This window comes from Sminthopsis crassicaudata, chromosome 2 (assembly GCF_048593235.1).
Source record: "Sminthopsis crassicaudata isolate SCR6 chromosome 2, ASM4859323v1, whole genome shotgun sequence".
NCBI lineage: Eukaryota > Metazoa > Chordata > Mammalia > Dasyuromorphia > Dasyuridae > Sminthopsis > Sminthopsis crassicaudata.
In genome coordinates, this window is record NC_133618.1 from 198098443 (window position 1) to 198160923 (window position 62481).

Consider the following 62481-nt stretch of genomic DNA (forward strand, 5'->3'; position numbering starts at 1 on the left):
CAAGTACACTCCAGCCTCAATCCTTATTGTACTATATCATATTGCCTACAACATAATATTTAGCATTGGTGTTATATTTTCTTGAGGATATTCATAGAAATAAAGCTTGGTCCTTTATAGGTTTTATTTTTAATACAAAGGTCCATATTTTTCAGAAACTTGTTGATAGTTTTATGTAGCAAGATTTCCCCTTTTAGTTTTATTTTTTTTTTTGTTCCTCATACAAATTTTTATTTTTCCATCTACTTCAGATTGCATTTTTTGAGTATAAAATTTGGTTTTAAAATATAAAGAATAAAAAAGATATCATCAAAGATCTAGATAGTTATTATTTCATTCAAAATAGCTAAATTTGATGACAGGTGGTTTTGCTAGAATTCATATCAAAGACAAAATTTACTAACTTTGAACTCTCTCTGTGCTAGGTATGCTTTGAAACAAATACGTTTGCTAAGAATGCAGAGAAATTGAAGGTCAACTATATTCCACCAGAGGTGCCTACTTGTTCAAAATTGATCTAAAATGATGTCTTTGCTGCACAACTTACATTCCTTTACTGAAATTCATGACATTCTTAAGCTTGACAAGTTCACGTTCCAGTTGCACAAGACTAGATTACTTATCTTGTCTCATGGTTTTTGTCTTTGGAATATATCACATTGGAAATGACTCAGTAAACTCACTTCATCAGATTAAAAGGATTTAAAGAAATATTTGAATCCATAAATTTCAAATCTAAACCAGATGCTTAAATGATCCCCCAGATACTATTTCTTTTAGCATTTGTAGAAGATAAAGTACTAAAATTTCCTATATTATCTAATGTATTCCATATTTTTACCTGTGAATTTGTGAAGTAAATCAAATTTTAAAACCTTGCTGATGTCAAATTTGCCTCAATTGCACATATTATGAATGAAGCTGGGTATGGAGAAAGCGAAGTTGAAGTTGAAATATATCCAAATACTTATGTGCTTAATACCCCACACTTCCCAATCTCCATTTTTGTATGTCTACTTATTTTTTGCAAAATGTTTTTATCTTGTACCTTAAATGCACTATTGAGTCACCTGATAAAGTAGGAGAATTAGCAAAATAAAAATAAAATTCTCAATGACTGAGGCAATGGAATTCCATAAGGAAATCAAGATATTACTTAGCAAAATAAATTACATCTTCTTCTGGATTGATCCTATTCATTCACTTTAAGCTAGGGTTGTTGTTGTTGTTTTAAATAGAGATGATTAAATATGAGCTTTACATTTATGTTCTTCCAAATTCTTGGAATGTATTCTTCTAGACCTTTATTGATTTTTCATTTTCACTGTTCTCAGAGGAAAGTTTCATGAAATTTCAGCATGTAATAACATGTGTTCGAATGCTTATGAGAAGACACAAGTGAAATAAATAAAATGAATATTTACTTGAATAGCTGTTCCTTGAACAAAATGCTAAAAACAACAAGTTTCCAACATAGATGAAAAAAAATCTTTCTTGTTCCAAATATTGATGAATGGAAATATAACAAACTTCTGGTTTTAATGTATTCTTTTTTTTTTTTTTTTTGGTTTTAATGTATTCAAAAGTGCACTCTACCAAACTTTCAAAAGAAAGCAATTAGTACATGATAACCTATTCTTTGAAACTTAGAAAATACTTTTATGAAGCTGTAATACCAGAGAAACTGAGGCAGGATAGAGATTAGAGAGGTTTTAATATTTTATTTGAAAGAGAGAGATTTACTGGGACCAAATGGATTGATGGTTTGGTTCCAGGGCTGAATGAGACTCTCATCATATATATATATACACACATCATATATATACATACTCATCATACACACACACACACACACACACACACACACACACACACACAAACACAAGTGGCTCCACTACAGGGATAGATGTAGGCAGGGGTGGAGTCAGAGTGCTGAGAGTGGGAACAGAACTATCAATCCAGTTCTGACAGGGTGGGGACAGGCACCAGACATTCTGATGATGTCTATGGTAGAAGGTTTTTTTCCTTATCTGGATGATGTGATTAGGAGGGAGTGGTGGTGTTGCAGGATTAAACAGAACAATTAGGAACTGAAGCAGAACAATTTAGGGAAACTGAGTCAGGACAATTAGGGAAACTGAATCAAGACAATAAAAGGGAACTATGGCACAACAAAGCAAATATTGCCCAATACTAAGAAAGAAAGAAAAAGGAAAACTCTGTCAGTAGTGTTAATGAGTACTGATTCAATATTTTAAACAAAATTCTATCAACTATACCACAGTAATGTATTCAAGAAGTTGTTCATTTTTACTAAGTAGAATTTATACCATTGATGAAATGATAGTTCAATTTAAATATGATGAAATAATTATCACAGCTTGCAATATTAAAAAGTAAAACCACATTATCATCTCAATAGATGCATAAGTCTTTGACAAAATACAATATGCTTTCATGATAAAAACCCAACAAAGTATAGATATAGAGGTAGCTTTCTAAATATCATAAAATTTAACTAAAAAGAAAAGCAAGTATCATATATAATGTCTATATGCTAGAATCTTTTTTTTTTTTTTTATAAATAGGTAATTAAGCAAGGATGGTTTTCTTTCCACTGTTATTTGCTTTGGTTTTGGAAATGCTAATAACAATAAGGCCAAAAATTAATTGTAAAATAAATAATCTATTCCTAAAGAATGAATCAGTGAAACAACAATTCATAGACACAATCAACAACTTCACTCAAGAGAATGACAATGATGAGACAACATACTAAAATTTGTTGAATGCAGCCAAAATGGTTATTATGGGAAACTTTCTATTTATAGATGCTTAATTGCATAAAATAGAGAAAGAGAAGATCAATGAATTAGTCATACAACTAAAAAAGCTAAAAAAATAACAAAATAAATATGAAATTTGAAAATAAAAGGAGAGATGAATAAAATGGAGAATAAATAAAACTAATAAATAAAAACAAAATAAGTAAACTTTTAATTTGATTAGAAAAAGGAAAGAATGAAAAGGGAGAACTTTCCACAAATGAAGAGAAAAATAGAGAAATAATTAGGAATTATTTTGTCAAACTATGTACCAATAATTTTGATAATCTAAATGAAATGGAGAAATGTCAAAATATAGATTGCTCAGGTTGACAGAAAAAGGAAATGAATTATTTAAACATTCACATTTTAGAAAAAAATAGAATAAACTATTAATTAACTCCCTAAGGAAAAAAAAATCTCCAGCAACAGATGGATTTACATGAGAATTCTAGCAAACATTTTAAGACCAATTAATTCCAATACTATAAACTACTTGAAAAAACAGGGAAAGAAGGAGTCCTCCATATTATTTTTATGACACAGATATGGTGCTGATACCTAAATCAGGTAGGGAGAATATTGATGCAAAAATCTTAGGTAAAATATTAACAATGAGATTATAGAAAGTCATCCCCAGGATAATATACTATGACCAAGTGGAATTTATACTAGGGATACAGGGCTAGTTCAATATTAGGAAAACTATTAGCATAATTGACTATATTAATAAACAAACTAACAAAAATCATATGATTATCTCAATAAATGCAGAAAAAAATTTGATAAAATCCAATACCAATTACTATTAAAAGTACTAGAGAGTATAGGAATAAATGAACTTTTCCTTAAAATAATCAGTAGAGTCTATTAAAAACCATCAGCAAGCATCATATGTAATGGGGACAAACTAGACTAATGGTTTACTTAGAGAACTTTAGAGAATCAACTAAAAAACTACTAGAAACAATTCACAACTTTAGCAAAGTTGCAGGATACAAAATAAATTCACATAAATCATCAGTATTTTTATATATTACCAATAAAGTACAGCAGCAAAAGATGCAAAGAGAAATTCCATTTAAAATAACTGTTGATATATAAAAAATTTGGGAATCTCTCTGCCAAGGGTCAGGAAGTATATGAATTCAACTACAAAACACTTTCTGCACACACACACACACACACACACACACACACATACACACACACACACACACACACACACACACACACACACACACACACACATATATATATATATTTATATATATGTTCCACACAAATATTCTGCTGGAAAAAACATCAAGTGCTCATCAGTAGGTCAAAAGAATATGATAAAAATGATAATACTACCTAAATTAATCTATTTATTTAGTGCCATACCAATCAAACTCCCAAGAAATTGTTTTATAGACATAGAAAAAAATAATAATAAAGTTGATCTGGAAGATCAAAATGTCAAAAATTTCAAGGGAATTAGTGAAAACAATACCAATGAAGATGGCTTAGCTGTTCCAGATTTAAACTATATTATAAAGCAGTGATCATCAAAATCATTTCCTACTGGTTAAGAAATAGAGTAGCTCATCAGTGGAATAGGTTAGGATCACAGGACAAAATAGTCAATAACTATAACTCTCTATTTTTTGACAAACCCAAAGAACCCAATATTTGGGATAATAACTCACTGTTTGACAAGTGGGAAAATTGGAAACTGGTATGGCAGAAACTAGGCATTAACCTACACCTAATACCACATATCAAAATAAAGTCAAAATGAGCTTATGATTTAGACATAAAGAGCGACATCATGAGCAAATTAGAAGAACAAAGGATAGTTTACCTCTCAGATCTGTGGAGAAGGGAGAAATTTGTGTTTACAGAAGAAATGGAATTCAGAATTGAACACCAAGTAGAAAAATTTGATTATATTAAAAAGTTTTCATACCAACAAAACTAATGCAAACAAGATCAGAAGGGAAGCAATAAATTGGGAAAAACATTTTTACATTTAAGAATTCTGATAAAGGCCTCATTTCTAAAATATATAGAGAATTGACTCAAATTTATAAGAATTCAAGCCATTCTCTAATTGATAAAGGGTCAAAGACTATGGACAGTGAATTTTCAGATGAAAAAATTAAAACCATTTCTAATCATGTGGAAAGGTGTTCTAAATCACTATTGATCAGAGAAATGCAAATTAAGACAATTCTGAGATACCACCACATATCTCTCAGATTGGCTTAGATGAAATGAAAAGATAATTACTAATGTTGGAGAGAATGTGGGAAAACTGGGACACTAATACACTGTTGGTGGTAATGTGAATGGATCCAGCCATTCTGGAGAACAATTGGGAAATATGCTCAAAAAGTTATCAAACTGTACATACCCTTTGATCCAGCAGTGTTTCTATTGGTCCTATATCCCAAAGAGATCTTAAATGAAGCAAAGGGACCCACATGTGCAAAAATATTTTTAGCAGTCCTTTTTGTAGTTGTAAGAAACTAGAAACTGAGTGCATGCCCATCAGTTGGAGAATGGCTGAATAAATTATGGTATATGAATGTTATGGAATATTATTGTTCTATAAGAAATAATCAGGAGGATGATTTTAGAGTCCTGGAAAGACTTCCATTAACTGATGCTAAGTGAAATGAGCAGAACCAGGAAATCATTGTACATGACAATATCAGTATTATACAACTATACAACGACCAATTCTGATGGATGCAACTCTTTCCAACAATGAGATGACTGATGCCACTTCCAATAATCTTGTGACGAAAAGAGATTTCTACACCCAGTGAGAGGACTATGGGAACTGAATGTGGATCACAACATAACATTCTCATTCTTTTCATTGTTCACTTGCATTTTGTTTCCTTACTCATTTATTTTCTTTTTTGATCTGATTTTTCCTCTGCAGCAATAGAATTGTATAAATGTTTATACCTATTGGATTTAACCTATATATTTAAGATTTATAACATATATTAGACTGCTTGCCATCTAGGGGAAGGGGGGAAGGAAGGGAAAATCTGAAACACAAAGTTCTCCAAGGGTTAATGTTAAAAAATTATCCATGCATATATTTTGAAAATAAAAAAAAAACTTTAAAAATTAAAAATATATATTTAAGAATTAGTTACATATTGGTGGGAAATATAATATTGGAAGCAAAGTAAATGTTTATCAATAGGGGAATAATCAAATAAATCATAGAACATTAATGTATCAGAATTTTAATTTGCTATATGAAATGATGTGTGATAGATACAGAGAAGGATGCATTAAGCAGAGGTAAGAAACAGTATACACATTAACTGCAACATAAACCACACACAAAAAAGATCCACAAAAAAACAAACAACAAACAAATAAAAGAAAGGTAAATTTAATAAAATTACAAATCAAGTAGGACTTAATTGAAGAGATATGATAGGTTATCCCCACATATATTCCACTACTTCATGAAATTGGGAGAATCAAAAGTGATATTTATTGCATGTAAATTTGGATTTTCTCAGTATACCGATCATGTGTGCTGTTTCTTTGTGTTTTTTTTTCCTCTCTAAAAATTATTAGTTTGTAATATGAAATAGTTTTCTGGTATAAGTACTTAATAAATGAAAACAATGATGATATAAGAAGCAGAAGATATCAACACTTTTATTTTTAAATAGGCAAAAGACTTAAAAATGGAACAAAATATAAGGTATTTCATAATAAAAATAGTTTACCTGAAAAAACAAATTAAGAAGGAAAAAATAAGAATAATTGGAATACCTAAATGTCATGACAAAAGGAAACCTAGACATCATATTTCAAAAAATTCATTAAAAAACTATTTCCCCAGTCTTTTGGAATAAGAGGATAGAGTAAAATAGAAAGAATTCAATTATTATCTTCTAAGAGAAACCCCAAAATGTGAAAAAAAATACAGAACTATTATAATTTAAAATCTGTAGTTTCCCAAGTTAAAAAAAAAAGATACTAAAAACAATCAGAAATGAAGAATTCTAATTCAAGGAACATATATTTTAGTTCATTTGCTCTATGCCATTTCTTATTTTTTTCCTTTCCAAGGTTCATAGATTTTGAGTTAGAAGGGATGTTAAAGGTGATGTTTACAAATGAAGAAATTAATGACTTGTTTGGGGACAAAATCTGAGGAAGGATTTGAACTCGTCTTGCTGACTCCTTGTCCAGCTCTCTCACCACTCTACCATACAGCTGTCTTTTCCCATTATCTTTTACTCTTGCCACATAACCTGTAATATAGTATATGTAAAGGACTGAAACTGAGTTGATGCACTGAGGTTTGAGCACTTAAGGCTAATTACCAATTGGACAATACTCTATTAGCATATTTCTGGAGAATGGCCCTGCCCAACTATTCTGTCCTGGCTCCATCTGTGGATGTAGACAGAGAATTGTTAGAGGGATCAGAGGGTGCAATAAGACAAGCGGGAGTCAGTTTTTGTCAGTGGAGAGAGAGAAAGAAGGTGTGGTGATTCCTATGTCCATTCCCCTGACTGCTACCCCAAAAGACCAAGAATAAAGATCAAGGACTTTTGCTTATCCTGACTCAGGCTGATTCTAAGGTATCCAGGGTGCTAATTCAGTCTTCACAAGTATGCATGTCCTAAATGATTTTCTTTTTGTTACTTCATGTTTCCCTATTCAACTCATGTATACTTAATTTAATAATCTTATTAATATAATTTGTTACTTCTGATGGTAAGATTGTGTGCCATTATGGACAGTCAATAGTTGAGTGGATAAATGATGCTTTTCAAATACATTTATGACTCTACTACTTCATATGCAATTTTTAGCTATACAAATTTAAGCTTTTCCTTTAAAAACACACAAAACCATGTGCAAAAGCATAAAGATGGGCAACAGAAACTACTATAATGATGACCATTGCCTTAATATATATTATTCAATTTTATACCAAAGAAAATTCCAGTGGGTATAAAAATAATTCTACTATATCTTCATTTAAAGACAATGATTTATAATTATCACATTATTTAACAATATTATATTAAAAGTATTCCTTTAATTATAGAATTGAAATATACAAGCCATTTCAATTTTTCTTTGTTTAATCAGTGGTCATGGTCAAAATCAAATTCATCAACAATTGGCCAGTTCCAGTAGTAATTATTCTCTCTGTACTTAACTAAGTTGGTCCTCAGAAAACAGACTTAATATGTTATCACAGTTATGCTTAAAGCCCTTCCATTGTAATGGAATTTGACAGGGATTATTCTCCATTGACAGAGCTTTTGGCAAGCTAGAATCAACTCAGCAACATGATGAGATGTTCAAATTTTAATTTGTTTTCAATTGTTATATCATCATGGTATTTCTATTACAGCAAAAGCTGATTGTTAGTACATTTGGTGAACAAAATTTGTATTGTGATATATATATATATATATATATATATATATATATATATATATATATATATATACACATATATACACACATATAAGCAGATTCATTGGGGACTTATAAATTCACTAATAATAATGATAACAAGAATAAAAAATTTCAGTTCTATTTCCTTTCTCTGAAACTGAGTGGATGTTCTAAGACTAAATAATCTACTTTGTTGGATTAAATTATTAGACCTCTACTTTAGAGTAAGAAAGTGATAGGTAGACTGTTTATCTGAATATTATTTAGGGTTACAGCTACATAGGATAAAAACTAGGTTTCTGATTATTATAACCACTAGTATAGATACTGAATTCTGAGGGAACTTATGATGATCTAAGCATGTAAAATGAATTATTCAGCCTTGTAAAAACAAATAAGAAACAAAACAAAACGAAAACCCTTTTTTTTTTTTTTTTTTTTTTTGGATGGAGGAGGAAGACACAGCACTGTGTCAATGAAACTTCTCAGACTAAATGAAATATATATTCTATCTCATCTTCCAGTGATTTTATCTAAGATTCTTTGGATAGATGAAAGTGTTGTAAGATGTCTGTCCTCTCCCTTAGAACTGAGGTATCATGTTCTTCAAAAGTTTTGGTGTACTTGATGCATTTGAATGAGTTTTGAGATGATGTTGAAATAATAGCAATACCATTTCCAAATCATTATGTGTAACACTGATCTGAGCCTCTTTGTGCATTTAGAAAGGGGAGAATCTAGTACAGTTCTGCCATATTCCATGTAGATATATACTGAAAAAATGACTTGTTTCTACTTTCTGTTCCATAGTAGCAATGGTTTTGATATGCTGAATATTTATGAATTTTAAATGTCAACTTATCTGCCCCTGCCCTTTTTTTGCATTCCTTTTTGAGGCTCATTTTCTTTTTTTTTTTTTTTTTTTTTTTCTTTTTTAACCTGTATTAGCCACAGTCTCCAGAGCTGTGAAACATTTTTTCCTCTTTTACCTCCATCTGCAAGCACTCTTTGATATTGTGTATGAGAGATGTTCTAGAAAACTAAATAGCATTACATTGTATGACTAGGGTGAAAGGGTTTCTGCATCATAGCTCATTAATCTGAGACTGCCAGTTGTGAAAATGATGGATAGCTATTCTTAATGATTATTATTCATTAGGAACTGAAATTGAAGCTTTGATAGGTTTTATTTTTTGCTGAAACTTAAAATCTTACAAAAGGCCCTATAGAGATAATGATTTTTAGTCAATCAGAATAAAAAAAAAAAAAAAAAAAAGATTTCATTTAACTTCCCTTTCCAATTACGTTCCTGGTAATGAGTGCAACTAAATTTTCTTCCTTGGAAGAAGAAAGTAATGGGGAACAGGAGGCTATCAATGAAAAATTCATGTACAAGATAGGAAAGAATGAGAAGAAACAATACACCAAGAGAATAAATAAAATAAAAATATGCCTGCACTCAAGTATATTTCAAAGCACTAGGCTTTGAAAGGATTCTTTTGACATAGAATCTTAAAATTCAAAGAAAATTAGAGGTCATATACAATGATGATGGAAATTTTACTTCAGACACATTGTATTCCTGTCTGAGCAGTTCAGAATTTTAGAAAATTAAACCCAAATTTGACTTTATATAATTTCATTACTTTGTTTTGATAAGACTAATTTTTCCCCAAATACTTTCATCCTATAGTTCAAAAGCAATGTTATTCAAAAAATAAAAGTCAGAAAAAAAGGAAAGAAAGAGAAACTAAATTTTATACTTGTGTTGATAAATACCCATAAATAAATTTAGACATTTTATACATATCTACATATGTATACAAATTTATGTTTATGAATTGTATGTAGTATATTTTTTGTTGTTTTTATTAGGTCATTTCACTCATGTTTAAGTCTTCCTGATCCCATTTGGAGTTTTCTTGGCAATGATACTGGAATACATTGCCATCTCTTTCTCTTTCTACTGTCACTCTCTTTCTCTCTCTTTTTCTTCCTCTTCTTCCTCTTCTCCTCCTCTTCCTCCTGTTACTTCTCCTCCTCTCTTTCTTCTTTTGTGATCTCTCTACATATATGTATTTGTACACACTATATGCACATACATAATATATATATATACATATATTATATATACATTTGTGCAAATATATGTATGTATTTATATATGCCTGAAACTAGGTGGCATAGTGTAAATTACAACCTGATTGTTTCAGTTACTTTTTTTTTTTTTTAGTGTTTTTAATATTTTTATTCCAAACTTAACAAAGTGAACATTTTCACATGCATAGTTCAATGGTAAAAAAAAAAAAAAAAAAAGGATTGTACATAAAGCTATAGCTTTTCTCTATGAACAACTTGGTTTGTTTTTACTCTTAAACCTCTCCTCGACCCAGGATCTCTCCCTCCACCATAAGTCTTGTCCCATTAATTGACCTTATCACATTATAATTAATCTTTATGCCCTTCCACAATTTTGCATCCAATTCCTCATCCTCCTATTTCTTACTGAATTTAAAAGTTTTTATCCTTTCCAAATGCATATCTTGTTTCTCTTTTTTATTTTTTATTAAAAGTTTTTATTTTCAAAACATGCACATGGATAATTTTTCAACAGTAACTCTTACAAAACCTTGTGTTCCAGTTTTCCCTCCTCTGCCACCACCCCCTCCCCTAGATAGCAAGTAATCCAAGATATGGTAGAAGTATATGCTAAATCAAATATATGCATACATATTTATACAATTATTTTGCTGCACAAGAAAAATCAGATCAAACAGGATCAATGAGAAATAAAATAAAATGCAGGCAAATAACAAAAAGAGTAAAAAGGCTATGTTGTAAACCACACATGTTGCTGATCCTATACTCACTCCTCTCTCTGGGTGTAGATGGCTCTCTTCATCACAGGATAATTGGAATTGGTCTGAATCATCTCATTATTGAAGAGAGTTTCATCCTTCAGCATTGATCATAATATAATTTGGTTTTTGCCATGTACAATGATCTCTTGGTTCTGCTCATTTCACTTAGCATCAGTTAATGTAAGTCTCTCCTGGCACCCCTGAAATCATACAGCTGATTATTTCTTACAGAACAATAATGTTCCATAGAATATACCACAGCTTCTCCATTCTCCATTCTCCAACGGATGGGCATCCCAGTTTCCAGTTTCTTAAACACTATGAAAAGGACTGCCAAAAACATCTTTGCACTTGTGGTTCCCTTTCCTTCCTTTAAGATCCCTTTAGGATATAAGCACAATAGAAACACTGCTGGATCAAAGGGTATGCATAGTTTGATAACTCTTTGGGGACAGTTCCGAATTGCTCTCCAGAATTGCATTAGTGTTGCAGTTTTCCTCCAACATTAATCATTATCTTTTCCTGTCATCTTAGACTATATGAAAGGTGTGTAGTGGTATCTCAGATTTGTCTTAATTTGCATTTCTCTGATTAATAGTGATTTAGAACATATTTTCATATGATTAGAAATGACTTCAATTTCTTCATCTGTCTATAGTTTTTGACCATTCATCAATTGGAGAATGGCTTGAATTCTTAGAAATTTGATTAAATTCTTATATATTTTACTATTGAGGCCTTTATCAGAACCTTTAAATGTAAAAATGTTTTTTTTTTCTTCAATTTATAGCTTTCCTTCTAATCTTGTCTGCATTAGTTTTGTTTGTGCACAAAACATTTTAACATAAACAAAATTATCTATTTGGTGTTCAAAAATGAGTTCTAAGTTTTCTTTGGTCACAAGTTAGTTCCTTTTCCACTGATCTGAGAAGTAAATTATCCTATGCTCTTCTAATTTATGTATAATATCACTCTTTTTGTCTAAATTGTAAACACATTTCAACTTTATCTTGGTATATGATGTTAGGTGTGGATCAATGTCTACTTTCTGCCACACTAGTTTCCAATTTCCCCAGCAATTTTTGTGAAATAATGATGTATTATCCTGTAAAAGGCTGAAACTCTGAACAGGTACACTAGAATCAGACAACCCAGCACTTAAGGCTAATTACCTATTGGACAATAACTCTATTAGCATATGTTTGGGAAAATGTCCCTTCCTGCTATTCTATGCTGACTTGATCTTTTGGTGTATACAGATAATCTTAGGAGGGATTGGGGGTGGAGTGAGACTAGCCAGACTCACTTTACAGAAGGATAAGAGAAGGAAGATTGGTGGAGAGCTTGTGGCAATTTCATCCATCTCCTTTACTTCTCCCCCTAAAGACCAGGGACTTTTGCTTATCCTGACTCTGGCTGATCCTGAAGTCTCCAGGGAGCTAGCCTAGACTTTACATTTTGGTGCCCCATATGGGACAGACACCAACCATCCTCAAAGCTTTTCCCGTCTCCCAGAAGTGGAGGCTCAATAGGCCTGGGCAAGGGAAGCAAGAAGGACTGCTTCCCAATTTCTTCTCCAAACCATCAAATTATGATCAGAGCAAAGGTAAAAATTCCATCTGAAAGTGATACAAAAATAAGAAAAACAGCTTGCTTGCTATAAAAAATAGAATCTGCTTTTTCAAAAAACAATTCTCACAAACCTCCAGGGGAAGAAGGATGAGCTGGAAGGGCTGGGATCTGGCTGGAGCTGGGCAGACATTAAGCTCATGATACTTCTTGGTCTACCATGGTGGTTTCCAGAGACTCTCTACACCCTTGGTCTACCATGGTGGTTCTGTACACCCTTGGTCTACCATAGTGATTCTCTACACTCTTGGTCTAAGTTGATTGTTTCCCAAGACTCACTACAATCTGTAGGTGACTTCCAAAGAACATCTCTTGCATGGTCCTCACTTGGAGCAGAAGACTGGGTTGTGCCACTGGGTTCTGAAGCCTTCAGACCCTCTCTGAGTTCTGGTTAAGGAACAAATAAGCCAAGACCTCTCGTTCTGAAGGCCAGACCCAGATTCATATCCCTGGCTCAGGTTCTCACCTGCTCAAAGCAGGGTTCTGGCCATCTGGGCTTTATTCTGTCCCCACTTTCTCATCCTGTGTAAGACAAACATATTTTCTCCTGAATGGATTGGGGAGAGGGAACAAGATGGGGGATCCAGTCAACCTTGCTCCAGTTCTCCTGGGCAGCAGTCAGGGGCTCTCATCACACACTACTACAACACTGCAAACATGACCTAGAAATACTGTCTGGATGAAAGGGCACTGCCTGGCTCCCAAGCCCCTTTTCTCATACTACATGGGCCCTCTGGGGCTTGACTGGCAAAGGGTGGGAAGTGGTGCCGGGCTTTGTGGAGAAGAGCTCCAGATTGTCTCAGAGCCAGCCAGCCATGTTAGCTCAGTGAACAAGCTGTTGTCAGACTAATTTTAACTACTCTATAATACCAAGTCCTTTCAGCCTCTCCATAGGAACCAAGAAGCCCAGAAGGTCAGCCAGACTCCTTAGCATCTTCTGATGATGCACTACAGAGTGGTTCAAGGGCACTGGGATGACTCCTGGGGACCTCTGGTCCCCCACTCTGTCTTGGGTAGATTTCATTTGCTCAGGGCGCTGAAGAGAAAGCCGGTGTAAAGGAGAGGAGGCTGTTTTGGTAAAGGGACAGAAAAGGTGACACTTCTCAGGGCATATAGGGCCTTCCATGGTTTGGCCCTTTAAAGCACCCAGGGAAGTCAGGAGGATATGTTCCTGGGGTTTCCTGGACTAGAGGCCATGAAGTTAGAGGCACAGTTTCCCTCATCCCCATTCTCCTCCTCCAATCCCAACTCTTCCAATTCTTCTCTGTCAATCTCAGTGAAGGAGAATAAAAAAATACGAAGATCAGGGCCTAAGAGGATGGGTCAGCATTCCCAAGGGCAGTGGACAGAGCCTGTGGGCCTTCAGATGCTCTGTGCAAGTGGGAACTGACAAAGCCTCACATGATGATCAGCTATCTGATGGGTGCTGGGACCTCCCCACTGGCTCACACCCTGTGAGCTGACTCTAACAGTGTTTAGTGTACAAGGATGGCCCATGTGCTCTCACTGCCTCTCTCACAGATGCTGCAGACCAATGAGGAGGCTGATTGGACAGAGGGTCGGGATGTGTGATAGTGCCCTGGGGCCAGGGGTATTATTGCCAAAAAGATGATGAGATGACTGTCACTTTCACTGCCAGAGTCATTTAAAAGAGGAGGGACCCAGCGTTCCCTGTGTCACCACTAGCTACCTGATGCTGCCACAGCTGTGATCTTCACAGACTGGCTGAAGATAGTCTCAAACATTTCATCCCTATGGACCATGGCTCCCCAGGGCTGGGTCAGATTAGGGTAGGAAGGAGTCACCACTTCAGAACCAGGCTCTTGGCAGGATTTATGGCCCGCCCCATGAAGCCCCCTACAGAACCGTCAATAGTGACCAATGACCTAAACTTACAAAGTCTGTCAGCATTCAGAGGCTGAGTTTCTTAGTTGCCATGTCCAGCGTTCCTTCCTGTGTATAATTCCTCAGAGGCCCCCCTTTTCTTGGAGCTAAAAATCCCACTCTGCTTCTTGCTGGCTGTATGGCCCATAGACAACTCCTTCCCTTCTCCCAATCTAAATCTCAGACCCTGACCCTCATGACAAAAGCACAACTGGAAGCCAAAGACTCTAGGTGAGGTCTTAGACACCAGCCATTCCCCACTAGACCTTTCCCCACTGACAGGATATCGTGCATGCCCCCAAAGGGGTTCCTTTCTCACAACAGTGGGAGATGGACGGGCAGTTGGCCACAGTGTTTGTGGATCCTTACTACTGGGGTAGGCCAAAGAGGTGTTTGTGACAGAATCCGATTGGATTTCTTTAAGAGAAATGGGGTGGTTGAGTTGAAATTGCTTTGAAGGAGCAAGGGAGATGAAAACTGACCACATTGCTGCTTGGAGGTGCCCATGAAACTGCCACAAACTCTCTACCAACCTTCCTTCTCTTTGTCTTCCTGCAAAGTGAGTCTGGCTTCTCTCACTCCACCCCCTAATCCCTCCAAAGATTATCTGTATACACCAAAAGATTGAGCCATCAGGAAATAGTGGGAAGGGCCATTTTTCCAAACATATGCTAATAGAGTTATTGTTTAATAGGTAATTAACATTAAGTACTTAGTTGTCTGATTCTAGTGCACCTGTTCAGAGTTTCAGCCCTTTACATTATCCCAAAAGTTAAGTTCTTTAGATTTAACAAAAACTAGATTGCTATAATTATTAACTATTTTATCCAGTTTTTATCCTGTGTACCTAATTCCACAGAACAACTACTCTGTTTCTTAGCCAATACCAAATGGTTTTGATCACCATTGCTTTATAAAGTAATTTAGGTCTGGCACAGATCACTGGCATTTTTTTTTTCATTAATCCCCTTAAAATTCTTGACCTTTTGATTTTCCAGATAAACTTTGTTATTATTTTTTTGAAATTGTAAAATAGGGGCAGCTAGGTGGCACAGTGAATTCAGGAGGACCTAAGTTCAAATATGGTCTCAGACACTTAACACTTGCTAGCTGTGTGACCCTGGGCAAATCACTTAACCCCACCCAAAAATTGTAAAATAATTTCTTGGGAGTTTGATTATTTAGTATGGCACTAAATAAGTAGATTAATTTAGGAAATATTGTCATTTTTATTATATTCATTTTGCCTACTCATGAGCACTTGAAAATTTTCCAATTGCTTAAATTTCACTTTATGTGGAAAATGTTTTATAGTTTTGCTCATATAGTTTCTGACTTTCCCTTGGCCAACTGATTCCCAAATGCTTTGTACTATTGACAGTTATTTTAAATGGAATTTCTCTTTGTATATCTTATTGCTGGATATGGCAATATCTAGAAATGCTAATGATCTATATGGCCTAATTGTGTATCCTGCAACTATGCTAAAGTTGTGAATTGTTTCTAGGTAATTTTTTAGTTGGTTCTCTAACGTTCTCTCAGTAGACCATCATATCCTCTGCAAAGAATGATAATTTGGCTTTCTCATTACATACTCTAATTCCTTTAATCTTTTTTCTTCTCTTATTGCCAAAGCTAATATTTTTAATACGATAGTGAATAGTAATGGTGATAGTGAACAACCTTGTTTCACCACTGATCTTATTAGAAATTGGTTTAGTTTGTCCCCATTACATATGATGCTTGCTGATGGTTTATAAATAGATGCTACTAGTCATTTTAAGGAAAAGTCCATTTAGTCCTCTACTCCCTAGTGTTTTTAATAGGAATGGGTGTTGGATTTTATCAAGTGCTTTTTCTGCATTTATTGAAATAATCAGATAATTTTTGTTAGTTTTGTTACTGATATAGCCAATTAGGCTAGTAGTTTTCCTAATATTGAACCAGTTCTTCATCCCTGGTATAAATCCCACTTGGCATAGTGAATTGTCCTGGGGATAACTTTCTCTTATATCTTTGCTAATATTTTATTTAAGATTGTTGCATCAATATTCACTAGGGAAATTGGTCTATAATTTTCTTTCTCTGTTTTAACCCTACCTGGTTTAGGTATCAGCTCCATATCTGGGTCATAAAAGGAATTTAGTAGGACTTCTTCTTTCCCTATTTTTTCAAATAGGTCATATAGTAGTGGAATTAATTGTTCTTTAAATGTTTTGTAGAATTCACATGTAAATCCATCTGGCCCTGGATATTTTTTTCTCAGGAAGTTGATTAATAGTTTGTTCTGTTTCTTTTTCTAACATGGGACTATTTAGACAATGTATTTCCTCTTCTGTTAACCTGGCCAATCTATATTTTGGTAAATATTCTGTATTTCCTGACATTTTATTTATCCCAAGTTATGCTTTTCTTTTTCCTTTTCCCCTTTCTTGTTCCCCAGTATTTGCTTCTGACCAGCCCTTCCTCAAACTGCCCTCACCCTTTATAGCTCTTCCCTCTTTCTTATATCTTTCCCCTACTACTTCCATTTCCCCTTCTGTTAACCTCTGTTATTCCTTTCCCCTATCCCCTCCCACTTCCCTTATAAGGTAAGACAAGTTCCTTTGGGAAAATAAATGTGTCTGATATTATTTCTTTGAGTAAAGTCTGATGAGAGTTAAATTCACACAATGTTTATCCCCCTCCCTTCTTTCCCTCAATTATAATAGGTGTTCTTTGTATCTTCATGAGAAGTAATTTCCCTCATTTTCCTCTATTTTTCACTTTTTGTAGTAAAATCCACCTTTCACCTCTAGTTTCTTTTTCATATTATCACAATAATGTTAAGCTATACCTACTCTCTATCTCTGTTATGGTTAAAGTGTGTGTACATATATATATATATATATATATATATATATATAGTTCTTAAGAGTTCATTTCTTTTTACCTTTTTATGATTCTCTTGAATTCTGTGTTTGGATATTACATTTTTGGGTCAACTCTGGTCTTTTTATCAGAAATAAATGAAATTTACCTGTATCATTGAATGTCTATCCTTTTAGCTGAAAGATAATGTTCAGTCTAGCTGGGTAGTTTATTTTTGGCAATAATCCAAGTACCATTGCCTTTCAGAATATCAGATTCCAGGCCCTTCAATCCTTCAAGGTAGAACTGCTAGGTCCTGGGCAATTTTGATTGTGGCTTCTCAATATTTGAATTGCTTCTTTCTGGCTGCCTGCAGTATTTTTTCCTTGATCTAATAGTTCTGAAATTTAGCTACAATATTACTTGAAGTTTTCATTTTGGGGTAACTTTGAGGAGATGATGGATGAATTCTTTCAATGGCTACTTTACCTTCTGGTTCTAGAATATTAGAAGAGTTTTCCTTGATTATTTCTTGAAGGGTGATGTCTAGGCTCTTTTATTCATTATGGCTCTCAGGAAGTCCAATAATCCTTAGATTATCTCTCCTAGATCTATTTTCCAGGTCAGTTGTTTTTCGAATGACTTATTTCACATTTTCTTCAATTTCTTTCATTTTTTGGTTTTGATTGACTAATTCTTGAAGTCTTATTGAGTCACGCTCAATTCTGTATGTTCAATTCTAATTTTTAGTGTATTGTTTTCTTCAGTTATCTTTTTAGCTCCTTTTGTATTTGGCCAATTGAATTATTAAATAAAGTGTTTCATTCATTACATTTTTTCCCATTTCACAAATTCTGGTTTTCAATGATTTGGTTTCTTTTTCATATCTATTTTGTTAGGAGTTATATGTTTTTTCCATTTCATCAGATCTATTTTGTAGGGAGTTGTGTACTTTTCTCATTTCATCATATCTATAAATTTTTTAAAGAGTTCTCTTTAGATAGAGTCTGTTTTTCTTTTTCCATATGCTATTTCCTTTCTCCATTTTTCTTCAAACTTTCTTTTGAGATCTTTTTAAAAAATCTTCCAAGAAAGCCTTGTGAAATGGGGACCAGCTCATATCTCCCATTGGGGCTTCATCTGGAGTTGATTTGCCTTTTGGAACCTCAGTATTTGAGGTCTGTTCTCTCTTTCCATAAAAGCTGTTTTTGATCAGAGGTTTTTTTTTTTTTTTTTTTTTTGTTTGTTGGTTTTTTGTTTTTTGTTTTTTTTTGTTTTGTTTTTTTTTTTGCTTTTTTGGTAATTTTTAAAGGGTTAAGGTCTTCTCTTAACTAGAAAGGAGCAAGAGTGTATTTGCCCTGGGGCAGTTCTGCTGACTGACTTCCAGTGCTGGATAATCATGGTGTTTTTTCAGGTCTCAGTGGTTTACAATTTGCCTTTTGTATTTGCTTTTGGGTATTTTATAGCATATCTGCTAAATTAACCTCTTAAAACCAGGGTAGAGTAGCCTACAAGCCTTACAGAAGATTCCCTGATGTACATATAGCTCTTGTCCTCTGCCCCAGCTCCTTGCCCCAGGCTCCCTGTCCTATGGACTGGGCTCTGCAGATAGTCTCACTGACCAATTGAAACAAACCTGTTCTGAAATTCTTCCAAAGTATCTTCTTCTAGGAATGTGTTGTACTCCAAATATTTGTGGTTCTATCACTTGAAAACCACTTTAGAGGCTTAATCTGCTTTTGGTTTGAGAGAAAGTCAGAGGTTAGATAAAGCCTTCTCTACTCTCGGCCCATCTCTTCTTTTCTCTTTAATCCTCATCTGATGTGAGTAAAGTTCCCTCTAAAAATCCCTCCCTTATCCATTCTCCCCTCCATATTCCTTTTTCTTATTATTTTTTGAAATGAGAAGCTTCTTATAACTTGCTAAATATATATGTATTGTGTCCTCTTAATTTTAATTGTTTCTCATTCTTAATGAGAGTAGGGTTCCAGAATTACCAGCTTTCTTCCCCTATTTTTTTTTGCTTTTACTTTTTAGAATACCATCATACTTAGCTATACCTCAATCTTTCTTTCAAACTATCCAGTTACTATTGACAATATTTAATGTAGAGTTTATTTTTCCATATATAAAATACTAATTCTTTATCCTCATTGAATCACTTGTAATTAGTCTTTAATGATTACCTTAAATTTCTCTTTCTTCTATGTCAATTTCTTTATTAAATATAGGTCTTTTTACAACAAAATTCTGAAAGTCTGGCAATTCATTGCATTTCTACTTTTTTCCATTCATGATTATCTTAACTTTAGTGGGTATGATTTGTTCATAGTGGAGATCTGGAGAGCTTGAAATTTTCCGACCTACTCTCCCATCTTCCCTGAACTCTCCCAAATTTTTAAATGAATTATGTACCAAGGTTTGTTGAGAAGTGGGAGTGTGGTATAGGTTGCTTGAGGACAGAAGTTAAATTTTAGATTAGTCAATTTCAGGCAGTGCAAAAGAATCTGATAGATTCTAATAGATGTAGAGTAATCACAGACTATTTAACAGATTATTTAACAATTTTTTGTTGGATCCATTCAATATGACTGTGCAATTTTTACTTCAGCATTCTGTAACTTGAGAAGTAAAGAAAGTAGATATTGGGGAAAATCCAAAGATGGGATTTGGAAATGAATGATTTTATGATAGGTGGACAAGAGAATGAAGGATAGAGGACAAAAAGGAAATTGAATGGTAATGGTTGTATTGCAGTTATTATTTTGAGAAAAGTGAGTCTGGAAGAGGGATAATAGATTAGGAAAGGAGGGACAGATTGAATGTTCATTGCATTGAGGATAGGAAATAGATAGAAGAAACATGAGACGCAGGAGAAAGGAAAGCTAAAAAGTTATAGTCAGATAAAGGAATTTCAGAGTATGAGATTTTGGAGATAAGATACTTGATTATGATTTTAGCGGCTTGATCATTTTTGTATATGGCTGTAGTGGCGTGCAGGTATAGGTCATAGGTCTTTAGGATTTTGATAAGCTAGGAAATGAGGATGTTTGAGAATGAATCAATATATCAGTTAAAATACCCAGTTATAAAGAGCAGGGGTAGGAATAGGGCAACTACATGGTACATTGATTAGAGTGCTGGGCCAGACACTTATTAGTTTTGTCACACTTGGACAAGTCACTTCAACCTCTTTGCCTCCTTCTTCATCTGTAAAACAAATTAGAAAAAGAAATGACAAACCACTGCAATGTCTTTCCCAAGAAAACCCTAAATGGGGTTTTGAAGATTTGAACATGACAGAAATGACTGAAAAACAACCACAGAAGGAATAGATAGAATAGTGACAAGCTAGGTATTAAATTTCTTAAGGAAGGAAAGTGGGAGAATGACATTAAGGACAGTAGAATACAACCAGCAGAATCTGGATAGGATGAGATGTTTGAATCCAATAAACATTAAAAGGAGAATGGTTCCTGAGTGACAGTAGTAAAAGAAAAGCACAAAATTCACAACGTGAAGCAACACAGGTGCATTTTTCCAGGGAACATGAGAGCAAGATCATTGTGGAAGCAATTAAAATCAGTTCATGAAAGCTAATTATTAATTTTTCAATTTAAGTACTTATAGCTTGGAAACCAGCAAACACTATGAATAAGGGCTTTATTGTTTTGTTGATTTTCTAATAAGGGCTTTATAGAGAAAATATTAATAATAATCATAGTATCATTAGTATCATAGTAACTTTCTTTTCTTTCAGAGCACTAATTTTGAAACATTTACCAACATATGCTGGCCATGAGGGACATTTAATACTAGAAAGGGTAACTAGGGGTACAGTGTCTTTCATACAGAAGAATATTTCTATGATGTGAATGTGAAAAGCAATTTCGGTTCTGCAGAGCACAATCAAAGGAGAGTATAGAATGTGATAGGGACATTGGAGAGGGAAACATTGTATGATTGAGTGAATAAGAACAAAGGAAGATAACTTCTACCCAGATAGCCTGACACTAGGCATGTAGTTATAAGAATATGGTTTATTCTAAACTTCCCAGAAGTAATGTTAATATTTATTTGATTATTATTGCCTGAAAAAGAAATATAAGCACATAGGGATAGACATAATAAAAGTTATCTGTGTCTCTGTCAAGAAAAATGAGAAGATCTTTGTTCTACCTGGTGATTAGTGAAGCTAGGTAGTCTCTAAGGTGTTGACTATTTAGTTATATAAAGATAAAGTTTGTTTGACTTACTCACCCTTCATTTTGGAACTGGAATAGTTCAATTCCAGGGTCAGTTCCAGTATTGAATTGATATTGTCTTCCTGGACAGGAGATAGGATTCCTGGAGAGTTTCTGATCTTATACTGGGGACTGATGTGTAACATCAGAAGTAGCAAAAGAGGTAGTAGAACACTGGCTGTGCCTAAAGATCAGGAAGCCTCATGATCAAAAATAGTGATTGGAATCTAAAATATCACTGATGTAATGGAAATAGAGGTTTTAATGCAGTTTTAAATTTATGAAAATTTAGGATCACATTGACTCTATTACAGGAAGTGTTTCAATGATATAATCTCTAAAAGTATACTTTGGAATGAGACCTATATCTCTGTGCTTAATTTCTTTTAAAGTACAATGATAAAGCAAAAGCAATATGTGATACATATTTTCTTATTTTCCCAAAGTCTTAAAAATAATTAGAATCAAAATGTTTTTATTGAAACATGTATATTTTAAGAAGTAGAGTTAGTCTTAACAATCATGAAATGATAAAAGAACCTTTAAATAAAAAAATGCTATTGCAAAGCTCTAACAGTTCAATGTGTGACCAACTTTCAGAAATTTGTGATAGGTTAATGTTAGTCATGGCTATGGTACTTTAAATTATTCATAGTATTTCATAGAATTTTAACAAGTCAAAAACATTATAGTTCCCATATGTAAAAATAAAATAAGTATTACTAATTTGCAAAGCATTTAATCAACTGGCATTTATTAAATATCTACTATGTTCCAGGCAGTGTGCTAAGCACTGTGGATACAAAGAAAGACAAAAAAATAAATGTCACTGATCTCAAGAGCTTACACCCTGTTAGGAAGACACCATAAAAACAACTGTGTACTAGAAAGATATACCAAAAAAAAAATTGAAGGTAGTTTCCCAGGGAAAAATTTCTTGTAAAAGATAAGACTGTACCTGAGCCTGGAAAGAAATCCAAAAAGTGAAGAAAATGAATATGAGGACAGAGAGTATTCTAGGCATGAGGGACAACTATTGAAAATTCCCAGTCAGTAATGAATTTTCATGCATGAAGAATAGTAAAGAGGTAAGGATAACTGAAGTAAAGAGATTAGGGAAGGGAATAAGGTGGAAACTGGAAACAAGTGCCAGATTATAGAGAATCAGACAGAGAATTTTATATTTGAATCTGTATGTAAACATTCCCTCACAGAGCTGATTCACTAATCACTTTGTTAGCTGAGTGCAGGATAGACTGGAGTGAAGGGAGAGAGACTCTTCAGGAGGCTATTGTAATAGTTCAATTGTAATGTGACAATGACCTGTACCAGAGAGGTGGCAGTATTAGAGGAGAAAAGGAGCCATATTTGAGAGATAATCAATTTTATAAATGATCAGATGTGAGGAATGAGAGTGAGCCAGTCTGGGCTTCAATGACTGAAAGGATGATAGCACCTATTACAAGAGAATAGGGGAATTGGGAAAAAAGAAAAATATTTCAGGACAAAGATGATTAATTGTATTTTGTGCGAGTTGAGTTCAGGTAAGGATATTAACATGAGGGCTTGTCCTGTTCTTTCAAGCTAAATCATATGAAAATGGTGCTGAGATTTTTTTTTTGTTATTCAGGATAGAGGATGTATAATATAATAAGTGACCAATGGATATAATTATAATTGGCATAGCATGCAGAGGAACATTGTACAATTCCATTCTGCTGTGTCTTTGTGACATTTGACTTTAGCATAAATCCCTGTTAATTGTAGTATTAATTTAGGGAGATTATACTTTTTTTTAGTAAGATAGCATTCCATTAAATTCTCCCTCCAATGTTTCATCTTAACTTGGAGAAGATCCTGTAGTATATATAGAAGACCACTTAAGGACTCAGATAACTGAAGTTTTAGGAAGTTGCACTGGGACCAAGTGAGGAGGTACCCTTTAATCACTTAAGTTTTCATGGAGAAGGAAGGATTTCTGAAAAGGAAGGCAAAAGTTTCATAGAGTTTAGTCTCTAAAGATCCCTTAACTGGAATCTATGTAGAGTAAGTGTCCTCTAAATATTCTTTTGGCTCATTCTTTGGTTTATACTATTCCCTATAACTAGAATGCTGTATCTTTTCTTCACCCCATCATCTTATTGACATTATACCAGTTTTTCAAGATCCACAGCACAAATAATCACGGTGACTTTTTCTTCTTTGGTCCTCATAAGACTTCTGTTCTTGTCCTTTAATTCACTTTTAGACTTCTTTGAACACATGGTTTGTATTTCTGTAGTTTGCAAAATCATTGAGAACAGAGGCAATTATTTATCCTACTATTGCTCTCAAGTATCTAGCTACAGCGGTTCTCAAACGATGGCTCATGGGCCAGATGTGGCCCACTGAGGACATTTATGCGGCCTGCTGGGTTATGGCAAATGGACTGAGGGGCAGTGACAGAGTGTGAGTTTTTGTTTTTACTATAGTTCAGCCCTCCAACAGTCTGAGGGACAATGAACTGGCCCCCTATTTTAAAAGTTTGAGGACCACTAAAGAACATTTATTGCACATCAATACTCCAATGAGTCTGTTATGTTTTTAATGTGAGTAATCCCTCTATGCTATGGGATTCACAACTCATTCATTGTTTCTTATCCCATGTGATTTTTTTCTTTATTTTTCCTGAAAATTATCCATGCAGGAGCCACTCAAGACATTGGGGGTGTTAATACCATTTGGCTATCAAAGCAACAATAGCTTCCATGCAAATCATCTGTTATACTTCATTCTCCCTATGTGATTCACCCACCTCCTTTTCATATTTTGCTATTCAATGTGTTTTTATGCTATTTCTAGCATGCACATCAATATGGATAATGTGTCTATCTCTGCATTCTTACTGAATAGTTGCTCACTGATAGAACAGAGAAATGATAGCAGTTAGAAGTTAAGTTTGTAATTTTCCATTCTCCCTATCCAGTAATCCTTTTTCTTGACAAGAGTCAAGGAAGTAAGGTGAATATAGTAGAAAGGAAGAAAATACTTGTAGCTAACAATGCTAGTGAGGGTACTAGCCTCTCTTCTATTTTGAAGTTACTTGTAAAAGTAGTTCCTTGTATACTCAGGAAAAGCCCTGTCTACTATGCTAGTATTATAAACTGTCCCTTATACTAGGGTATAAGGGTCCCTTATACTAGGTATAAGAGAGGTGAAAGAATAATTGTCAGATGAGACTTCTTTTTTACCTTAGAATTGACTGTCTGAGCAGTCAGTCTAGTTACCGTGATGATTTTCCCTATGTCTGTCCTTGTGTTTTTCCTCTTTATGTGAGTCCCTTGGGGATATATTGTACTCTGTGTTGAGTTTGAAGCTTCCTGAGATATTAGGCATTAAATTAGCCAATAGGCTAGTAAATAATGATATTATATCATAAGACTACTGATGTTTGGGACCATTGAAAACAAGTCATGTGATCTTAGCAGACAAAGGTCAGGATTCCATAGTCAATCACACTATTATATCTCCTTTGCTCAATGAAAAAATATGTTTCTAGATTATATGTATTTTCTATGATTCTTTTATCACACTCCACTCTTCCACTACTCATTGTCACCACACACTTAGGCTAGTTTATACACTCACATCCACAAAGATAAAACACAATTATGAAATAAATGAGACAAAAAGGATGAATTACAAACATTTCCTTTTATTCTATGATTTTATAAGCTTTCTGAGAAGCATTACAAGCACATTTAAGTTATTAACATATTTAACTCAGAAACAGAATAGTTCTAATGATGGATAAAGGGCAAAGGAAAAATAAGAACATAAAAAAATTATTTATTATGTCAATGAAAACCAAATTCTTGCTGAGCAATGGTCCTATATCTACCTTACATCCCTTCTTCTCTCTAATTCACAAAGTACCTGATGATGATCATAGAAATTCCTATACTCAAACCATAGATATTGAGGCCATGTCTCCATGAAACAATCTGCCATGATATTATTTCATATTGGTATTTATCCTTCTATCCTATTCTCTCCATTGCCCATTATTCTATAAAACTGAAACAAAACTAAAAGAAAGTTGGGAATTCATTCTTGCCTTCTGTGAGAGAAGTATTGCCACTCAAATGAGACACTATAGACCTCCTCTTCATCATCATCATAACAACTATATGTTTCTAGTTTTATATTGTACAAAGTATCTCAACACACACTACTGCAATTTATTCTGAAAAATATCCATTAAGTCAGCAGATGAGTATGTTGTAAAAAAAAAAAAAAAAAAAAAAGACTAGCTTTTCAGTAGATGATCAGGATTCAGTGATAAATATGTAATGGCAAGCATGTCACTTCATATTCTGTGTTATTGTCTTGGTCTATAAAAGATCTAAATTATTAATCTTTATTTTACGTATCAGAAAACTGAATCTTGGAGAAATAATGTTAGTTGACCAAAGTGTTACAATCAATAAATATTAGAACCAGGATCCAGGACCAAAACAGATCTTGGACTCTCAGTGTATCATAAAACAACATTGTCTCTATTATTGATTTATTATTTAATTAATAAGCCATGCTAATGCTAATGATGATGATGATAACAAAAAGTTATAGCAATATAGGATTTTACATTTTACAAAGCAATTTTCATAAATTATTTTGGTGATCCTCTAGCCACAAAAGTCCAGGAAGAGAGTTTTATAGTACCAATATAACCTGATTACTGATAGTCTTATTTTGTGATGACTTCTCTTTTTTAATTATCTAAAAAAGATATTTCCAGAGTAAAACTTTACTATTTGTGTGTATTCATTCAAAATTTCAGAAATGCTTTTAACAACTGTAACAACAACCATCTTTTCTAGATTAGAAGCTCTTTAAGGCAAAAGCAATATCTTTTCATTTCTTCTGAATCTCCTACTATACTTATGCACTATTCTGTACTTAACAAATACTTAAATGAATAAAAAATTGATTTTTAAAAAGTATCATTAAAAACAAAACTGACAAATTTGTCAGTTACATCTAGGGTTTTAAAAATAAAGATAATGTTACACTCATCTGAAACTAACTACAAATTTGATTGAAAGCAATGAAAATTACTATGGGATATTTATTCACACAAGGATATTAATAAAAAAAACGTGTATGTCTCATTGCCATTTTGGGTTCTAGGTTCTCTCTGACTTTGGGAATTAAGTCATCTGGACAACTACAACTTAACCAAAGAGCTCTATACAAACAATATACTGATTTTATAAGGCCTTCTACTCTAAAAGTCTATATAGTTTTATAATGAAGTACATGATGGGTGCTGGAAATTGTAACAAAGCAGACTTCAGGTACCCTTGAACTTTACCATTCAGTAAGTCAGAAAATCATAAAAACAAAAGTTGTTATAGAATTTTTGCTGTCAGGGACTGTACTCACAAACACATAGACATCAATATTATTGCCTATATACCCTCATTTCTGTCTCAGGTGTAAGTCAGCTGTCTAACCAATCTGCACCCAAAATATAGCATCATAATGACTATGAATTATTGAGACACTTTAATCTAATATTATCTGAACAGGCTTTAGAACTTCATCTATTCCCTGAATTTTATGTAGTAGCATTTTTTTTTTCTGATTTTCTTTGTAACAACTGTAAGGATCAAAAGTGAAAGGGGAAGCTACCTTCTATTTATTTTCTATAGTTTGAATCTAAAAACATTATTGGCTAAAAAAAATCATTTTTTTAATGTTGAAAGGCATAAGAAAACCTAAGAGAGCAAAATCCAATCCTTCAATTTATAAGAGCTGCTAGGTTGGCTGAAAGTGCCTTAACTAGTTTCTACTGTACAACAAATACCATTTTTCATGCTAAATTAGGCTTAGAAAAATATTACATAACTATAAGTCAATTTATTTTCTTATAGTTGTGGCAATATTGTACATCAAAGATTCTATTTAGCAAAAAGCTCACAGAGAAGTTGCTCCTATAAACAGTCATCACTTTTGCCATCTAACAAATACTTGCTAACTGATGCTAAAATAGATTATCTCCCATTTTCATGGGGAATCTTCTGTTATTATTTTCTACTTCTATGTTAATACACATGTTTATTACAAGGAATTTCCACTACACCTTTTTAATTTCCTCATTGTGGTAAGAGGTGACCATGACTTCATTTTCAGCAATTCTCAAGCTGACGGATCATTCCAAGATTGAATCCAGAAATATGCTCTATATCTCCCTTTCTAGGACCAGCCTCGTTAGGTATGGTGCCACATCAGCTCCTGAAGAACATGTTGCTGGAGAGATCGAGTCATTTTGATCTGCATTAATAGTGAAAGCATCCATGCTGATAAAATCAAAGAGTCCTGAAGCCATAGGATGATAGATGTTGGAACTGAAAGGCATACATAAGATCAAGCAGTATACACTCCTCATTTTAGAGATGAGTGAATAAGCACAGAGAGGTTAAATAATTTGTGCAGGATCATATAACTAGAAAATATTTTTAGATGTGATTAGAAACCAGATCTTCATGTTTATGAATCTAGTGCCCTGTGCACTATTCCATGCAGAATTCTACATCTGAGGGGATATATCTTTATCTTAGAAAAGAATTGAAGATTTGTGAGTAAGTGGGAATGGTAAGTATTCCTTCTAAAAGGAATAAAATATAGAGAATAGGAAATGGCTCTTAATAACTTCATACATGTTTTGGCTTCTTCTTTATGGCTACTTCACTTCCCCTCCAAAAAAAAAAAAAGCAAATAAACACACACACACACAAACACACACACACAACCTACTACAGTGCTTTGCAGACAATATCTACTCATTAAATTACTGCTAAATGAATTAATAATGGTGGGAAAGGAGGTAACTAAAGATAGAAACTTAGTTGTAAGTATCATGAAATAGTAGAAAGGGTACTAAACTTATCAGAAAACATGGACTTGTTTCTGTGGCAAATTTATTTAAACTCCTTGTACCTCTGTTTATTTTTCTGTGGATCCAAGGGATTAGACAAGATAGCCTCTGGAATCTCTCCCATCTCTAAATCTGTGATACTATGATTCCAAGTAGGCATCATAGATACAATAATTTAAGTAATGGAAGCAGTTGAAATGAGGACTAAGAACTTGAAAATTGTGAACTGGTTGTTGTCCTTCATTCTTGAAGAGGACAATGACATCAGGAAGGTGAAGCTATAACATGCATGTGAATTGGAGTAAGTGAGGGAGTGCTGTGCAAAGCCACCTGCTTCATTTTGTCCTCCAGAGTCACCTGGGTCCAGTGGCCAGATATAGATCAGGATAAATGGAGATGGCCCTGGGTGAAATGGGAGATTTTGACCTTTTTAAGCTAAGGTCTTCAACAGGACTCAGCTTGACTGAGGCCACATCTAATCAATGATTAAGGCTGGATAGCAATTGAGGCAAAGAATTCCCTTTTTCACCAAGCCTCCAAAAATCTAAATAAATAAAGGAATAATGAATGAGGGGAAGATCCTCAGGGTTTCTTTCCAAAACAAAAATGACTGCTATTTACATTCAATCTGAGTCAATGAGGACCCAAGCGATGACCAAATGGAGCATGTCTTAGGACCTATTGGTTGCCAATAGTAAAGAACTTTTGAACAAGAGGTTAAAGTGAGACCAAAGACATGTTCAAATTGACTGAGATTTTAGGACACAGAGCAATTTTAAATGATAGTTATGAATTCTCTAATAATTAGGGGAAATGGAACAAAGGAGAATGCCATTCAAGTTGGATGATCTGACACATGGTGCAATATCAGTGATGGTCAATATGAATACCAAGATATTAAGGATATTGCCAAGACTTTTTTTTTTTTTTTTTTTTTTTTTTTTTAGTGAGAAAGTCAGTAAGTCAAGAGCTACTCATTAAAGTTAAGCAGAATAAGAAGAATTGAGAAAAAGCTACCTTGAGAATACACAAATTTTTATACAATCAAATGACATGATTTTAAAAAGAAAAACCACCAAAAGTGGCAGAAAAGATCCAGAAATATCAGATAAACAAAGAATATATTAATTTCTCCTAGACCTGTTAAATCGAGTATTAGAAAAAGGCTTATCAATTGAAAGGTCTGCCAGAAACTCGATGTCTTAAAAGAAAGCATCACTGTACTTAATGTGAAGAATTACAATAAAAAAATTAAATTCAGGATGAGATGCAATTTGAATTAAAATTAAAAATAGGAGATCCAACTGTCTCAACTGTCCCAGCATAAGGAGCCAGTACTTTAGTGTCCAAAAGATTATAGGGACTGGGAAGGAGTAGGTTTGTGCTAGTTAGGAACAACAGTAATGGAAAATTTTTCAAGAGGGAATTATTGGATGACCACATTAGTGCTCCTTGAGGAAGTAAAAAGGAAATAGTTAATAGAAAACATTCTAGAATCAGCCAGTGCCCAAATACCAATTAGAATGCTTTTGTGATGGAAGACTTTCCCAGACTTGATTCTCACTGGACATTTTCCTTTGTCTTGATGGTATAGGCCGCAAGACAGATTTTCCCAGTGGTACAAGAGCTTCTGCTACTTGTGAGCCTTCCCAGGATTTGTGGTCACATGCAAGTTTTCCCCGTCTGGAAGGTGGAGCCTGCAAAGCTACTTTTTCAAGACAATGCCGTGCCTCAGTTGGTTGTGATTCTTCCCAGATTGGACTCCCACAAGTGAATTTCATACGAGATGATTGTGGGGGCCAAACAGCAGGTTTTCCATGAAGCAAAGGAGCCTCAAATTGTTGTGAGTTTTCCCATATTGTGCTTTCACTACGGAATTTTCCTCGGATCAATGCTGAGTGCTGAACTCCAACTTTTCCACGAGAAAGAGGATTATAGGTTGACTGGGACTTTTCCCAGACTGAATTCTCACAGGTGAATTTCCCTTTTCCTCTTGGTGTGAGCTGGACAGCAGATTTTCCATGGGGAAGAGGAGATTCAGGTGATTGTGAATCTTCCCAACCTAAATTCTCATGTGTGCATTTCCTTCTACCTAAAGGTTGGAGGAGAGTCACTTTTCCATGAGGGTAGGTAGTATCAACTGCTTGGGAATCCCAGCCTGAATTGTTATAGCACAATTTTCCTTTCCCTGGCAGTGGAGGCCAGCTTGCTGTTTTTCCATTGGAAAGGAAATTCTCATCTGATTGTGAGTCTTCCCAAGCTTGGTTCTCACAGCTGAATTTCTCAGTACAAGATGATGTTCTTTGAATGGTGGTTTTTCCTCTAGGGAAAGAAGCCTCAGTTGACTGTGAGCCTTCACATTCAGGAACTGTTAACTTTGTTATGTCTGATTGTGGGGGTCTAATGACTGGTTTTCCAAAGACATAGGAAATCTCAGCACTTTGGGAACTTTCTCTGCCTGAATTTTCACCAATGTATTTCCCTCTGGTAGTAGTTTTTCCAAAGGAATGGGGAGCCTCTGCTGATTCTGAATCTTCCCATGATGGAACGTCACACATCAATTTTTCTCGACCTGTCAGTGGGGGCCAGACTATTGCTTTTCCACTATGGAGAGGAGTTTCCACAGGTTTTGAATCTTCCCAAACTGGTTTATCATAAGTAAATTTCCCTAGAGATGATGGTGACCGCCTAAGGGAAGCTTTTCCAAAACTTAATGAAGTCTCAGCTAATTGTGAATTTTCCCAAACTGATTTACCATATGTAAATTTCCCAAGACAGGATGGTGATCTTTTGAGAGTAACTTTTTCATGAGGAGTTTCAGATTTTTGAGAACCTTCCAATAAATGTTTCTCAAGGTTTAATTTCCCCCTGCTTGATTGTGGAATTTTGGTGGCAGTTTTACCAAAAGCATAGGTTGTCCCAGCTGTTTGTGAACCTTTCCACTTTGGACTATCACAGGTGAATTTCCCTCTGCCTAGAGAGGAATGACTTGCATTTTTTCCAGGAAGGAGAGTTTCACTTGAATATGAGTCTTCCCACATGGAACTATCATTGGATAATTTTCCTTGGCCTGTTGATTGTAGGCGGATAATCATCTTTCCTTGGGCACTTGCAGCCTCTGTTGATTTTGAATCTTCACAAGCTGAATTGTCACAAGTGAATTTTCCACGGTTTGATGGTGGAGGCCAAACTATAGGCTTTTTATGAGAGATGATAGTTTCAGTTGGTTGTGAGTCTTCCTGACCTAGATTTTCACATGTAAATTTTCCTCGACTGGAAGGCAAGGATGTGGCAGTTGATTTTCCATGAGGATGTGGTATCTCAGCTGGTAGTGAAACTTCCCAGTTAGGATCCTCACAGTTGAACTTCCCTTGAACAGATGGTGGGGGCCAAACAGAAACTTTTCCTGAGAGCTGGGGACTCTCCCCTGATTGTGGATCCTCCCACGCTGAACTCTCCCTACTGAATTTCTCTTGACTTAGTGGTGGGGGCCAAACAACAGCTTTTCCAGGAGGCTGGTAAATCTCAGATGACTGTGAACCTCCCCAGACTGGATTGTTATTTGTGAATTTCCCTCGACCTGCTGATGGAAGTTGTACTGTTTTTTTTCCATGAGAGATGGTTGTTTCACCTAATTGTGTCCCTTCCCAGCCTGAATTCTCACTAGTGAATTTTCCTCGGCTTGGAGGAGGAGGCCAAACAACAGATTTTCCATGAGTACGGGAAACCTCAGCTAATTGTGAAACTTCTGATACTGGACTTTCACAGGAGAATTTCCCTCTATTTGATGCTGGAGGCCAGAGTGCAGCTTTTCTATGGGCTAAGGTTGTCTTGGCTGGTTGTGAACCTTCCCACATTGTACTATCACGATTGAGTTTTCCTCGAACCAATGGTGGCTGTTGCACATTAGGTTTCCAGTGGGACTGAGGAGTCTCAGATGGTTTTGAAGATCCCCACACTGGATTCTCATGAATGAATTTTCCTCGGATCAATGAATCTTGGGCAGATTTTCCACGGGAGAGTAAGATCTCATGTGGTCTGCCTTCACAGATTGTGTTCTCAGATGTAACTTTTCCTGGATTTGATGGTGTTTGCTGAATTGTAGCTTTTCCTTGAGAGAGAGAAGTTTCAGCTGATTGTGAACTTTCCCATGCTGAACTGTCATGACTAAATTTTCCTTTGCTCACTGATGTATTCTGGACACCAATTTTTGCATAGTGGAGAGGAGTTTCATTAGGTTGTGATCCTTCCCACATTGTACTTTCATGGATGAATTTCCTCCTGCCCAATGGTGGGTGATGGGTACCAACTTTTCCATGGGAGAGGATAATCTGATTTGGTTGTGAGCCTTCCCAGATTTTATTCTCACTGGTAAATTTTCCTTGGCCTGCTATTGTCTTCTGAAAGATGGCTTTTGCACGAGGAATAACACTCTCAGATTGATATGAGCCTTCCCAGAATTTTCCTCGGCTTGACACTGGGGGCCAGACTGTAGCTTTTCCATGAGGAAAGGGAGAATCAGTGGACTGTGAGTTTTCATACTCTGGATTCTCATTACTGAATTTTCCTCGTCCTGATGGTATCAGCTGGATTGCAACTTTTCCATGGGATGGTGATGTCTTAGTTTGCTGTGTACCTTCACAGACTAGATTCCCATGAGTACATTTATCATGATTTGATGGTGGAGGCCAAATGGCAATTTTCCCCTGAGAAACAGGAATCTCAGCTGAATGGGAACCTTCACAGACTAGGCTTTCAGGGGGGAATTTCCTTTGGCTTAATTGTGTATGTATAAGACTGACATGGGAGATGGCTTTTTCACCTTCTTTCCAAGTGCAATGTGGACAGTTACTCTGAGGCAATGACCCATGACTCTTAAAACTTTTGTGGGGAAGCATTGTCTTTGAAGGCGTATCCTGAAAGTATAAAAAAAAATCCATATTATTTAGAGGGTCACTCCCTTATTTCCCTTTACCCCCTTTTCTTATCATATGCATCCTTTGTATCCTCCTATGGTATAAACAGTAAAGCAAAGTACTTTGCAGACAAACTGGAATATATACTATTGAGGCAACTTTGAAGAGCTAGGCTAAGTAAGCCTCAGATATTTATTTCTTGTATAAGTCATTCTGATTCTTTATTTCCTGTTATATGATTTCACTTTTAGGTCTGCTGCTTTGGAATCTGAACATCTTAGAAAAGTCACTGTGTTTTTTTTGGAACTAATTTTCTCAATTTTAAAATGAGGGATAAGAACTTGATGACCTCTAAGGTTCTTTGCATATCCAAAATGATGATCTTATACTTATAATTATTTCATTTTTTCGTCCCTTTTCTATTATAGTGTTTACTGAAACCTACTTTTTCTCTTAAAGTCAATAAATCTCCTGTTATTTTCTCTAAGACTGCCTATATTTTCTTTTAAACTTCACACATAGCAAGAGTAGAAAAAAATGGAATATTTTTTGCTTCCCACTGACCTTTTCAGAACTGTCCTTAACTACCAACACCTACCAACCATCTTTAAAATTTTCTTTATCCTTTCTAGATCTTTGTTGTTATCTGTTCTTATTATTCTTATTATTCTTCCCTATCAAGTTCAGGAAAAGTGGTCATATAACTGCCACTGCCAACACTTTATGTTCCCCAGATTTTGCAATTAGCATTTACATCTATGACCTAATCTATGCCACTTTTTTAATGTCTCTGACCATTTTAATACTATAGGCTGTAAAATATTATTATTATCTCTAGGAACTGGTTTTCCAGCCTCTGACTCTTCTTTAGATTATCCTATCAGATTAACATTCAAGTGAATCAACTGGCTTAACAATCATCAATGGCTCCAAAATGACAACCCCCTTTTCAAAATTGGCACATATATTAGATAATCCTTATGACAACAAGTCTGTGAGAAATATTATAGGTTTTACATGTGAAGAAAAATAAACTTAGAGAGACTGAATCATTTTCCTGGGATTCCTATTTCAGAGACATCTGTGTCTCTTCTAATCCTATGTTCAGTACTCATTTAATTATGCTGTGTTTCTTTGAAAGCACTAGGACCTTTTAATGTAACATGACAGACACTGAGTTCCATTGCCCCTTTATCTATTCATTGAAACCCCCCTCACTTTGTATCTTTATATTTCAATCTTTGAATATAGAAATTTGAACATATGAGCTTTATCCCTTACTTAGAATATTCTCCAACTATATCTCTTCAATTATTTAAATGGTAGCCATTTTTCAAAGTTTATCCTTAGTTTCTACAAAGAGCACAGAGACTTATTAATATTTTAAGCTTATATTATTTACTGAATGGAACACATATTTTCAGTTAGTTATTTACTCATTCATTCATCTGATAAATTCACAAGCACTCATATGAACCAGGTGCAATTCATTGACCTCTTCTATCCAGATCATATATTTAGAATTAAAAAGGAAATTAAAGATCCATTAATACAACTTTATCATTCTCAAATTTTAAAAAGGCAATAAAAAGCCTTAGTTCCAGAGAGACAACATTACTTGAACAAGATCATAGAAAATATATGGAAGGACTTAGATTCTAAGAGATGTACAAAAATAATTCTAATCCTTCCCATCCTGGAACTTAAGGAATAGTTAAGATCACATAAAATAGAGACTGATAAACATACTATAAATTAGAATAGAAAACTGTTAATGAGGTCATGAAGTGTGATCAGATATTTATCATATGTCACTTTGTATTATTAGAGAGTTTTATATATTGATATCTCATTAAATAAAGTAATTATTAATATACATATAAGAATATCTACTCTCTTCCAGGCATTGCAGTGAGCCCTGAGGATAAAAAGGAATTGTTCGCATCCTTAAGGAGCTAATGTTTTATTAGAGAAAAGCAACATTTTCCAATTAATTTCCAATTTAGAACATACAGAATAAATGCAAAGTAATTTCAAACCAGGGTCAAGAATCTGGGGAATCAGAAATGCCTTTTGGGACTGAAAACATCCTCCTGGATTTAACATGTTGAATAAGGCATATATTTTCAGATATAATTAATATGGGATTTTGTTTCTATTGACTGTGCATATTTGTTACCATGATTTTGTTTTCCTTTCCTTTTCTTTCTTTCTTTTTTTTGGTGGGAGTTGGGAGTGGGATTGATAGGATGTCTGGAGGGTATAAAAATAGAACAATTTTAAAAATGAAGATTCTAGGGGCATTTTTTTAAGTGTAGAAGATAAACACAAAAAGAAGGCTCAAAAGAAGCAAGACAAACAGAATAGGTTTGGAAATTATTGGGTTTTATATGTGTGTGTTGTGTGTGTGTGTAGGTGTTTGTGTTTGCATATATATATATATATATATATATATATACATATATATATATATATATATTATTGTGTATGTGTGTATATATAATATGTATATATATATATATTATTGTGTATGTGTGTATATATAATATGTATATATATATATATATATATATATATATATATGTGTGTGTGTGTGTGTGTGTGTGTGTGTGTATAACAATATACCATATATGTGATGATTGTGTTTGAACTGAGGTTTCAATAGAGCTAAGGATTTCAAAAGTTAGAGATAAAGACAGTGTGTGTTCCCATTTTTGAGGACAGTATGTCCAAAGTTATAGATATAAAATGGAATGTCATGTGTGTGTGGAACAGTAAACATTGTTAAACTATGTAAGTCCCTTGGAAGCAAACTAGAAGAGAGGAAATATATTGTAGAGAAGTGAAAGATATTTTGTTTATCTATCTAACCCCTGACTTTTAGCACAAACCTGATTGGTTCTCAAATGTTTGCTAATTACTTCACATCTCTCCAATCACACAGCTGCCAATTTTTTATTTCTAAAGCATGGGTCTGAAAATGTCACCCTCTTTTTCAAGAAGTTTCAGGATAAAATACAAATTTCTATTTGACATTTTAAGCCTTTTATACTTTAAGCTGAATTGTATTTCTAGACTGATGTCACATTATTTCCCCCCTATTTTATTCCATATTTCAGTCAATATTCTTCTTATGGTGCTCTATCTCCAACCCCCATGACTTTATCATGGTTCTCTCATGACTAGAATATTCATTCTCCTTAATCTCATTCTTGGAATCCAAAGCTGCCCATCAAATCTCAGGTCAATTGTTATTTTCTATATGATGCCTTTCTTTCATCCCTAACTTGTGTTAGTGATCTCCTTACTTTACCCCCAAATTACTTTTTTAGTTATTTTGTATGTATATATATACATATATATATATATATATATATATATATATATATATATATATATATATATATATATATATATATATATATATATATATATATAATCTATTTGCACATGCATATGTGTACATATATGCAATGCATTCATATATATATATATATATTTATATATATATATACATATAATTTTATATATATATATATATATATATATATATATATATATATATATATATATATATATATATATATATACCCACACACAAATATAGTTCTCAACCTCAACTAGCCTCCATTTTAATATGGGCAAGTAATAGTTTTGATTTTGACTCATATTCTCAGTATCTGGCATAGGGCCTTGTATATTATAGTTATTTAACCAGTGCTTCTTGAAATAATTAAATTGAATTGACATGTTCACATATAATGCAAATTTTGAAAAGTTCTGATGTACTTTTTTTATGGACATAAACCCATATATATCCATAGAAAATTCTAGGTTAAAGTTGAGAAGTATCTTTGAGTACTTGAATAAAGTCAGAGAAGAAAATCTTATAGGACAGAAAAACAGTTTATCTAAGGTCAAACAAGTAATAAATATTTGAGCTGAATTCAAAGATAGATCTTTTGACAACAAAACCAGGTTTTTCTCCCAAAATTAGGCCTATCTCTCCTGGCGTGTTGTTGGCTTATTTGCATTTCAAGTCTTATTAACTTAGAACCTCTACATGCTGGCAATCATGCAGGCTGACAAAACTACACTCAACACAGTTCACATAATTCCTTCCTCTAAAACAAGAATGTTTGCATGTTTCCCATATAACATTCAACTCAATTTCATTTTGTTTGAAGATATTTTAGCTTGAGGACAATTAAGAAAATTATCATCCATTAAAATGAAATGAAAAAAATAGACCAATTAGGTAATTATTTGGAATGTAGAAATGACAACTTTATCAAATACTAACATAATTGACACAACTCTATCTCTTCAGGGAAAAGAAAAACATAAATATTTTGGAGATACACAGAGTTAAATATCTTCAGGAGAACAAACATGAGAGTATACACATAGATGTACAAACATATATGTATGTATGTATATATACATGTATATATATGTGTATATGTATGTATATGTGTATATATATATATATATATATATATATATATATATATATATATATATATATATACATACACATAAAGAAACAAGGCTGCAGATTGAGGTAAAAATATTTCTAAGAATATTAAATCATTAAAATACCTTTTGCAGACTCCTGTCCCAGCAAGATTGATGGGTTGCGTTGAAGCTCCTTGGTTTTCAAGAAGAGAAATCAAGTGAACTACTAAGCAACTAACTTTTTAGGAACAGCAAGCTCCCAAAGAAAGAAAGAAAAACTCTGAAAGAGCAAAATCTCTCAGCGCTCTTCTCAAGTCCTCCTTTGAGAATCAAGAGAATAACTTCCAAGGAGCTGCCTCCTATATATACCTAGTTGTGTCTCTTATTTTTTTTAAAGTTCTGATAAACCTTGAAAAGTATAAAAATATTACTGGTATTCCATTTTTGCTTCCTATGATAAGATATATTAAAATGTGTTATTTGTTGTATCTTCTTCTTATCTGCAAAGGTTTGACCTTATAAACATTTGTTTCTTTTCTACTTAACTGCAAGGGGGAAAAAAGTCTTTTAAATCAGTCATGTATCTAATTTCAGGAACAAAAGCAAAACAAAGCAAAATTTAAAAGAAGGATACAAAATAGGGGTTCTGTATGTCAGATTCTGATTCATAATGTGCACTTATTCAACATCCAACAAATGGTTATTATTGATTACTACATTAAGGGACTATGCGAGGCACTGTGAGATATATCGTAAGAGTCAGTATTATATAATGAAAACTATTTTGAAATTACTTTCCAAGTCCTTTCTCTTATTCTTATATACATGTATGGGACACATTCAGTAATTAGATGAGTTCTTACAAACTCTTTAGGATTTCAACTTGTAGAGTTATGGGAATATATTTACTTCAGTCAAAAATGTTTTAATGCCTCTCTAATGAGTAAATACAAATCCCAGTATCTAGTATTCAAGGCTCTTCACAGTCTGGTACCACTTTAACTTTCTGGCATCATTTTCCATTGTTCTCTTCAATATGATTCTTTCAAATATGATCCTTTGTCAAACTAGACTACTCTAAAACATCTAAAAAAATCCCTCAATTCTCTTGCCTTTTTATATCCTTACTCAAAAAAAGCTTTTGGTTTAGAGACAGAGGACCAGAATTTAAATCCAGATTGTACCATTTACAGTCTGCATAACCTTAGAAAAGACATTCAAACTCTCTGAACTTGATTTCCTCATTTATAAATGAAGGGAATAGAAAACTCTTATTTCTTGTACCTCTAAAACTATGAAACTAAGAAATAATTTCCCCTATATCTTGATTTGATGTTCCTCTATAATTCTCATTCATCCTTTAAAGCTCAACTACATCTTAGGAAAGAGATTAGGTATTACATTGTATAGATAGCCAGACTTGGAACCAGAAAGACTTACCTACATGAGTTTAAATCCAACTTTAGACATTTATTAGTTTTGTGACTATGGATAAGTCGCTTAGCTTTATATGTCTAGGTTTCTCATCTGGAAAAGAAAGTGGCATATCCTTCCAATGTCTCTGCTAAAAAAATCCTAATTACGATTATAAAGACTTGTGCATGACTGAAAAAAAAAATTAACACTACATTTTAGGAAATTTCCTCTTATCTTCCAGGTGGCAATGATAATATTCTCCCTTGATACACACACACATATACAGACAGGCAGAGAGAGAGAGAGAGAGAGAGAGAGAGAGAGAGAGAGAGAGAGAGAGAGAGAGAGAGATCTTTTTGAAGTTGGACAACATGAATATATTTAATGTATGTATATGTATATGAACATTGTTCATATGCACATATGTTTTTGTTTGTTTGTTTTGTTTTGTTTTGTTTTAATGATTTCACATGTATAATTAATTTCCTTTTCAATGCATGGGAGATGGTCAAGAAAGAATTTAAAATTCATAGTTTCAAAAATTAAATGTTAAATTTAAAAAGGAGTGAAGGTTTTCCTTCACATTCATACACACTCTCAATTCAAAGACCAAAAGATCTCTTTGACACTTTTTATTAAATAAGTAAATGTTGTTTTAGAAACACCATAACTCTTTGAATGGATCAGCTCTGTAGGGACCTAAAAATTATACAAAAAGTTTATTGAGAATTGTGAGAAATCCATTGTAATGTTTTAACACTAAAAAGCATAAAACTTGTTTTAAGGTTTTATATTACTGCAAGAATAGTTTCCCTCAACATCCAGGTCATTCTGCATTTCTTTTCATTCTGCATGAACAAAAAAATTTAATAGCTTCTCAATCCATATATATATATATATATATATATATATATATATATATATAAGGAAAATGGCAGAAGTAAAATGGCAAATATAAAACATGATCCTATTTTATCTCTGTGTGTATTTTTTTCAGTAAGTAAGCATTAATTTTCAATGAATACTTGACAGTCAAACCGTCCTGGTGTTCTCAGTTCCACAAGGGTATTTACTGTGCAGTCATTAAGATTCATTTTTGAGTAGACTTCATTGAAAGGAACTTTTAAAAAGGCATATAATTTGAATTGAGTTTCTCTGACAAAATTGGGGATATTATTCACACATTTAATGGAGTTTCATAAGTAGAAAAAAAGCAAAATGTTTATCAACAGACTTAGGGTGGATGAAAATGAGGAATAAGATATTTACAAGTTTCCAAGCCATTGGTTCAGGTATAATCCATGAGTAGTGTCCCTTTTTTTTTTTCTTTCTTATTTTTAGGGTTGGGAAGCAAGAAAGGGATAAGAGGAGAGAACATAAAGCCGAACCAGAAGTCTACCTTTACTGTGTAATTTATAAACAAAGTTCTTGGCATGCTAATTATAACTTGTCCAGAAACCTTCCTTCCCTCATTAAAACTAGCGGAAGCCTGGCAAGGACTGAAAAAGTAATACCATGCTGGCATCTTAGGTATGTAAATTATTGCCAGAATAGGCACCAAGCTTGAAAAATGAATCATCTCTTAAGAATAGGAGAGCTTGGTATAATAAATGATAGCAAGGATTCTCCAAAGTATGCCTCCCTAGTTGTTCATGAACAAAAGTTCCAGTTCTGCCTTGGCTTCAGTTGTGGCTTTGACCAATTGTGTTTATTATTATATTGGGCCAAAAATAAAGCCCAATGGTAAGAAGTGGCCCATCATATGGTTAAGGAGAAAGATCACTTACTCTGGAAAATAGGACTGGGGTTCAAATACTATACCTGTCACTCACTACTTGTATTATGGGGGGCAAGGATCTTAGCCTCAATAAGGAGATTGGAGTTGACAGATTTGAGATCCCTTCTTTATATAGATCTATGAACCTAAATTTAATTTGAAAGAGGTAAGATAATATAGAAGAAGACCTGGGTCTGAAAATCAATTCTATTTATTATTCTATTTACTATCATTCTGTTTCTGCAGAGAGGTATAGGGAATAGACCTTTGAACCTAGAATCAGAAATACCAGAGTTCAAACTGGTGTCAGATATTCCCTAGTCATGTGATCTTGAGCAAATCACTTAACCTCTGCTTGCTTCAGTTTCTTCATCTATAAAATGGGGATAATAGTGCCTACCTTGCTGGCTTTCTGTGAGGATCAAATGAAATAATTTTAAAGTGGTTAGCACAGTGCTTTGCAAATAGGAATTGCTATATAAAATGCTAATTCTTAGTTAATATTAACATGATATAATTTAAAGAATTATAGAAACCTTAGAGTTCTGTATAAAAATGTTTTATTATTGATGTTGCTACTGTTGTTATGCACATTTTAAGCAAATTGTCCTGGAGAAGAGGAAAACATGATGTCTGTAGAATATTTGAAAAGTTGACCTATCAGCTAAGAAAGTAAATTTGTCCTGTTTGATTTTAGAAATTACTAACTGCTATAAAACACTTTCTACACAAATAACATCAGATCTAAGCAATTGGAAAAATATCACATGCTCTTGGATAGGTTGAACAAATATAATAAAGATGACAGTAATCTATTTATTTAGTGCTATATCAATCAAACAGAATTCTTTGATGGCTTAATTGAATAAGGACAGAAAGCCCTTACTTCAAACACCATTTCTGACACTTCTCAGCTATGTCTCCTGCTATTTCTTCATCTGAGAATAGGAATAATTATAGCACCTACTTCCCAGAGTTGTTAAAGTACTATAGTTAATAATAGTAATATTAGGAATCATAGTAGTTTAATATTATTATCACCATGTTTATAGAGGCCATTTAAAAACTCTTGACCAAGATAACTCTGCCATGCCTAAAATTCCATTGCCCAACTTTTTTTCTCAGCATTAACCTTATACTTCAATGTACCTTTAATCTAACTACCTCAGAATCCAAATCCTAATTTTGAAATTCTATTTTCTGATCCCAACTTTTTTATCCTCTGCCCTCCTCCATTCTCAAAATATTTACTCTTTTCATTTCATAATGACCACTGGTTTCTTGAGCCCTCCATATTTGTATGGTGGGACTTCTAGCATTAACCCTATGTCTTCTATTTTAATGATTCATAATAGCTACCCCCCACATCCAGAATTCTTCACTTATCTACTCACACACTCAGTTTTAAGGACAGTGCTTCTATTTTAATGATGCATAATAGCTACCCCCCCACATCCAGAATTCTTCACTTATCTTCACTACACAATCAGTATTAAGGACAGTGCTTGTAAACCTTAAAGCACACTAAAATTTTGAATTTATAAGCCATGAAAAAAAAAAACCTCTTGCCTTTTGTAAAAGGTGGGAACAGATGAACCCTAAGATCTTTCTAAGATTCTGGCATTTTCTCTGGCCATGGAATCTTCTTTCTCTACTACTACATAACCTAATCCAAACTCAGTCATTGAAGTCTTTGAGTGGAACAAGCAGGAATGGGTAATAGAAATCCCCAAGATTGTCTGACAAGACTAAAATTTGAAGTGAGGCAAATCCTCAGAATTTTGTCTCATTGGTCCCCATCTAATAAGTGCAAGGATCTCTTCCCTGCTTTTCCAAATTTTCCTCTCCTCCTGTGTTTTCTCAGACTATGCTCTGGAAAATACATTTCAGTGGCAGCTGGCCAGAGCAAGGGTTATAACCTGTAGTTAAGAAACAGCTTGTTTTTTTTTCAAGTCACAAATATACAAACTCTGTCCTTGGCTTTTCTAACACTGTGTTCAAACCAAAGGAGTCATCAACTACCCTAAATACCTTTGTTTCCAGAATTGATAACAAGAAGCAAAAGTGAATAACAGTTTTTTGTCCTTTTTTTGACCTCTTCCCCATCTGACTGAATGTGGAATAGGCAGAAAGATAACCCCAGAGCTATCCCTTGGAGAGAAAGAGAAAGCTGTACTTTACAGTGCTGTACAGAGGACAGACTCAGGACTATCCCAGAGTCCACTTCAGTGCCTTGATAAAGAATCAATAGCGAACAACTGGAGGGCACCACCTCCAACCCTGTATTATCCCAAACAATGCAGAACCATCTCCAAACACTAAGCTCATTGTTCCCAGTGTTTAGCACTCGAAAAATAAAGTATAAATGTTTATTTATTGTTTTAGGGTGCAGACAACATAGATTATACAATTGGGAGACATCTATGTGGATCATTGTGGAAAACTACCTAGAGAGGTGAAATTTAAAACTTGGGAGCTCTTGAGGATTTGGAGCTGAAAGAGAATCAGTTTAATTGTAAAGATTGAGAGTTTTTGGTGCTAAAGCTCCTGGATTGACAGGCACCAATTACACATTGTAGTCTGAGGTGGGTATACTAGGGAACTCCCACTGAAGATAGATTTTGATGTTCCTTGTTTCCATCTCAATGTCTTTTCTGAAGCAGATCTAGGCAATCTCTGTAGAGATTTTAAACTTTAATCTCTCCATAGCTACTGTCTCAGGCATCATCAACCACTACACTGATTCAGATGGGGCAATTTACTTCACTTTTGTTTTTCTGAGTTTCCTCACCTGTAAAATGGGCTTAATAATAGTTTCTACCTCCCAGAGTTGTTCGTAGGATAAAAATAAGATATTTTAAAGGTGCTTTGCTAACCTTAAAACTTTTTATTATTATTATCATTTTCATTTTTTGAAAGTATCTCTTTTTTATTATTTCTTACAGCATATAATATTCCATAATTCTTTATGTCTCACATGAAAAAAGGGAGGAAACTTTTGATTTCATATATCTTCTCCAGGATTAAATTTTCATTCCTCACTTAATGCAGATTTATTTTTCACAAACTATGAAGTTTTTCTTTTTCTTTTTTTTTCAAATAAAATTTTATTTTGGAGACAATATACAAGGGAAGCTTTTTTTCTTCATTAATTTATTTTCTTTTTAATGAACTCTGGAGCAAGCGAAACTATGGTAAAACCTTGGAAAAAGACTTCTGATAATGTGAATAATTAGCTCCTAAATCAACTTTTTTCTACATGTAAACTTTTGTATAGAATATCTACTTAAAATAGAGATATTACACTTAGTAGTAGGATGCTAATTCCCCACAAACTAGATCTAAGTTAATTTCTATTTAAGGTAGTATTTTCCCTCAAGAGGCAGCATGTGATAGGATAGGAAGTGACTTACATATGCTGTAGGAAGAATTGAGCTCCTGTCCATCCTACCTGTAAGACAGGGGCCAAATCCTTTCAAGCTCCAAACATGGTGATAATTTGTTAACCATTGTTTTGGCATGTCAGCTAGCTTTTGCTGAAATGTGTTATATTAAATCATTTCAAATTTCACATTTGCAACAATTGAACATTGATGGACTTTGAAAAGGTCCTCATTGTATTTTTAAGGAATCCCACTATCTGTACTTATTTTTTTTATTCTAGACTAAATAGCTTCTAAAAACTGCGTTCTTTTGGAAAAAAGGAACAACAAAGTGCACATTTTTATGTAAATATTTATCACATGTGTTGTTATTTACTATAAATATTATATATTTATATGTATACACATATACACTAAGAGACGCATAACTATATTAAAGAGCAGTGAGATCAGCTCCTTTGCCCAGTTCTGGGTGCTGGGGAAAATATTTTTAAAAGTATGATACTGACTCATTGAATTCAGGAAGTTCTTGGTCTCATTGAAAGACATGTGAATGTAGAATAATAATAGTAAACAATGAATTAACACAGGCAACATAGGTGCCTTTGAAACAGTAGCTTTCTTTTTTCTCTGGCCATCTTCTGGCCAATTGTCTTGCCATCAGGACTAGAAAAGATGTCCTGAATTACTTAAGTCTTTCAATTTCAGAACACCTACTGCAATTACTCCTTCTTAATTAGTTAGTGCTTCATATAGTTGAAAATATTCTGGGAGGCTTTAGAAATGCTTTATTTTAATCCATAGCTATTAGCTAATCAGTTACCTTACTACCACAAACATATAGTTTGAAACCCTTCCCATACAGTTTATGTTCTGGAGTCACAATAAAGTCAATACTACAATTGCTACATGAAAAAGGTGACTTCACTTAACTCCCTTGTAAATTTCCAGACCAAAACTCTATGCATTGTCTTCCCTATAAAATTGTAAACTCTTAAAGGACAGGAGAGATATCCTCTGTGTGTGTGTGTGTGTGTGTGTGTGTGTGTGTGTGTGTGTGTGTGCATCTTTCTGTCTGTCTCTCTATCTCTGTCTTTCTCTTTGTGTCTCTGTCTCTGTCTCTGTGTCTTTGTGTCTCTGTGTCTTTCTCCCCCTGCTCCTCCTGCCTTAATACAGTGCTAAGAATGTAAAAGTACTTAAGAAAGGATTTTTTCATTCATTCATTCAAACCACATCAACAAAGATTAACTTTTTTCATTCATTACTAAGTTTACATTGTTGTACCCCTTTAGATTTCTAGCTGTAATCATCTTTTCTGAATTCTTTAAATCTTTATGTGAGTATTCAAGAGGGAATCAAATACTTACCTGGATCTCTTTCTTGAACACAGTAATCTCCCTTCTGGTATATTTTTAAAGCAATATAATACAAAACATTACTGGGAAAATATATAGGATTTAGGTTAATATATTTTTATTGGTCCATCATGTCTGACTTTTTGTGATCCCATTTGGGGTTCTGTTGACAATGATACTAGAATGCTTTAACATTTCCTTTTCTAGCTCATTTTACAAATTAAGAAACTACAGGAGACAGGGTTAAATGATTTGTTCATGGTTGCATAATTGGTCAATGTGAGAGACAGATTTAAAAACAGAGAGATCAGTCATCCTGACTCCAGGCCTGGCACTCTACCTTCTGCACCTCCTGTCTGAACCTAAATTAATGTAAAATAACAAATCCTAATATGGTTGAAAAAAAAGAGGCAGACAAGACATCAGAAGAATTAGGTTCAGATCCTGTTTCTGTTTTTTGCTGGGTTGGTGTAGAACATTCTATAATGAGAATGAATTGCTTTAAGAGTTAGCCTATTAGCCCTCTTTGTAGTGGCCAGAAACTGGAAAGTAAGTAGATGCCCATCAATTGGAGATTGGCTGAAGAAATTGTGGCATATAAATATTACGGAACATTTTTGTTCTGTAAGAAATGACCAACAGGATGATTTCAGAAAGGCCTAGAGAGACTTACATGAACTGATGCTGAGTGAAATGAGCAGGACCCAGGAGACCATTATATCCTTCAACAACCATACTATATGATGTTCAATTCTGATGGACTCGGCCCTCTTCAACAATGAGATGAACCAAATCAGTTGCAATAGAGCAGTAATGAACTGAACCAGCTACACCCAGCGGAAGAACTCTGGGAGATGACTATGAACCCACTACACAGAATTACTAATCCCTCTATTTTTGTCCACCGCATTTTTTATTTCCTTCACAGGCTAATTGTACACTATTTCAAAGTCCAATTCTTTTTGTACAGCAAAATAACTGTATGGACATGTATACATATATTGTATTTAATTTATACTTTAACATATTTAACATGTATTGGTCAACCTGCCATCTGGGGGAGAGAGTAGAAGGAAGGAGGGGAAAAGTCGGAACAAAAGGTTTTGCAAGCTGAAAAATTACCCATGCTTATATCTTGTAAATAAAAAGCTATTAAAATAGATAAAAAAGAGCCTATTTCCTATCCCTGAAGTTGGCAAGTTCTTTCCCTTCTCTGGATTTGTTTCCATATATAATTTACAGAGTTGGAAAAGTTAATCCCTAAAATCTCTTCTAGCTTATTATATCATTCAAAAATAGAAAATTACTAGATTTATGGATAGCTAGGTGGCATAGAGGATGCTATGTCTGCAGAGAAAGATCTGAGTTTAAATCCACCCTTGGATACTTACTAGCTGTATGATCTTCAACAAGTACTTAATCCTGTTTGCTTTAGTTTCCTATCTGTAAAATGAACTGCAGAAGCAAATGGCAGACTACTCTGGTATTTCTGGCAAGAAAACAGCAAATGGGGTCACAAACACTGTATGTGACTGACAAAATGATTTCACAACAAAAAATAAATTTATAAAGATCTTTTTTAGTTAATCTGAGCTTTTCTTGTACCAAGGAAATAGACCTGCTTCTTTCTTAATGCCTTCTTTCTTATTAATTGACTAGTTTCTGTCTTATCATTTGATAGTTGCTAACCTATGCATTTTATTTAGTAAAACTATATCTGTTATTGTTAAAGCTATTTCCCCAAACTCATTATGGTAACTAAGGATATTTATCCTCCTCAATTGTCTCTACCCAATTCTATTGTGTACTTTTGATTCATTGAAGGAAAAGACTACTTTCCTTCTGACTAACAAAGAATGAGGTTTTATTTAAGCAAGGCAATTAGCATTTTTTCAAAGTACCTATGATGTGCTAGACAGCTAGGGGGTGTAGTGAATAGAGTATCAAACCTGGAATCAGAAAGACTAATGTTTCTGAGTTCAAATCTAGCTTCAGATACTTACTTGCTGTGTGACCTTGTGTGAGTGCCTTCACCCTGTTTGCCTCAATTTCTTTATCAAAAAAGTAAGCTGAGGAAGTAATTAGTAAACATTTTCCATGTCTTTGTCAAACTCACAGATGGGATCATGAAAAATCAGACAGGATGGAAAAATGGATGGAGAACAATAGGATGTGTTACATATCATGTTAAGTACTTGACAAACATAATATCATTTGACCCTCACAACAGCCCTGAGAGGTAGATGCTATGGCAAAAATAAACAAACAAAAAATAAACTGTTTCTTGGTTTACATAACTAGTAAATATTTGAGGCTAGGTTTGGACTCAAGTTTTTCTGACTTCAGACTTTGGGTTCTAGACACTGCTCAATCTAGCTAGAAAACTTAGGAACTTTGAGAAAATCTATCAGACTATAAATTTACAATATCAAAAACTTAGAATTGATAGGAAACTTAAAAATCAACTAACTTGACATCTTTATTCTAGGGATGAAGAAATTGAAATCTTGAGAAGTTAAATGAGAAACAGTACATGGCAGAGTCAGAATTCAAATTTAAGTCTTATGGGCTCCAATTTCTGTGATTTATTTACTGTAATTCAAATCAATTCAATTTATATTTATTAATTCCCCATTCTATAGCAGGTCTTTCCTGATCTCCCTCTCCAAAATATATTGCTTCAGAGATTACCTCCTGTATGGTATATATCACACACCAAGTATGTATAAAATTAATTTGAATCTTGTCTTACTCCTTTGAATGCGAACTCCTGGAGAACTGGGGCAATGTTATGGCTTTTTTATTTTTTATTTTTGTATCCTCACTGCTTAACACAGGGCCTGGAGGAATATAATAAATGGCTTAGTGATTTTCACAGAATGACACAGAATGATTCCTCTTGTACAGCAAAATAACTATGTGCACGTGTATAAATATATTGTATTTAACATATACTTTAACATATTTAACATGCATTGGTCTGTCTGCCATCTGGGGAAGGAGGGGAAAAATTGGAAAAAAAGGTTTTGCAATTGTCAATACTGAAAAATGATCCATGCATATATCTTGTAAGTAAAAATCTATAATAATTTTATATGAGAGTATTTGTCCTAGTTTGCGTTTCTAGGGTATGTGTTTCCCAGAAAAATGAGGAGAAAGGAAGCAGTCCTCTTCTTCCCCTGGCCTGTGTGGTTAAATAAATTTTGTTACTTCTACTTCCACAACATCTTCTATATGTTTCTTTTTTTTTTTCTTTTTCACTACTCACATAGTTTCCCTCTTAGCTGTTATGGCCTTCTAATTGATCTTCCTGTTTTTGTCTATCTCTACTTCAATTGGTCTTCTATATAAAGTTGTCAAAATTATTTTCATTAAAAACAGGTCTGACCATCTAACTGGATGGTCAAGCGTGATAAATTGTAACTACTTCTTATTATCTTTAAAATGTCATCTCATTGTTTGACTTGTCAAGTCTGGCCCTAACCAATTTACTTTCTATTATACATGATTCTGCTTCCTCCATTCTACAGTTTAATCAAATTGGTCTTCTTGTCCTTGCTCACACAAATCTCCCTCTTCACATCTATCACTTAGAATTTTCATTCCATATTCAGCTCAAGTTCGACCTACTTGAGAATTTAACTGGACCCTAGCTACTAAGACCTCATCTCACTTCATTTTTTCTTTCTTCAGGATTTTCTGTATGTACTCATATATACACATTAGAAAATAAGCTCCTTGAGAACAGGGACTGTTTTCATTGTGTATTTGTATTCTCAAAGCCTAATGACATAACTGGAAAACAGTAGGCATATAATAAATGATTATATATTTATAAATTGAATAATTTATAAATTAATTAACAACATCAAGAAGATCTGGTGTAGGTCCCTTTCCTTCATATTTAGTAATAGTTTCACTACAGCAAAGCCATTTAAACTTCTTGAACATCCATTTGTTTATGTATAATATGGAAAAATATCATCTTATATAATGCCCACTTTGAAGGATCATTGTGAAAATTATAAAATTATGCACACATATATTTTATATGTATGCATAGTACACATATGTATATATACATCCTCAAAATACATAATATACTTGCATATTTATGCATATCTAATTGTATAGACATATACCTATAAATGTATTTATATCTATATATTAGATATATAATCTACATATGTACATATAGAGATCTACATGTGTATGCAAATCTCTTACTAGATGTATGTGTGTGTGTGTGTATATATACATTACTCTGAAAAACCTGAAATGGTATATAAGTATCATATATGACATAGGATGTATTCTTTTTGGTGAGAGAATATCATTATGGTATCCTTACATGAAGTTGAATTGTCTTGTGGAAGTTTGCATGAAATTCCTAAAAATAATATAGTGAGGCATAACTGAATATGATGCATGAAGTCCATAGTTTGGAATGTTTGGGGATCATTACTTAACAAAACTATTTGCTCCAAAACTGAGAGCAGAACTACAGATCTTTAGATGATTTCTGCCTAATTAATTTGGCAGGACTCTCATGTCATTGATGAGCTCAGTTTTAGAGTTAATTGAAGTGAGAAAGTGTAAGAAGAATAACTTCCTGCATTTTTTATAATGAATGTCATATCAACAATGCATTGGTGTGGAAGACAAAGATAGGAAAAGTGATAAAATTACCAACTGTTAATTGGAATGAAATCTAGTAAATAGTCTCCAGCATAAAGATTTAAACATCACACTATGGCTTTTAAGGTATGATTCTCAAATGAATTTATATAACTTTATTAGTAGAAGATAAATCAAGAGAGAACTCAATATTTTCCTAAATATGCTGGGTCTGCTACTAGGTTCAAAACTCAAAGAAGTTTAGGGGCCATCTTAAAGCAAGCTTTATGGTCAGGACTCTGGGTTCCACAAAGTGAGAGAGTTCTGAGAGATGTGATGACAACTCAGTCATAAAGGGTAAACAATTCTCTGAGATTTCTGTGAAGGACCAGACTTCAGGAAATCAGGCTATAAGAGACTGGAACCAGCAAGCAGGCAACACCAAGAAAACCTTTGAATTCAAGGCAAACAATTTGCCCTCTATTCTCTAATACCTTGAGGGGTATTGCTTGGGTGGAATTGTTTGTCCCTGCAAGTCAGGGTTCTCAGATATATATTTATACTAAGAAGGAAAATTGTTATTCCTCAGATTAATCTTCTGTTTAAGGCATAACAAGGGAATGAAAAGTATGGAAGACTTATAGAACTATATGAAAACAAATGTAATTCATCACTGTGGAAAGAATGGTGACCTGGGAAATGTGGACTGACATTGACCTTCTGAGTGAACAGAAAGTCAAAGCTGCTTAAAATGGATTATTAGCTCCTTGAAGGCAAAAAACTGCCATTTTTTCTTCTTTATTATTAGCTCATATTTAGGGTGCTTGAGGACAGATCCAGGGATAGTTGGATTAATTATATTTGTTTATCTGGTCCAGTGTGTGTGTGAGTGTGTGTGTGTGTGTGTGTGTGTGTGTGTGTGTGTGTGTCTGTGCGTGCGTGCATGTATGTGAATTTATTAATAAATGTTAGTCATATTTTGTTGCATTCCCCCAACTAATAATCTCCATTTAAGCAAGTATAAGTTTATAAATAGACAATAGAAATTATCAGCTGTAGGAAGTATGACTGCAAGGGGGAAGCTAGTAGTCATGTACAAACTGTCCAAAATTTCAAGGAAGCATTATAAATAATATAATAAATTATTCAAAAATCACATCAAGATAATTTGTGCTGAATCCTTGTATGATTTGAAATTTTGTAAACTTTCAAATCAGGGTATTTTAATCCTATGAAAAGTAAATCATTTTTTCTTTTTTTATTAATTTTATAATTATAATTTTGACAGTACATATGCATGTGTAATTGTTTTTACAATATTATCCCTTGTATTCACTTCTTTTCCAAATTTTCCCCTCTCTCCATCTACTCCCTCCCCTAGATAACAGGCAATCCCCTACATGTTAAATGTATTACACCATATCCTAGATACAGTATATGTGTGTAAAACCAAATTTCTTATTGCACGATAAGAATTGGATTCCTAGGGTAAAAGTAAACAGGGTAGAAAGACACTAGTGCAGTTTACACACAATTCCCAGTGTTCCTTCTCTGGGTGTAGCTGTTTCTGTCCATCATTGATTAACTGGAAATGAATTAGATGTTCTCTATCTTGAAGATATCCATTTCAATCAGAATACATCTTTATACAGTATTGTTGTTGAAGTGTATAATGATCTCCTGGTTCTGCTCATTTCAGTCAGCATCAGTTCATGGAAGTCTCTGCAAGCCTCTCTGTATTTATTCATCCTGCTGATTATTTCTTACAGAGCAATAATATTCCATAACATTCATATACTATAATTTACCCAACCATTATTTGTTCCTGTCATCTTAGCCAATCTGACAGGTGTATAGTGGTACCTCAGAGTTGTCTTAATTTGGATTTCTCTGATCAGTAGTGATTTGGAACACTCTTTCATATGAGTGGAAATAGTTTCAATTTCATCATCTGAAAATTGTCTGTTCATATCCTTTGACCATTTATCAGGTGGAGAATGGTTTGATTTCTTATAAATTAGAGTCAGTTCTCTATATATTTTGGAAATGAGGCCTTTATCAGAACCTTTAACTGTAAAAATATATTCCCAATTTGTTACTTCCCTTCTAATCTCGTTTGCATTACTTTTTGCTTTTTAATTTGATGTAATCAAAATCTTCTATTTTGTGATCAATAATGATCTCTAGCTCTCCTTTGATCATAAATCCCTTCCTTCTCCACAAGTCTGAGAGGTAAACTATCCTATGTTCCTCTAATGTATTTATGATCTCATTTTTATGCCTAAATCATGGACCCATTTTGATCTTATCTTGGTATATGGTTTTAAGTGTGGGCCCATATCTAATTTCTACCATACTATTTGCCAGTTTTCCCAACAGTTTTTTTTCAAATAATGAATTATTATCCCAAAAATTGGTATCTTTGGGTTTGTCAAACACTAGATTGCTATAGATGTACACTTTTTTGTCCTTTGTACCTAATCTGTTCCACTGAACGACTGGTCTATTTCTTAGCCAATACTAAATGGTTTTGGTGATTGCTGTTTATAATATAGTTTTAGATCATGTACAGCTACGCCACCTTCATTTGATTTTTTTTTTCTTAATTCCCTTGAAATTCTTTACCTTTTTTTCTTCCATATGAATTTTGTTGTTATTTTTTCCTAGGTCATTAAAATAGTTTCTTGAGAGTCTGATTGTTATAGCACTAGATAAATAGATTAGTTTGGGGAGTATTGTCATCTTTATTATATTTGCTGTGCCAATCCAAGAGCACTTAGTGTCTTTCCAATTATTTAAATCTGACTTAATTTTTATGGAAAGTGTTTTGTAGTTTTGCTCATATAATTCCTGACTTTGATAGATGAATCCACAAATATTTGTTTTGAATGGAATTTCTCTTTGTATCACTTGCTATTGGATTTTGTTGGTGATGTACAAAAATGCTGAGGATTTTAGAATTCCAAATTTAGTATTTGGTTGGGGGTTTTTAATTTGTTTTTTTTGTAGCTTTTTAAGTTGAAGGCCCAATTCATTGATCTTCTCTTTCTCCATTTTATTCAAGTAAGCCTCTAAAGATATAAAATTTCCCCTTATTATCACTTTAGCTGCATCCCACAAATTTTGGTATAATGTCTCATCATTGTCATTATCTCGAGTGAAATTATTGTTTCTATAATTTATTATTTCACCCAATCATTCTTTAAGATGAGATTATTTAATTTTCAATTACTTTTTGGTCTATTTGCCCCTAAATTCTTGTTGAATGTAGATTTTATTGCATTGGGATCTGAGAAAAAAGCATTTACTATTTCTGCCTTCCTGCGTTTAATTTTGAAATCTTTATGTCCTAATATATAGTCAGTTTTTGTATAGCTTCCATGAACTCCTGAGAAGAAAGTATACTCCTTTCTATCACCATTCAGTTTTCTCCAAAGATCTATCATACCTAATTTTTCTAATGTTATAGTTATCTCTTCAATTTCTTTCTTATTTGTTTTGTGGTTTGATTTATCTAATTCTCAGAGTGCCAAGTTGAGATCTCCCACTATTATAGTTTTGCTGTCTATTTCTTCTTGCAACTCTCTTAACTTCTCCTTTAGGAAGTTAGATGCTATACCACTTGGTGCGTATATGTCTAGTATTGATATGGCTTCATTGTCTATGCAACCCTTTAGCAGGATATACTTTCTTTCCTTATCTCTTTTAATTAGATCAATTCCTGCTTTTGCTTGATCTGAGATAAGGATGGCCACCCCTGCTTTTTTGACTTCACTTGAAGCATATTCGATTCTGCTCCAGCCTTTTACCTTTACTTTGTAAGTATCTCCCTGCTATAAATGTGTTTCCTGTAAACAATATATTGTAGGGTTCTGACTTTTGATCCAGTCTTCAATCCACCTACACTTAATGGGAGTGTTCATCCCATTCACATTTACAGTTAAATTTACTAATTCTGTATTTCCTGCCATCATATTATCCCCAGATTATGCTTTTTTTTTCTCCTTGTCCCCCATGAACCCGTTCCCCAGTATTAAACTTATGGGCCCCACTTGTGATGCAGCCCTCCCTTTTTAGTGTCCCTCCCCCTCCTTTTAAGTCCCTTCCCCTTTCTTGTACCCTTCCCTTATTCCTCTTTTCCTTTTCCCTTTTGCTCTACCCCCTTTTAATGAGGTGAAAGATAATTCTCTGAAAAACGAATATGTCAATTATTTAATCTTTGAGCTTACTCTGATGAGATAAGGTTCACAGAATGTACCTCCCCCTCTCTAAATTCCTTCAGATATGTTAAATTTTCTTTGCCTCTTCATGGGATGTAGTTTCCCTCTTTTTATCTCCCCTTTTCCCTTTTCCTGATACTATTCCCTTTTCCCTTTCTACTTCCTTTTTTATGTTATATAAGTAAAATCAAATTGTCTATGTGGACTTTCTGTATATCCACAATAGAAAAAAAGTTCTCAAGAGTTCCTTTTATCTTTTTCTGCTTCTCTTGAATCTTGTGGTTGGAGATCAAATTTTTCCTTTAGATCTGTTTTTCTCTTAGAAACAAATGGAATTAAATATCCATTCTCTTCCATGGAAGAAAATGCTAAATTTAGATGGATAGTTTTTCTTGGCTGCATTCCAAGTTCTTTTGCCTTTCAGAATATCAGATTCCAGGCCATTCAATCCTTTAATGTGGATGCAGCCAGATTTGAGTAATCCTTATTTTGGCACCTTGATATTTGAATTGTTTTTTTCCTGGATTCTTACAATATTTTTTCCTTAGTCTGATAGTTCTGCATCTTGGTCACGATATTCTGTGGAGTTTTTTGTTTTTGTTTTTGTTTTTTAGGTTCTTTTTCAGAAGGTGTTCAATGAATTCTTTCAATGCCTATTTTACCTTCTGGTTCTATTATCTGTGGACAGTTCTCTTTGATGATGTCCTGTAAAATAGAATCTAGGCTCTTTTTTTTATCATAATTTTCAGGGAGTCCAATAATCCTCTGCTGGAACTCTGTCTTCCCAGAAATCAGCCAGAGTCAGGATCACTAAACATCTTTATTCATTTTTTTTTCACTTTTTAAAAATTTGTTTTTTGTTTTTTATTTCTTGTGGTTTTTTCCTTTTGTTTTTTCACAACATGACTAATATAGAAATATGTTTAACATGAGAGAAGAGAGGGACAGAGAAAAATTTGGAATTCAAAATCTTACAAAAATGAATGTTGAAAACTATCTTTACATGTAATTGGAAAAAATTAAATGCTATTAACACAATAATTATTTTTACATATAATTGGAGGGAAATGTTAAATAAGCATATTTAAAATCTAGGTACACTGTTTTTATAACACACCTCTTATTTAGTCTAATTATTCTTTGCAAAAAAGGAAATGAGGTTTGTTAGATATGACTTATTCTTGATGAAGCAATGATAATTCTTTAGGGTCACAAGTTTCCCTTCCAGTTATTTATAAACTATCCTTTTATAATATGTTCAAGGGTTTGACAGAAATAAAATTCAAATCTAGAGGCCTCTAGATTTCAAGGTTCTTACCTTTGACCTATACAGAAAAACATCTTTATTCTTGATCTTTACCATCCCCTCCAACACCAGGTCACAAGTGCAAGAGAGCGTGAGTTCCACCACCCAAGTTTCTCCTACTCCTCCCACACAAGTCACTTCCCCCTCTTTGTCCCACCAATCAAGTCAGCACAGAACAGCTGGGGAGGGTCAACCTTCAAACAAGTTAATAGGGAACTGTCCAATTGGCAATTAGTCTCACGTGCTTCATTATCTAAGTGCATTGCTCAGTTCTAGCCCTCTACATCTCCTGCTTTCTTTTGTTTTAGACCACAGGTGGTCGTGCCATCCCTGGCTTTTCAGGGAGATGAGAACCCCAAAAAGGAGTTGATCACGCCCCCTCCTGACTTCTCAGGAGGGGAGATGAAAGCACTAAAAAGGAGATAATCACGCCCTCCCTGACATCTCAGGAAGGGAAATAAAAAGCACCAAAGAGCAGTGGGGATTTTCTAGCGGGTTTCTGGATTGAAGGGCCTTATTAGAGACAGGTATGCACAAACCCATCAACATGGGAGTTATTACACAAGTACATAGCAATAATGCAGAGGCTATTAGTGATGACTCTCCCCACAGTCAGTGCAGACTCGATGTGGTGTAACAAACAGGAATTATACATGCAAGTAGTGATATAACAAACAATATAAATCAACATGGTATTGTAAGAGATTTCCAGAAGTCCTAGAAGGAGGGTATGTAAACATCAGTCACACATATACGCCTTCTTCAGCAACCAAGAGATAGTCCAAAACCAATCTACTGTCCATTGCTTCACTGTTAGGGAATCCAATGATCCCCACAAGTTTTTGAAATCCCACATCAGTCTTTTTATATGTTAGGGAATCCAATGATCCCCACAAGTTTTTGAAATCCCACATCAGTCTTTTTATATGTTAGGGAATCCAATGATCCCTACAAGTTTTTGAAGTTCCACATCAGTCTTTTTATATGTTAGGGAATCCAATGATCCCAACAGGTTTTGAAGTCCAGAAACAGTCTTATGATGCCTTATGATGTCCTACAATAGTCTTATGATTTCTCAGCGAATCCAATGATTCCTGAGGACTTTCAAGTCCTACAATAGTCTTATGATTTCTCAGCGAATCCAATGATTCCTGAGGACTTTCAAGTCCTACAATAGCTTTATGATGTCTCAGAGAATCCAATGATTCTTGAGGATTTTCAAGTCCTACAATAGTCTTATGGTGTCTCAGAGAATCCAATGATTCCTGAGGGCTTTTACGTCCTAAAATAGTCTTATGATGTCTCAGAGAATCCAATGATTCCTGAGGGCTTTCAAGTCCAACAGTTTTTGATGTCCATGAGTCAAATGCCATAACTACCAGATTCTTTCAGTGGTGGGCACAGTCAGCAACAGAAACACCCGATGTTTCTTGGGTCTTCTCCTTCATTTCAAGGGTCTGCTCTGTCTCTCTCCGATGGACAAAGGTGAATATGGCTCGTTGGCACCCATCTGATTCCTTCTCCATCTATGGAGATACAAGCAAACCCTCTCCCCCAAGCAGTTAACCTATCTGGTCCCTTCCATTCACCACTTTCTGGGTCTCTCCACATCACCTGGTGATTATCTAAGGACAGTGGAGCTGCTCGCACTGGACACTGCCCTTCCAGTGGGTTATAAAACCTGTCTGCCGGAGCCAGTGCATCTTTGTCAAAAATTAAATTATTAATGGTATAGAGAACTAAATTTAGAAGTTCCCTAGGGCTACCTGTGGCTTCCCCTTTCTTTTGTTTTTGGAGGAGTGTCTTAATATCCCTGTTTCTTCTCTCTACTATTGCCTGCCCTTGAGGATTAAAAGGTATGCCCGTGGTTTGTAAAATCTTATACTGTGCACAAAAGTGTGTAAAATGTTTAGATGTATAAGCAGGCCCATTGTCTGTTTTTATTGCTTGTGGCACACCCATAATTGCAAATGCTTGTATAAGGAATTCAGTGACCACTCGGGCTGTCTCTTTTGCTGCTGGCATTGCAAATGTGAATCCTGAAAAGGTGTCTACCACAACATGGATAAAAGATAGATGAGCAAAAGATTTATAATATGTCACATCCATTTGCCAAATTTCATTAGGTCTCAAACCACGAGGGTTCTTCCCTGGAGGGAGTGTAGGAGCATGGAAAGGAAGGCAAGCTGTACAGGCTTTTGCTATGCTCCTAGCTTCTTCTCTTGTTATTCCAAACTGCAAACGTAAAGCTCGGGCAGCCTCTTGATATTTAGAATGAGATTCTTGTGCTTCTTGAAATAAAAGAGTACTGGCAAACATGGTTAGAAGGCTATCTGCCTTTGAATTACCATCAAAAATAGGACCTGAAAGTCCACTATGGGAGTGGACATACAAAATATAAATTTTACCTAGATGCTTTCTCACTTGCTCTTGAAGTTCTTTAAAAAGCTGATATATATTGGAGGCTACAAATTTTATTTGAGCTGTGGCAATTCTTTGTACCACACCTACTGAATAGGCTGAATCAGATATTATATTTATGTCTCCCGGATAATAAGCAAGAACTAGAATGATTGCATACAATTCATTCTGCTGAGTGGACTGAAAAGGAGTTCTGATTACTCTCTTTATAGTTAAGTCACGAGAATATACAGCACAAATATTATGTTTGGATGAATCTGTAAAGATAGTTGGTCCTTTAAGAGGAACTTTAGAAACCTTTTCTTCAAGAATCCATTGCCAATTATGTAACAGTCTGGTTATCTTTAATGGAGACCCATATGCAAAATTTGGAGCCATGGTTAATAAAATTTGCCACTCTGGGATGGTTTCACAGCACACATTAACTTGTGTATTAGTATAAAAGGTGTATATCTTGTCAGGTCTTGTCCCAGATAATTGTACTGCTGGTTTAATGGTCTTTAATAAAATTCTAGCTACAAGCACTGGGTAAGTAGTAAGGCTTTGTTCTGGTTGCGCTGGGAGGTTCACCCACTCTATCACACTGTCTCCTTGATGAAGGACTGCTGTGGGTGCCTCTTGTGTAGCAAAAACTGATATTTCCAAGGGTTTTTGAGTGACTCTTTCAACCACATTGGATAAAGCCAGTTCAACTTGTCTCAAAGCCTCTTGAGCTTCTTTTATAAGCTGGCGTGGTGAATTTAAAGTGCTATCTCCCCTTAAAATGTCATATAATGGTTGCAACTGACAGGTAGTCAAGCCTAGCACGGGACGCATCCATTGGATATCTCCTATCAATTTCTGGAAATCATTTAAGGTGGTTAGCTTCTCTGTTCTTAAGGAGAGTTTTTGTACTGTAAGCACCTTAGGATATACTTCATATCCTAAATATTGAAAAGGAACATGTCTTTGAATCTTTTCTGAAGCTATATGCAATTTATAGTTCCTTAGTGTTTCTATGGCTTTTTTTAGACATGCTTCTAACATTTGTTCCTCAGGTGCACATCCCAATATATCATCCATGTAATGTAATAACATGACTTTTGGAAATGTTTTTCTTACTGGAGTAAGAGCAGCAGCAACATACATTTGACACTTAGTAGGGCTTTTTTTCATTCCCTGTGGCAAAACTGTCCATTCATATCTTTTATAAGGCTCAGCTAAGTTAATGCTGGGCACTGAAAAGGCAAATCTTTTCATATCCTCCTTATCTAGAGGGATAGAATAGAAACAATCCTTAATGTCTATAACCCACAGAGGCCATTCTCTTGGCTACTGAATAGGAGATGGAAGTCCAGGTTGAAGAGTTCCCATAGTTTCCATCTGTTCATTTACCTTTCTTAAATCAGTCAACATCCTCCATTTTCCAGATTTCTTTTTTACAACAAATACTGGGGAATTCCAAGGACTTAGAGAAGGTTGTAAGTGTCCTTGGTCAAGCTGTTCCTGTACTATGTCTAGTAAGGCCTGAATTTTATCGCTACCTAAGGACCACTGTTCTGTCCACCCTGGTGTATCAGTTTTCCATTGGATAGGAACAGCTGAAAGTGTTGGCAGGCCTTCAACAGCAGCCCTGCCTAAAAAACCGCAGTACTCATTTTTAGCCCTAATTGTTGTAAAATGTCTCTTCCCCATAGATTGATTTTTTCAACTATAAAAGGAGTAAAAATGCCTGTTTCACCTTCAAATATCCATCTTAAAGGGGTAGTACTAACTTCAGCTGCTATTGATCCTCCTACCCCAGACATGTAGGTGTCTGCCTTTTTCTTTGGCCAGTGACTGGGCCAGTTGGCACCTCTAATGACTGTGCGATCTGCACCTGTGTCCACCGGTCCTTCTACTGCTATGCCATTTATATAGATGGTGAGCATAGGTCGGTCAGCTGTCACAGCTGCTGTCCAGTATACTCCTGGGTTTTTCTGCTTGGAGTCCGCACATGGGTGACTGTCACCAGGTTGCTTGTTAGGAGTCTGTATCAATAAACCCGATGCTACTACTTCCCCTGGTTGATAAGTCACACATTGTCTCCCTGTGTTAGTGACTGGGATATTATCTACACATTCCTCAGTTTCCCACATCGGTGTATGAATGAACACTGTCTTGTAAGTACTGTCAGGAGGTGAAATGGTCAAGCCTACTGTCCCTGAAGGCAAGGGATCCATAGGTTGGAGAGGAACAGATTTCACCTCTCCAGGGGGTATCTCAGTTGTCCCAGCTGCATACAACTCTATCCTCCCTAATTGTAGTCCCTTTCTCCCATCATGTTGCTTCCTGGGTGACTGGTCATGTCTGGGTATTGGACTTGGAGGCACTCTCTGGGTGTGGCATCGGCTTCCATCATGCCCCAAGTGTTTTTTGCCTGGGGCCCTGGAGCTGGGCCCCTCATCCCGTTTCCCTGAATCAGTGTACACTCTGAGGCCCAATGGAGTCCTCTGTTTCATTTTGGACATAGGGTTTTGGGTCTTGTTCTCCCAGCCTGCTTTCTCACTCTGTTTCTATGCCAACATTGAGCTTTCAGATGGCTTACTTTACTGCATTGAAAGCATTGATGAGTCTCTCTGGAAACCCCTTGCCAAAAGGGATCCTGTCTCCCCATGTTGGGATCTTGGGAAGATTGCACCATAGCCTGGCTATAAAAGGTATTTGTGCCCACTGTGGCACAGCGTCTTATGATCTCCTCTAAAGGAGCATCCCTATGTAGTCCTAGTATAATCCTTCTACAAACCTCATTGGCATTGTCTCTAGCAAGTTGCCTTACCAAAGTGTCTGTTACTTCATTTTCACCATTAGTCTGTATGACAGCTGCTTGCAAACATGCCACAAAATTGGAAAAAGGTTCATTTGGTCCCTGTACAATTTTTGTGTAGGTCTCACCCTTGTAGTTTTTACTGAGGAGAGAAGCCCATGCTTTGATAGCAGCATCAGCAGCAGCAGCAATTTGCTCAACTTCTGTTATGGAGTAATTAGTCTGTACTGAAGCATCTGCATAAGAACCTACACCTGTTAGTAGGTCATAGGTGATCAAAGTATTAATTGCACTTTGACTATTTTGTTGGGCTTGAATCCTTCAGAGTTCACTAAATTCAGAAAACCACAACAAATTTTGTCCAAGTTCTAAGCACACACCTTTGCAATGACTTTCCAGTCACTAGGGGTTAAGGTTTCATAAGCCAAATTATGTATTAACATCTTAACATAATTTGATGTAGCCCCAAAGACAGTGCAAGATTTTTTCAGGTTTTTAAGAACATCCATATTAAAAGGAACATATCTTCTACTCTCTTGACCTGCAGAATTATACTGTTGAATCAGGAAAAATTTGAAGTTTGAAATCATTATCTATTTCTTTTCCATTTTAAATCGCTTCAACAAACCCTTTCTGTAACCTAGTTATAGGAGTTGGTAGTTGTTGGGGGGGAGACGCTGATGATGTCACCGCCCCTCCCACTACTCCTCCTCCCTCTGTCCCTGAAGGTGGAGTTGATGTGGGCTGATCAATAATCTGCTCTCTAGGTGGGGTTGAAATTTCTTCTGGACAATCAAAGTCAAAACACACTCAGATCCCTCATTCAAATCCCCTTGCCCTCTGGCAATGTCTTGAGTTTGCTTATCTTCTATCTTTTGTTCCTCACACTTCCTTCTCTGTACATTTTTAGAACTTTTCCTTCTCCTAAACTCTGCTGGATAGCTTAAGTCTAATAGAATCACATTGTATAGGTAAAATACCTCTGGGGAAATTGAACAAAGCCCATTTTTTGAGTAAAATTCTTTCATTTCAAGTCTCACTAGCTTCCATTTATCTATAAGTAGTTTTTCTTCATTTAAGAACCAAGGGGACGTGCGATTCAATGAGTGTAAGAGATTATTCATTTGTGGGATGGTAACAAGTAAACCTTTCTCATCAATTAGCTTA

General features: G+C 34.5%; 1 protein-coding gene across 1 annotated transcript; it reads right to left on the reverse strand.

Moving 5' to 3' along the window:
• Window positions 1-25507: 25507 nt before the first annotated feature.
• Window positions 25508-38346, reverse strand: LOC141555305 (uncharacterized). Its single transcript, XM_074288071.1, has 2 exons — window positions 38179-38346; window positions 25508-33576 (listed from the first exon to the last, which is right to left on the reverse strand). The coding sequence occupies exon 2, from the start codon at window positions 33556-33558 to the stop codon at window positions 30157-30159; it is 3402 nt and encodes a 1133-aa protein (XP_074144172.1). The 5' UTR covers window positions 33559-33576; window positions 38179-38346; the 3' UTR covers window positions 25508-30156.
• Between the last annotated feature and the right edge of the window lie 24135 nt (window positions 38347-62481).

What these genes read in the sequence shown, in the direction of transcription:
- LOC141555305 (XM_074288071.1), bottom strand. Translation starts at nt 33,558, where the DNA reads ATGCTTCCCCACAAAAGTTTTAAGAGTCATGGGTCATTGCCTCAGAGT.